Here is a 70,101-nt window from a genome sequence, read left to right as displayed (position 1 = left end):
ATGGGGGTAGAGAAGGAAAAAATGAAACAAGATGGGACTGGGAGGGAGACAAACCATAAGAGATTCTTAATCTCACAAAACAAACTGAGGGTTGCTTGAGGGGTGGTGAGGCAGGGACAGGGTGACTGGGTGATGGACATTGGGGAGGGTTTGTGCTATGGTGAGTGCTGTGAATTGTGTAAGACTGATGATTCACAGACCTGTACCCCTGGAGCATATAATACATTATATGTTAATGAAAATTTTAAAAAAATTTTTTAAAGATTTTATGTATTTATTTGACAGAGAGAGAGATCACAAGTAGGCAGAGAGGCAGGCAGAGAGAGAGGAGGAAGCAGGCTCCCCACTGAGCCGAGAGCCTGACACAGGGTTCGATCCCAGGACCCTGGGATCATGACCTGAGCTGAAGGCAGAGGCTTTAACCCACTGAGCCACCCAGGCGCCCCTAAAAATTTTTTAAAAAAGAGATTATGCTGAGTGAAATAAGTCAAGCAGAGAAAGTCAATTATCATATGGTTTCACTTACTTGCAGAGCATAAGGAATAACACGGAGGACATTAGGAGAAGGAAAGGAGAAGGGAGTTGGGGGAAATTGGAGGGGGAGATGAACCATGAGAGACTATGGACTCTGAGAAACAAACTGAGGGTTTTGGAGGGGAGGGGTGGGGGGTTGGGTGAGCCTGGTGGTGGGTATCCAGGAGGGCACAGATTGCATGGAGAACTGGGTGTTACATGCAAACAATGAATCTTGGAACACGGCATCAGATACTAATGATGGTGACTAATATAACACAATAATTTTTTTTTAAAAAAGAGTCTGCTCTGTCATAGAATAAGAATGTGGACTCAGTGCCTCAGTTTCCTCATTTCTATGATGCCAACAATTACTATATCTAACCCACAAGCAATTTGAAGACTATATGAGTTAAGTAGACAGTACTGTACTCCCAGAGCTGATCACTGTTTCAACAGAGAATGAGCTCCCATCCCCACCGGGGATGGGTCTGTTGTGCTGTCTCTAGTATGAAAGTTGAAATTGCTGAGTGAGGGCCGATGAGACATTTAGAGTCTCTACACAAGTATGGCCAGATCCGCTAAAAATAATGGAGAAGCCAGCTGGAGGTGTTTGCTACAACTTTGTAGAGAGAGAATTATGGGGTGTCCGGCTGGCTCAGTCAGTAGGGAACACAGCTCTGGACCTCAGGGTCATGAGCTCAAACCCCACGCTGGGTGTAGAGATCACTTAAAAATAAAATCCAAGATCTATAAAGAACTCCTCAAACTCAACACACACAAAACAGATAATCACGTCAAAAAATGGGCAGAAGACATGAACAGACACTTCTCCAAAGAAGACATACAAATGGCTATCAGACACATGAAACAATGTTCATCATCACTAGCCATCAGGGAGATTCAAATCAAAACCACATTGAGACACCACCTTACACCAGTTAGAATGGCCACAATTAACAAGACGTTAAACAATGTATGTTGGAGGGGATGTGGAGAAGGGGAAGCTTCTTACGCGGTTGGTGGGAATGCAAGTTGGTGCAGCCACTTTGGAAAACAGTGTGGAGATTCCTTAAGAAATTAAAAATAGGGGCACTGGGTGGCTCAGTGGGTTAAGCCTCTGCCTTCAGCTCAGGTCATGATCTCATGGTCCTGGGATTGTGATCTCTCTCTCTGTCAAAAAAATAAATAAAATCTTTAAAAAAAATTAAAAATAGAGCTTCCCTATGGCCCGGCAATTGCACTCCTGGGTATTTACCCCAAAGATACAGATGTAGTGAAAAGAAGGGCCATCTGTACCCCAGTGTTCATAGCAGCAATGGCCACAGTCGCCAAACTGTGGGAAGAACCAAGATGCCCTTCAACGGACGAATGCATAAGGAAGATGTGGTCCATATACACTATGGAGTATTATGCCTCCATCAGAAAGGACGAATACCCAACTTTTGTAGCAACATGGACGGGACTGGAGGAGATTATGCTGAGTGAAATAAGTCATGCAGAGAGAGTCAATTATCATATGGTTTCACTTACTTGTGGAGCATAAGGAATAACATGGAGGACATAGGGAGATGGAGAGGAGAAGGGAGTTGGGGGAAATCGGAGGGGGAGACGAACCATGAGAGACTGTGGACTCTGAGAAACAAACCGAGGGTTTTGGAGGGGTGGCGGGGTTGGGTGAGCCTGGTGGTGAGTATTAAGGAGGGCACGGATTGCATGGAGCACTGGGTGTGGGGCATAAACAATGAATTCTGGAACACTGAAAAAAATTTTTAAGATTTTATTTATTTATTTGACAGAGACCATAAGTAGGCAGAGAAGCAGAGAGAGAGAGAGAGGAGGAAGCAGGCTCCCCACCAAGCAGAGAGCCTGACGCGGGGCTGGATCCCAGGACCCTGAGATCTTGACCTGAGCTGCAGGCAGAGGCTTAACCCATTGAGCCACCCAGGCGCCCTGAAAAAATTTTTTAAAAAAGAAATTAAGGCTGTGTTTGGTAAGACCTTATGCGTAGCTCTTTAAGAGAGACCTTTCCTAGGACAAACACTGTATTTTTTAATGACCATACTGGAAGACAGAAGTCAGTACAACTTCTAAAATGAACGTGGGCAAGGACCGGAGGTGGCATCAGTGGGAAAGTCAAGGACGGCTGGTGAGAACGTGGGAGATTATTTTTCTTAGAGTCTTTTGGGTTTTGGGGGGCTCGAACTTACAACCCTGAGATCAAGACCCGAGCTGAGATCAACCGTCAGATACTCAACTGACCGCGCCACCCAGGCGCCCTGATTTGGAGTCTTTTACTGGGGCTCTCTCACGGCACCTCGGACAGCAGCTTCTGAATTACCTGAGTGTGTACGGCCGGTGTTGGGTCTTGGTGCCATTCACTGTCCCTCTCCATGCTTCCATGCTCCCCTTTTGCCACACGGGCCCGCCAGAGCGCACCAGAGCGGGAGGGGAAAGCAGCAGGCATCCCTGGGGCTCAGTGTCCGTGCAGATCTCCCCCTGGTGCCAGTGCCACCCGGCCACATGTCAGGGCTGCGTCTGCTGTGAGAATCCCCACAACCAGAGCAAACCCTCCACACCCAGCATCCCCGACCCGATGCACAGCCCACGCCCAGGCAGCTATCGCAGCGAGCCCCTTGCTCACGTCCCTGTAGGACTCAGGGCACGTGCAGAACAGAACCAAACTGACACAAAATACCACTTTAGCTGTGCGTCCTGACAGTCTCTGTCCCTGACCTGGACACCCCGACTTTTCCAGCATCTGACTCCCAGACCTTTCACAGTGCTGGGCAGAAAGGCACGGCCCCAGCGGGAAGGTACAGCTGGGCAGGGGTGAGAGATAGCAGGCCCCCCGCACCGACCCGACCGCTGCAACATACCCCCAGGGTGCATCTTCCCAGAGGGGCTCCCGAGGCAACAGAAGTGGAGGACGCACCTCTGGCTGGCCACAGGGTCCCAGATCAGCAGCCAATGGCCAGCATCCACCCAGCCCTCCGCCCCTTCAGCCACTGAGAATGTCTGGGACAGCCCCTTCCGTGTCCACGTCTCACACACACTCACACACAGTCCTTAACACACACACTCACACACACTCACACAGAATTGGCTCTCGCTTCGCTTGCACAGAGGAAAGACATTTTTTAAACCCGAGTTCTTGTGTGTGAGTGTGAAGGTGTGTGTGTGTGAGTGTGAGTGAGTGTGTTTGTGATAAACCGTAGAAGGGCTGCAAAGGAGGAACTGACAGTTTACAGCGCAGAGCAGGCCATCCAAAATAGAAATTTCTTTCCCCCTCCTCGGCCCCGCATCTCAGAAGTCAGGCTTTCTCCCCAAGAGCCTCCTGAACACGCCCTTCCTGTCCTTATTCCGCAGGCTGCCTATGACAGGGTCCACCGTGGGGGTGAGGATGCCATAGCACGTGGAGATGACCTTGTCTCCGTCATGGGTGACCTTCTCCTGGAGCGCCACGTATGGGGGGATGGCCACAGAAGAGCGAGGCGAGACCCGCACCTCGCTGTGGCTGCTCTTCTGGCCGCAGAAGAGCAAAGCGAGACCCACACGTGGAGAAGTCCTGGCCGTGGCCCTCTGCAGTGCGCCACGGAGCCTTCTGTAGGAGGCCATAGCAGGATCAGGGCACCGGCACGCACTGTGAGCGCCTCACAGAATAGTCGGTGAGAGCAGGCCAGCTGGAGCAGGGCCAGGAGTTCACACGAGAAGTGACTGATGACCTGGTGGCCGCAGAACTCCAAGGGCACAGCCAGCACAGGGACCATGGTCAGCAGGAACACCGCTGTCCACAAGGTCCTGGCCAACAGGCCGCAAAGTCGGGGCCCCATGTGCAAAGAGTAGCGCCAGGGGTCCATGATGGCCACACAGCTATCACAGGCCATGGCGGCCAGCAGGAGACACTCCACAACACTCAGAGAGGGCCCCACGGCCATTGGGGCCAAGCAGTGTGCGAGCGAGACGACGGGAAGAGTCAGCGAGCAGTTGGCGAGCATCTGGGGCACGCGGGACATGGTGAAGCACACGCCCACGAGGGACAGGCTGCTGAGGAAGAAGGACATGGACGTGTGGAGCCAGGGACCGTGGGAGAGCAGGAGCAGGATGAGGCCATTCCCGAAAACGGTGACAACGCAGGTCAGGATGAGCAGGCAGAAGACGGTCGTAGCCCACAGGCACCGGGAGAGCCCGAGCAGCACGAAGTAGGTCTCCTCTCCACTGTTCTGGCCTCCATCCCCTTCCCGAGCTCTGGCTGGGTGGGAAAATGTGATGACCTTGAGAGGTGGTTCAGAAACCGGCAGCTCCTTAGAAACACGGCTGGGCTCTTTGAAGGCACCATCACGCATTCCTGGGCACTGCGATGGGCCCTTAACCCCAGCACTGCTGCGGTCCTTGCTGAGCAATGTTGGCTGAACACAGACCACCACTCAGAAGCACTCATGGGCCCTCTAATATGGAGCCACCAACTGGGGGACTGGCGGATCATGGAAGGGACTGGGTTGTTCCTTGGCTGACTCTATCACATATCGCTTAGTGGGCTCCTTCATTCCTCCATTTATAACCAGGCCTTTGACTCATGAGTCCATTTATGGACAGATTCACTCATTGTTTCTTTAATGCCTTCATTCATCCATTCAACAAGCACCTCTGAGCAGCTTCTAACTAGCCCAGACTCAACCTCAAGCAATGAAATTAGTGGGGAACGAAAAACAAAAACAAAAAACGAGGCCTGAGCTCAAGGAGTTGATAGACTAAAGAAAAATTTGAAAAGTAACACAAGTGTGCTAAGTGCTGGGACCATGCTCTGTTCCTGCCCACCATACTCCCTTCCCTGAAAAACTGTATCTGCATGTCCTTCCCCAAGTTTCGCAACCTCTAGGAATTTATCCTGCTGACAGATTGCACGTGCAAACTGAGATCAAAAGGATTATTTTCAAACAGATTTTTAAAAATTTTTTCAAGTTTCCAGAGAAATCTATACTTTCAATGCCATCCTGATCAAAATACCATCAGCATTTTTCGAAGTGCTGAAACAAACAATCTTAAATTTGTATGGAACCAGAAAAGACCCCAAATTGCCAAGGAAATGTCGAAAAAGAGAAACAAAGCTGGGGGCATCATGTTGCCTGATTTCAAGCTTTACTACAAAGCTGTGATCACCAAGACGGCATGGTACTGGCACAAAGACAGACACACAGACCAGTGGAACAGAGTAGAGAGTTCAGATATGGACCCTCAACTCTATGGTCAAATAATCTTCAACAAAGCAGGAAAAAATATCCTGTGGAAAAAAGACAGTTTCTTCAATAAATAGTGCTGGGAAAATTGGACATTCCTCTATGTATAGAAGAATGAAACTCGACCATTCTCTGACACCATACACAAAGATAAACTCGGAATGGATAAAAGACCTCAACATGAGGCAGGAATCCATCAGAATCTTGGAGGAGAACATAGGCAGTAACCTCTTCGACATCAGCCACAGCAACTTCTTTCAAGACACACCTCCAAAGACAAAGGAAACAAAAGCAAAAATGAGCCCTTGGGACTTCATCAAGATCAAAAGCTTCTGCACAGCAAAGGAAACAATCAACAAAACAAAGAGGCAACCCATGGAATTGGAGAAGATATTTGCAAATGACAGTACAAAGGGCTGATATCCAAGATCTGTAAAGAACTCCTTAAACTCAATACACACAAAACAGATAACCATGTCAAAAATGGGCATAAGACATGAACAGACACTTCTCCAATGAAGACATACAAAGGGCTAACAGACACATGAAAAAATGTTCATCATCACTAGCCATCAGGGAGATTCAAATCAAAACCACATTGAGATACCACCTCACACCAGTAAGAATGGCCAAAATCAGCAAGACAGGAAACAACGTGTGTTGGAGAGGCTGTGGGGAAAGGGGAACCCTCTTATACTGTTGGTGGGAATGCAAGTTGGTGCATCCACTTTAGAGAACAGTGTGGAGATTCCTTAAGAAATTAAAAATAGAGCTTCCCTATGACCCTGCAATTGCACTACTGGGTATTTACCCCAAAGATAGAGATGTAGTGAAAAGAAAGACCATGTGTACCCCAGTATTCATAGCAGCAATGTCCAAAATAGACAAACTGTGGAAAGAACCAAGATGCCCTTCAACGGACGAATGGATAAGGAAGATGTGGTCCATATACACTATGGAGTATTATGCCTCCATCAGAAAGGATGAATACCCAACTTTTGTATCAACATGGATGGGACTGGAGGAGATTATGCCGAGTGAAATAAGTCAAGCAGAGAGAGTCAATTCTCATATGGTTTCACTTATTTGTGGAGCATAAGGAATAATACGGAGGACATGGGGAGATGGAGAGAAGTGAGTTGGGGGAAATCGGAGGGGGAGACGAACCATGAGAGACTGTGGACTCTGAGAAACTAACTGAGGGTTTTGGGGGGGTGGGGGGGTGAGCCTGGTGATGGGTATTCAGGAGGGCACGGATTGCAGGGAGCACTGGGTGTTATACACAAACAATGAATCATGGAACACTACATCAGAAACTAATGATGTACTGTATAGTGACTAACATAACAATTTAAAAAAATTAAAAAATAAGATAAAAATTTTTAAAGTTTATTCATTTATTCATTTAAGTCATCTCCACACCCAATGTAGGGCTCGAACTCACCACCCCGAGATTGAGCTGCACTCTCTTCCAACTGAGCCAGGCAGGCACCCCTCAAAATCATGTTTAAAAACATAAATGCTAGATTGTATTCCAGAAGATGGAAAACCATCTCAGTATCTAGAAACACGGACGGGGTAGAGAAATTGTGGCCCATCTATGACAAGAATACTGTGCAGGAGTGAGAAGAATAAGGAAACTATGTGAACTGATAGATTGATTGATTGATTTCTAATATATTGTCAAACTGAAGGTGTGGAGGTGAGTTTGGCGGCAGCCATAGTACCGGGAACACCTGGGTGTGCGTCTCGAAGGAGGGAACAGTAGCTGCCTTTGTCTTTTAGTGGGGAAGAAAATACACCGTATACCTTGATCTCCTCCTTCGACCGACACCGAAATTGAACTGTCACGTGAAGAAGATGAGAAAGGACACGTCTGAACTTAAGACAAAGGAGCACAGTTAGGGGTGCTAGAGCACCCGCCTCGCGCTTGTAGGAACTTGAGTTTCTGACCGAGGGCAAGGGATCCTTTCCTCATGAGGGGATAAAAATGCTTCCTAAAGAAATGATGGGAGAGCACTGGGAGGAAAGGGGCCCTGATTAGCATGGCCAGGAGGGGGAGGGAACGGCAAGCCAGGCAGAGGGAGTAGGGCGGATGGATGGGCGGATGGATGGGCGGATGGATGGGTGGATGGATGGATGGGCGGATGGACAAACGGAGCTGTATCCGGTGAAGCCTCCTCTTCCCACGCTTCTCCCACATCCAGCCACACACCTGGTTCCAGCAGCATCTAACCCGCCAACTTCAGTCTTTCCTGAAGAGACGCACACAAATAGGAATCAGGCTGTCTCACACTTTGGGGAGAACAAGAAGATCATTCCAAGGAGTCCGTGTACAACATCCTGGTCCCCTGCACCTTCCCAAGCAGGAGCCCTGAGAATAAGAACATCCCATCTCCCTCCCTCTGTCCTTTTTTTTTTTTGGTCTCCTCTCCTGCATTGTTTCCGGAAAGCCCAGCGGGGACAGGTGGAGCCGAGGCAGGGGGAGGCCGGGACAAGTGGAGAGGGGTGAGTGATGTCAGTCAAGTCAGTCGTCTCTACCCCAGCTACACCCCAGCGGTCTCTGAAGGCTCCCGGCACCACCTGGGGACGCTTGCTTACAAAGGCTGGACTGGGATGTTGGAAAAACAACCCCCACGGAGCTCTCAGAGCCGACAGAGGAAAAGTTTGGCATGAGGGGTCGCTGCCTCCCTCCAGAATCTGGGCTGCTGGGGGCGGGCAGGGGACTGCAGATGGGAGACCCAGGGTCTGGGTGTGCGGGAGTCGTCCCAGCCACGCTGTGGATGGGCTCTGGGGCCTTCCTGAGAGTCCCATTCCTCGTGTGTGAGGTGGACGGAGGAACCGCAGCTGTCGTGGCCCGAGAAAGGGCTCATGGGTGGGCAGGGGAAGCCCACAGTGACGGGACCCGCTGGGCAGACAAGGCCGCTCTGCGACCGCCAAGCGGCGCGGCAGAAACGAGACCAGCCCGTAATCGTGCGTGAACACAGACAAAACGAGCACTGGCCAGACGAACCCAAGGCCTCTCCAGCTTGTAGGGCGACCAACCCAGGCCTGTGTTCCCAAGACCATCCCGATTTTACGACCGAAAGTCCTGTATCCCACAGATTTCTCAGTGTGGCTGGTCAGGCCTACTTGTGACCTTGAGACACATGACCTTGAGATGGCACAGTGCCATCCTCTGGCCTGCGGTCTGCCCAGACAATGAGGGGAGCGGAGCCTATCACTGACTCTCAAAACCCCTTTCTATGGAAAGTAGGTTTTTTTGGTTGGTGTGTTGGCCCCAAAGGAACAAAGGCAAAGCTTTCCCAAAAAAGACAGATGATCTCCAGATGCCTGGGGGGCTCATTCGCTCAAGTGTCTGCCTTCGACTCGGGTCATGATCCCAGGGTTCTGGCACTGAGTCCTGCAGGGGGTTCCTTGCTCAGCAGGAAGCCTGCTTCTCCCTCTGCCCACTGCTCCCCCTGCTTGTGCGCTCTCTCTCTCTCTCATAAATAAATAAATAATCTTAAAAAAAAAATAACAGGGGCGCCTGGGTGGCTCAGTGGGTTAAAGCCTCTGCCTTCAGCTCAGGTCATGATCCCAGGGTCCTGGGGTCGAGCCCTGCGTCGGGCTCTCTGCTCCCCAGGGAGCCTGCTTCCTCCTCTCTCTCTGCCTGCCTCTCTGCCTACTTGTGATCTCTGTCTGTCAAATAAATAAATAAAAATCTTAAAAAAAAATAACAGATTGCATGATCTCACTCCCATGTGGGTCGGAAACAGCTGAGTGCTCAGAAGCAGAGAGCTGAACGGTGGCGGCCAGAGAGGGAATGGGGAGGGGCTGGTCGGCGGGGACCACGCTGCACTTACACTGGGTGAAACAGTCCGGACACCTCCCGAGCAGCCGACTGCGCCTGCTAACACTGTGTCGGGCACCAGAGGCTTGCAGAGAGCGCTCGGGCGCTCGCCTCACACACACAACAGCAACTGGGTGGCTGGACTGTCCTGAGTCTTCTCGCCACGTCCGAGCCCACCCAACCACCCCTCTGCGCACCTAACGAATATACATTTTTATCAACAAACGAAAAAAGCATCCTGAAACAGGAACTACACAGATGGGCGCATGTCATAAATTTGGGTGATCCATAATTTTAGGTTTTCTTTTTGACCGATGTTAGTTTATGAACTTGGTGCCGCCTCAGTCTACGTCCCACGAGTGTGTGGTGATGAGTGTGCGCATGCATGTGCGAGAAACTCCGAAGTTTTTACGTGCGAGTATGAAGGGACGAGCCAAATCCGTGCCATGCTAATCTCCGCGCTACAGAAATGAGCAACGAGGAGGGAAAGCTGACCAGTGAACTCACAAAGAGAGTGAAGACACCGACCAACACGTACACCTTTGTTTAACTTTCGGGGAGAAAAGGACATTGAGGAAAAACAAAGGAAGAGGGGCGCCTGGGTGGCTCAGTGGGTTAAGCCTCTGCTTTCGGCTCAGGTCATGGTCTCAGGGTTCTGGGATCGAGCCCCACATTGGGCTGTCTGCTCAGCGGGGAGCCTGCTTCCCCTCTCTCTCTGCCTGCCTCTCTGCCTGCTTGTGATCTCTCTCTCTCTCTCTCTGTCAAATAAATAAATAAATAAATAAATCTTTAAAAAAAAAAAAAGATCAAAAGCTTCTGGACAGCAAAGGAAAGAGTCAACAAAACCAAAAGACAACTGACAGAATGGGAGAAGATATTCGCAAATAACATATCAGATAAAGGGCTAGTGTCCAAAATCTATAAGGAACTTACCAAACTCAAGACCCAAAGAACAAATAATCCAATCAAGAAATGGGCAGAGGACATGAACAGACATTTCTGCAAAGAAGACATCCAGATGGCCAACAGACACATGAGAAAGTGCTCCACATCCCTCAGCATCAGGGAAATACAAATCAAAACCACAATGAGATCCCACCTCATACCAGTCAGAATGGCTAAAATTAACAAGTCAGGAATGACAGGTGTCGGTGAGGATGCGGAGAAAGGGGAGCCTCCTGCACTGTTGGTGGGAACGCAAGCTGGTGCGGCCACTCTAGAAAGCAGTATGGAGATTCCTCAGGAAGTTGAAAATAGAGCTACCCTATGACCCTGCAATTGCAGTACTAGGGATTTATCCCAAAAATACAGATGTAAAGAAGGGGCACGTGCACCCCAATGTTCATAGCAGCAATGTCCACCATAGCCAAACTATGGAAAGAGCTGAGATGTCCTTCAAGAGACGAATGGATAAAGAAGATGTGGTCCATATGTACAAAGGAATATTCCTCAGCCATCAGGAAGGATGGACACCCACCATCTGCATCGACATGGACGGGACTGGAGGGGATTTTGTTAAGTGAGGTAAGGCAGGCAGAGAAAGACAATGATCATACGGTGTCACTCATACATGAAACATAATCAATAGCACGGAGGGTCGTAGGGGAAGGGAGGGAAATCCAAAGGGGGGCAAGTCAGAGAAGGAGACGAACCATGAGAGACTCTGGACTCTGGGAAACAAACTGAGGGTTTCAGAGCAGAGGGAGGGTAGGGGATGGGCTAACAGGGTGATGGGGCATTAGGAAGGGCAGGTGTTGAGGTGAGCACTGGGAATTATATGCAACTAAGGAATCATGGAACACTACGTCAAAAACTAATGACGTACTGCATGTTGGCTGAGCGTGATAAAAAAAAGAAAGAAAGAAAGTGACTCCTGTTAAAAGAGGGAAAAAAAACTTGAGTAGAAAATGCTGGGGAAGAAACTGAAAGTAGCACGTCAGAAAGGGACTATCGAATGGACATTCCGTAAGTGAAAAAACCCACACGTTTGTTAACACTCAGGAAAATGCAAAGGAAAACCTGAGCCGCTTCTGGGCCGCCTGGGTGGCTCAGTGGGTTGAGCATTTGCCTTCGGCCCTGGTCAGGATCCCAGGGTTGTGGGATCCAGCCCTGCCTCCTCCCCCACCTGCCTCACCCCACCCCCATGCCCCACCCACCACCCCGGTCTGCCAATAGGCCAGTCCCTCCCGCTCTGTCCCTCTGCTCCCCCACCGCGCCACCGCTCACACCACTCCCTCCCAATCCCACAAGCTCTCTCCGTTTTTCTCCAATAAACCAAGTCTTTTCTGAAAGGAGCCTGTGTACTTTCCCGTGATGCCAGACTGCCACCTGCCGACCACACGGAACCGAGGACCGCTGAGGCACTCCCTCAAACTAGAGCAGGGAAAATAAACCAGATGCCTTTACACCGCCCCTGTTATATTTGGGTGGAGTTTTCCTGTGGTTTTCTAAGTCCGCTTCCTCGGTGACCCTCACGGTGCAAAGCCAGGTGCAGCAGGGTCCCGTTTGGGCAGGGTCCCGCAGCCCCCCACGTGGACTCAGCCGGGTGAGTGGCCCAGGCTGGGCCTCACCCCCCGCCCCATCTGCCTGGACACACCTGCAGAGGGCCAGCCCCGCCCCCGAGGAGCCCCCGGCCTCCGAGGGTCTGCATTCGACAGAGGACAGGGCTCCCTCCTGTCTGGCCCTGAGCCCAGGTCTCCCCCATCCACACCCCAACCTGTCTCTGAACATTGGGGGGACCAGACAACCCAGACCTGGCTTCCTTCTCTGTCCTCTGGCTTGGGCTTTGTGGTTTGACCCGCGTCCTACTAAGGTAAAGATGGTCAGGGAAGGGGGTCAAGACCACGGCGTGGCTGTGCATGGAGTGATCTCCAAACCCCCTCCAAGGCCTCCCCACCCCACACGCACACACCATGAAAAGAGGCATCTGGGCTCCCTTGGGCTTGCACAAAATGCAAGTGATGACGCAGGAGTCAGAGTTTTACACACAACAGGTAAGCAGAACTGGCAACGACGGTCATTAAAACGGTGCTACTTTCCCAAAAAGTGAGGGTCACGTGGGAAAGCACCGGGGTGGGCAGCAGGCCGGCAGGGCGGTAGGGGCCGTGGCTGTGGGCGCACCCAGGAGAGCCTGAGGGAGCCCGCGGTGGGCGGGCCTGGGCTCGGGATTGGCGGGTGGGCACACAGCGAGGTGCTCTCTGCCTCTCGTTCACTAACTCTAGGCCTGGGCTGGCCCGGGAGCGACCGTCCCCGGGTGACACAGGATCAGAAATACAGAAATACGCATCCTCACGAAATCCTCTGTGCCCTGAGGTCTGGATGTGGGCCGTCACCCCCACCGAGACCCGGCCCCGAATTCCAGCTTACCGAAGTGCTCACGCAGATGAACAGAAAAGCCGCACACCGGCTCTCCTGGCCTCAAAGCTCTGACTCTCTCATCGCCCTGCCACGTGATTCCCATTTCCCTGACAAAAGCAGCAAAACCAACAGAATGTTGTATTGCTTTTTTGGACAAGAAATCACTTATGGTTACTTTTGTTCTTCAGACTTTTACATTCTCCAGGGACAAAGCTGGCACTGGCGGAAAACAAGACCCTTAGCTCTGTTCTTTCTACCACACGCCAAGGGGTGCCCATTCCAGTGGCAAGGAAGCAATAAACAAGTGTGGGAATAACGGGAGCATCAGCATCGTGATGGGAATAAGGCAGGGGAGGTGTGTGGAGGGTCTCTGGGGATGGCAGTGCTGGGGGGCTTCCCTGAGGAGGTGACCTCTGAAAGGAGAAAGGATGGAGCCCCATGGAGACCCAGGTGAGGCAGTGTCGAGGGAACAGCATATGTAAAGGTCCTGGGGTATGTTCTTTGGAGGCACAGAGGCCAGCATGGCTACAGCCTAGCGACCAAGGTGGAGATAAAATCAGTAGGACCACGATGCTCTCCACAGGACCCAGCAGACCAAGGGAAAATCTGGGTTTCATTCTGAGGGAACACGGGGTCCCTGGTTGAGGGGGGTGTTTAGCTGGGAGAAGGGAGTGCCTTAACTGATTCAGTCTTCTGGGTTTCTCCTCGCTGCCCAGCAGAGATGCGAATGGGACTGAAGGGTGCTGGGGAGACAGGAGACAAGGGGAGAGGGTCTGTGGCCTTCCAGATGGGGCCGGAAACGCCTGAAGGAGGTGACACTGACAGTGGGAGCCCCATCCAAGGACATCAGCTGCTCTAAGCCCCGCCTCTTGCATCTGTGCAGGGAGATCACGGACGCAGAGAGCTGGATCTGTGCGGTCTCAGGTGGCAGCGGCCCCCTGGGAATCAGCGAGGTAGGGGCCCGGGGGAGAGGTCTGTTGGGGAGCTCACCTCACAGGCCCCGCTGCTGAAGAGTTAGGAATCTGCAGGGAGGGGGCGGAGGTCTACCTCGAGCCAAGAAATAAATCCCCATGGGCGGCTGGGTGACTCAGTGGGTCAAGCCTCTGCCTTCGGCTCAGGTCATGGTCCTGGGGTCCTCTCTGCTCAGCGGGGAACCTGCTTCCTCCTCTCTCTGCCTGCCTCTCTGCCTACTTGTGATCTCTGTCAAATAAATACATAAAATCTTAAAAGAAAGAAAGAAATCCCGTGTATCTTCCTTTTCTCAGAGCCTGAATCCCATTTTCTGACCGAGTGGGGCTTCACGGCTGCAGGTTCCCATGACAACGGTCCCTCCCCCTCCCCCTTCCGGACACTCCGTCCAGATTTTCTGCAGGAGGCGAAGCTGCAGGCATGGCAACCAGTGGGGGGCTGATCGCAGGAGCGGCAGCATTGAGCCTCTGAAGGAGTTAACATTCACAGAGCCTCACCAGACAAAGCCAGTGTTTTCACCAAACGCTGTTTCAAAATCAGCCAGCCACTGACTATTGTGGGAAACTTAATGACAAAAGAAAAATGGCCCTCTCGATATTTTACACAGGAACTGTCTACTCCCGTGGCTCACATTTGCAACATCTCTCTGCATGCCTTCCCCTGAGGGCAGATCCTTGAGAGCTGGTGTGACAGTGGTGGCCGTTAGAAATTTAAAGTAAAAATAAATAAATAAATAAATAAATAAATAAAAAGAAATTTAAAGTAAGCACCGTGTGAAAGTCAGGGTGGAACAGGAGATGACAGTGGAATTGTCCTAATTCCCAGGTTGAAGAAGTCGTGCAGTGCCCAACCTGCACACTTGTGCCATTATTAGGTAATGGTCATTAAGACTGTAAGAAAATCACTGTAAGGTGAGTGATGCCTCAATACCCTGATCTTCTTGAGTCCCGATCTCCTCCTTCAGTGACCTTGTCCTGTAAACCACCTTAGCGCTCCTTCCCAGGTCACTCCCTCCACTGGGGTGAGCTCTCCTCTCTATGACATGATCCCAGTAATGCCTTGACCTCACTGGTGCCTAAAATGCATTGGTCCTTCTGCTTTTCTATTGTTCCTCATTGTCCTCCTCTCTCGCTTCCCCTCACCACTGGGGTAAATTCACGGCCTATCTACACCACAAACTCCTCATGCACAACCCAGGGTCCTATCCCTCTGTACCTTCCCTCTCTTCTCCTGCAAAAGTCCACTCACCCACACTTGAGAACAGCTCCCTGCCTTCTCTGTCCTCTCATTCACGCAGCTGAAGGTGGCTGGGCGAACCCCTTCTTTGCTGCTCTGGCTTGAATCATGTCCACCCCCCAAAAGGGTTATGTTAAAATGCTGACCCCCCAGTCCCTGTATAGGCGACCTTATCTAGAAACACAGGGTCTCTGCAGATTATCAAAATGATTAAGCTGAGATCATCAGGGTGGGCTTTCAGCATGAACGGGACCCGTACAAAAGGAGAAATTGACACAGACACACACAGGAGGAAGGATGTGTGAACACTGGAGTCACACTGCCACAGGTCCAGGAGCACCGGAAGCTAGAAGGGAGGCCGACGAGCATCTGCGGAGGGAGCACGGCCCCCCCACACCGTGGTCCCAGACTCTGAGCTGCACACTTCTGCTGCGTAAGCCACTCAGTCTGTGGGACCTTGCGTGACAGTCCTAAAACGAATAGTTTTAAAAAGGTGTATGTCCCTGAGCCTTCTCTCCCCCTTTGAGCCTTCTCTCCCCCTTTGCTCTCCCCTATGTCTATCTTTAAAGTGAAATGTTAAAAAAATATGTATCAGCTTTGACCTTTTTGAAAAAGCGAGATTAAAATAAATGAACATTTTCTTAAAGATGTTATTTGAGGGGCGCCTGGGTGGCTCAGTGGGTTGAGCCTCTGCCTTCGGCTCAGGTCATGATCCCAGGGTCCTGGGATCGAGCCCCGCATCGGGCTCTCTGCTCAGCAGGGAGCCTGCTTCCTCCTCTCTCTGTCTGCCTCTCTGCCTACTTGTGATCTCTCTCTGTCAAATAAATTAAAAAAATCTTTTTTTTAAAAAAAGGATGTTATTTGAGAGAGAGAGAGTGTGTGTGAGCGAGGGGACAGACAGAGGGAGAAAGAAACAGACTCCCTGCTGAACAGGGAGTCCCATATCAGAACTCGATCCCAGGACCCTGGGATCATAACCTGAGCTGAAGGCAAATGTTTATTGACTGAGCCCCCCAGGCACCCCTGATGTGATGCATTTTAATGGGAGACAGGTCCTACAGGAGGCCTGTCCAAGGCCTGTGGATCTGTTTTACCATTTCCTATCGTGTCGGATTCTCTACTATGAGAATGTACCATAAGACAAAGAAAAAAAATTCACGGGGAATGTTTTGAAGAAGCACATTAATAAAAAGTCTTAGGGAAGATCTGGAATGAAAAATCCTGTTTCCTCATCTCAATGAGGGTTTGTGGACTGTCTAAAAATAAATACGTAAGTTAAATGTTATATGTCATTTATATTTCATTAAAACTGGCAAAAATCTAATTTTAAAAAAGTGAAAGTTCTCCAGACAACGAGAACTGACAGACAACTCTAGCAACACCGTTCTTAGCGGGGCCTTAAGCAAGCTGTGGAACCCAATGGGAAACCATCCAGAAGCCTCTCCTTATACGCTCATTAACACTTTCCTCCCTAAAACTTTCCTCCTCCTTATCTTTCAGAATGCTTCCTTCTCAGAGTCACAGCTGTTCCAGTCCTCCCCCACGAAGCCCAGACTCCCGCATTTAACTACCTTCTGGAAACTTCCAGATGGTGCCTAAACGAGAACTCGAATGGCGCGTACCCACGGAAGAGATCCGAAGGCATTCCACCCTACCTGCTCTCCCACATGTTCCGGCGTCTCAATTAAACAGTGACTTGGTGCCTTGTCACTCGGTGTTGAAAACTTTGGTGTCGTGCTTGCCGTTGTTTTGGACTTATAAGTTATAAGCCAATCCTGCTGGCTTTTCTCTTCCAAAAGAGTGGCAATCAGAACACCTCTTGGGCACCTGGTGGCTTAGTCAGTTAGGCGGCTGCCTTCAGCTCAGGTCCTGGGACCAAGTCCCACATCGGCTCCCTGCTCATCGGGGAGTCTGCTTCTCCCTCTCCCTCTGCTGCTCCCCCTGCTTGTGCTCTATCTCTATCAAATAAATAAAATCTTAAAAAAAAAAAAGAACACCTCTTAAGGATCTCCATCACTGTCATCCCTGTCTAAGCCACCTTCATCCACACGTGGGTTACTCTCCCCTCCCCCACGCCTGTCACCTGCTACTTTCCTCTCTACCTCGACTGTCATCTCAACAAAGTCATTCTGTTAAAATGTCAATGGCATCATAGCTACTCTTCTTAAAACCCTCCACTGACTCCACACCACACTCAGAGTGAAGGCAAGATTTTAGCATGGTCTGGGAAGCCCTGCGTGGCCCCAGCCCCACTGGATCTCCAACGGTAGGCCTTGTCCACTCCACTTGAAGCACACTGTGGGCTCCGTGCCAATCCACCCAGGACTGGATATTCCCAGCTCAGCTATTCTGCCCCTGCTGTATCTTCTCTCAAAAACGTTCTTCTCGGGCGCCTGGGTGGCTCAGTGGGTTAAGCCTCTGCCTTCAACTCAGGTCATGATCTCAGGGTGCTGGGATTGAGTCCCGCATCGGGCTCTCTGCTTGGTGGGGAGCCTGCTTCTTCCTCTCTCTCTGCCTGCCTCTCTGTCTACTTGTGATCTCTGTCAAATAAATAAATAAAATCTTTAAAAAAAATTTTTTTATCTTTATCTGCTTGTATCTTTGCCTAATCAACACCTGCTTAGCGTGGCATTCTCTGAAGAACTTTTTTTTGTTTTTAAGATTTCGTTTACTTATTAGAAAGAGAATGACAGTGAGAGAGAGTGTGAGGGGGGAGAGGTCAGTGGGAGAAACAGACTCCCTGCCGAGCAGGTACCGATGTGGGACTCGATCCCGGGACTCCAGGATCACGACCTGAGCAGAAGGCAGCTGCCTAACCAACTGAGCCACCCAGGCGCCCTAAAAAAAGCATTTATAACCAAAACATCCAACCAAAGTCAGCCCCTCCTACCTCTAGGCTGCCTTTTCTTTCATGGCATTATCAATTTCTAGCATACTCGGTAATGAACTTATTCACTGGGTAAGAGTCTGTCTCCTACCAACAGAATGGAAGCCCCAGGGGGGACGTGCATTTTTATTTTGTTAGTAGCTGTATCCCCAGGGACTAGAGCAGTTTCTAGCACCCAGAAGATACTAAAAATATAGATGATAGATAGATGATAGAGAGATAGATACATGAGTAGATGGGTAGAAGGGTGGGTGGGTAGATGGGGGGGGTAGATGGATGGAAGGAGAGATGGATGGATGGATGGATGGATGGATGGATGGGTGGATGGATGGATAGATGGATGGGTGGGTGGATAGATAGATAAATAGATGATACATAGATAATTTGTCAAATGAATGAATCACCTCTATAATTCTCTCGACAGCCTTATGGAGGACGTACATTTTTTTTGTCTCCACTTCACCAATGAAGAAATTGAGTCTTTATGCATCAGTGGTTTTTCAACATTAAATACTGTAGTCCAGGGGCCAAAACTGATCTGACCAAGCTGGTTAGGCTCCATCAGCACCATCATCATCCCTGTGGCTCTTACACAGCCCTTCTCCTGGGTCAGGGTACCCACTGTTCTGCTTTCAACGGCGCCACACTCATAAGAGGTGGGGGGCCATTCCCAGCATCATCCCCATTTTACACACAGGAAAAACTAAGGCACGAGAGCAGACACAGCTCAACCCGGTCACACAGCTGTTACGGCTTAGCCAGGGGCCAAGGTACCAAAGTCAAGCTCCTCCACAGACGCAGCGTTTTTCAGTTGTCTCTAAAGGGGACAGTCTGTGTTAGTGGTGGTGTAATTAAGCCCATTCAGCCTGGCCAGCATATTTTTAATGAGATAAAACAGGACAGACGGGAATGTAATTGTAAAGACAGCAGTGCAAACCGCTATGGAGGATTTCATGCCTGGGGACTTCACCCTTCACCCACATAAGGAGGCAGGCATAAGGGGGGCAAATCGCTGGCCCTGGGGAGTGGGAGGGGAGCACTCAGCAGAAGCCAGTGAAGTCAGGCATGGAGCAAGCCAGGGAGGGGGCGGGGGGCTTTCTGATAACGTCACACCAGCCCTGCTAGGGGCAAAGACAAGGTCACACCAGGCCAGGCTGAGCCAGTGACACTCCTGAACTGCTGTGGGGACACCTTTATATCCCCCACCCTCCTGCCCACCCAGCCAGGCCCTGGAGAGGTGAGGGGACAGCAACCTATCACACGCCTTTTTGCTCCAACAAAATGTCATGCCCTGTACTCCCAGGAGCCCATGGTGCCAGTAGTTTTCCTGGGGACAGGGACCTAAAACTGCATTTCCCGGGGAAGGGGGTGGTGCAGAGAGCCCCAAGCCGGCCCATCCCTGGCTCAGGCCGCCCACTGGAATCCTGTTTTCCCCTATTTTTCAAGGGCAAGGCTTTGTTTGAGCAGATTTTTTTTCCTTCTGTCTGTGAGGCCACAGCGCCACCAAGTGATCAACACGGTACTTTGAGAAAAGAGGACACGTGTCCTTGGAGGTAACAGCAGATCGCAATTCTATTTAGCACAGCTCACATGTGGCCTCTTTCCTTTCCCTCTTTTCAGAGAGAAGACTTACTGGTGATTTCTGTAATTACACTGAGAGCTCACATTCACCTCTGTCCCTCTCCCAGCACACCCTCATCCTTCCGATCTCGCCTCCAGACTCCTGCGATGCCCAGGCCCACGCGGGCGCCTGGCCAGGCTCCAGTCCCTGGGACAGAATGAGACGCCCATTCAGGTGTTTCTGTGCAGACATCTGCAGGAGGTGGCTGACAGCTGGGTCTGATCCCCCCCACCTGCCGTGCGCGTCTGCCTCTGTGTTCAAGTGTCCCCTTCTTACAAGGACACCCGTCATGCTGGATGAAGGCCCTGCCCTAAGGACCTCATTTGACTTGATTACTTCTGCTAAGGATAAAGATCCCGAGTCTAACTAAGGTCACGTTCTGAGATACTGGGGGTTCGGACTCCCAGGCATCTTTCTTTTCTTGGGGGGTGGGGCACAATTCAGCCCATAACAGTTCAATGTAGCTTTGTAAAGAAAACAGTTTTACCGATCATATTTAAAGGAAAAGAATGTGTAAGCTGTTTCATTGTCCTTTTTTTAAAAAAGAGTTCATTTATTTATTTGTCAGAGAGAGAGACACAGCAAGAGAGCACAAGCTGCGGGAGTGGCAGGTAGGGGGAGAGGCAGGCTCCCCGCTGAGCAAGGAGCCTGATGCGGGGACTCAGTCCCAGGACCCTGAGATCATAACCTGAGCTGAAGGCAGACGCTTAACTGACTGAGCCGCCCAGGTGCCCCATTGTCCTTTTTTGAAGAAAACATCCCCTCTCAAGATTTCAGCAAGGGTGGACAAGGGTCCCTAAACACTCACGCACGAACCTAACGTATCACTGTAGTGAAACCGCCACTGTCTTCCATCAGAGAAAAAGCATTAACATTCCTCTTGGCGGCAACGCAGACCATTTCTGATTCTCTTTGGTAAAGCCGCACTTGCCATTGTTTTCTATAAAAAATGAGGCAAATTTTAATTACAAACCTTAATTAGGGAGTCCTGCTTCTGGCCAAGATGGAATAAAAGGGACCAGGTCTCCTCTCTCAGAAACAACCATAAAAGAGGCAAAACACAGTGGTTTTTAAGGCTGTGGACATCAGACTACGAAGGATGGTGATTACTGGCACTTGCAGGAGATGAACGAGGGGAGCCCTAGATCACCCCCGCTTCCTGTCTTCAGAGAGTTTCCAGGTCCTGGTGCAGGGGAGGAACCAGGCAGAGCCGTGGAGACCCCCTGAGCTGAAGCGAGGGAGCTGCATGTCCAGGAAGACCAGGGGGCGAGGGCTGAGGGGACAGAGTCTTGAACAGGATAGAGCAGCAGAGAGAGAGAAGTCCGAGACCCACGAGCCCCCCCCCCCCCCCCCCCGGAGCACTTAGAGCAATGATCTGAGGCTCGGGAAAGGACCACCCAAAGAACTGGTGTAAACAGAACCCAGCCCCCCCACCAGGCAGGGACCCGTGTCAACATAAACACAGACTCTTCCAGCTTTAAAAGAAAAAAAAAGCACAACAGTGACTTCCAACTTCCCTCAGGAAGCATCCTTAGTGTGACCCACAAGAAACTGAATGACCTTCCTCCTCAGCCTCCTCTCTGGGCCGGGCCTCTGCCTCAGCCAGCTGCGGCCACCAGGTCACTGTGTAACAAACAGTCCCTCGCTCCGGGGCCTGCTCTCGGATTTGTATTACTCCTATTAGAGCCCTGAACCACCCTAAGAATTTCTCCCGTTCTGCGCCCACGGTGCTGCGAGGAAGCCCAGGCCAGCCACACCGAGATGTCTGGCCAGCCCCCAGGACACCACCTGGGCAGGAACCCAGGCCCAGACGGACGGTCCTAAATGAGCCCGCGGCGCAGCTGCCGCCGTTTGGGCCGCCTGGGACGAAAGCCCTTGCGGAGCGGGGCGGAGGCCTCCCTCTGCGCCCTGCCTGCCTTCCCGACCCGCAGCGCAGTAAAGCGTTTCTCCTCACGAGGTCCGCGGGCAGAAGGTTCGTCCCTGTACGTGCATCATTGGCCCATTAGGGGTAAAAACAACAACCGCCGCGGACCTCTGAGCTCTTCGCACGGCTCGGAGAACACGTGAGAGGCATTTTTAAATCCTCAAGTAGAAAACTAAACCGGAAAAAACAGCCGTCGGGGTCTTAAGACCACGATCCTTGGATCTTGACGCACGGGTCGGGGCGCCCTGGGAGGCGGGCAGGACGCCGGGCGGCCCTTCGCGCGGCAGGGCCAGGAGCTTCCAGCGGGACGGGGGACACGGCGGCCCGCACAGCTTCCTCCCGGGGAGCGCCTGCGAACACCCGCGGCCCGGGGCGCACGCGGTGGGGCGCGTCCGCTCGCCCAGCCGCCCGCTCTGCTCCGGAGCGGAACGAGGTCGAACTCCGACCGCCGCGGCCCGCGGGTGCTGAGCGCCCGCTCCCGCCCGCGCCGCGCTGTTCGGCGTCCACTGACTTGGCGTCTCTGATCCTCAGCGGCTTCCCCGCGGAGCCGCGGGCCGCCCCGCCCCTGAGGAGGAAGAGTCCCGCCCCCATACTCCTCGTCCCGCCCCCCCACCCGAGCCCTCCGCCCGTCCCTCCGTCCGCAGGGCGGGGGAGCTTCCGGCCCCGGAGCGGCGCCTTCTGGGAATTGTAGTTCTCAGGAGTGGCACACGGGTCCCCGTTGTCCCGCCGCGCACGCGCACTCCGCCTCGGCCCGGTGCTCCGGCCCATCCGGGTGGTCGCGGGCGTGACCGGTACAGCCGGACTGTCCGAGCCACCGCGGGGCCAGGGGCTACTGGGGTCCGCGACGGCTGGAGACCAAGGAGAACCTGACCCGAACCCACGAGCTCAGGGGGATCCCTCCACGGCCTTCCGAGCTGGCGCTGGGAGGCGAGGCATTGGTGTGCGGTGTGCGCGTGCGCGGGTGGGTGTGCGCGCGGGTGTGCTTGTCGCTGTGTCGCTGGACGTTCGTGACTCCCACGGCGGTGTGCATCTGAGTCCCGCCCCGCCTGTCTGCACGTGCGTCACTCCAGAACTTTGTGTGAGTCCGTCCCTCGTGCCGCCGTGTTTGTACCTGCGTGCTCGTGCAGGTGTGAGCCGTGCAGGAGTGAGCCCGTCCGTTTGCGTGAGGGTGACCCTCTCGGCTGAACCCCTGCAGGTGTGTAACTGTGGGTGCAACTCTGCATGTGAGCCCTCCCCCCCCCCCCGTCACTGATCTGCCGGCAGGTGCCCCGTAAAGGGGGAGCAGCCTGCTTAACTGAGCAGATGTCAGCCCTCGGAGACCCGTGCCCATGTGTGCCCACGTGTGGAACCTCTTCTGGGTGTGCAGTGTGTGACTCCACGTGTGTCTGGGTGTGCTGCTGTCCACGGTGTTTTCCGAGGGGCGTGTCTGCCAGCCTGAGTGTGCCTGCGTCCTTCTGCGTCCCTCACCTGGACCGGGAGGGGCGATCTGTGCAGGGGTCGCAGGGTGCATAGGAGATGCCGTGCAAGCCCGGGTCGCTGTGTTTCTGCACATGGGCCAGACGCTGCACATGTGTGACTGTGCGTCTGGGTATGTCACTGTGTGTGGTGTCCCAGTGCACACTGCCTGTGTGAACGGGGCAGCACGTGTGATTCTGTGTGACTCCATGTGTGCCTGCCTGTGGGTATGTCTGTCTCGCCTCTGGTTGCCTGTCTGCCTGCGTGCCCGGGCCAGGACTACCCCGCCCTGCACCCACATGCCCTCTGCCCCAGCATCTTCCTTCACAGCTCCCACTTCTCTCTCACAGGTGCTGACTAGACCCACCGGTGCAGGGTGGCCAGAGCAGGGGTCACAAGCTGAGGGACGTGGACAGGACCCGATGCTCCCAAGACCACAAGGTGGGTACCCCTGCCCTCTCTGGGGACAAAGCTGGGCCTGACTCTGGCCTGACGGCTGCCTGCAGAGACGGCACCAGAACTGGGGCTGGTTCTCACCACTGCACACAAGATCCTGCTTGGTCTGACCCTCACCCCCACATACCTAAGCTCCCCTGCTATCTGCCTCAGTTCTTCTGCTACACACACACACACACACACACACACCCAGCACCTTTGCTTTTCCTCTGTCACCCCAGCCATGGTCCTGCTCAGACCTTTGCCCCTGCTGCACTTGTGGCCCAGAACGCTCACTCCTTCACTTCTGGGTCTGCACTCAGAAGTCTTCTCCCTGAGGCCTGGGCAAAGGCCCTGAGTCAGGAGCGCGCCTGGGATGTTGTAGAACAGGGGGAGGCCCATCGTTGGAGCAGTAGGAGCCCAAGGCAGGCGAGAGCATCAAGGAAAAGCTCTGGAGTCAGGTGGCCCAGGTGTGGGCACTGCCCCTTCTGGGAACGTGACTGAGGAACAGTGAGCTAACACGTGGCAGGAGCTTAAAGGACGCGGGCACGTAGCTCTGTGTCCAACAGGTGCCGGGAATCACCACTGTAACAGTGCAGCCAAGATGGCCACATTCCCGTGCCCTCGAACCCCAGGGCTCTTGGGAAAAAGCAGAGTCCGTGTTCCCAGTTGGTGTTCACAGGCAATGCTGCCAGGCCCCATTCAGGGTGGCACGGTGAACCTTTGCCCCATGTTCACAATCCCTAAAAAACAGATGGTTGAGTCTGCCTGTTTGTAACCTAAATAGCATCGCACCTGATAAATTCTCTGCATCTTACTTTCTCGCCAACACCGTGTATCTAAGGTTCTGAACTGGTGCAGCAGCTGATGGGCGGCCGTGCTCATGCTCTGAAGTACTCCCCTGTATGAATATACCCCTGTCCCTCGGACTGTCCCTGTCCATGGACAGCTGCACGGTTTTCTGGTATCTGGCTGTCACACAGGATCTTAGGCCTCCAGGTACACATGGGAGCAAGAGAAGCTCACATTCCAGAAAATGTAATGATTGGGCTACAGGGAATGTGTGTCTTCAGCTTTCCTCAAAAATCCCAGTGGTTTCTCCAGTGCCCGCTCCCACCACCAGTCTGTTATGCATGGAGTTTGGGAACTCCCTGTCTCTCTGGGTATGATTTTTCTCCAGCAAAGAAAACTCTCAGCTCCGACAGACATAACCAAGTACTACAGACTCAGTGTCTTCGACAACCATCTCCTCACAGTTCTAGAGGCTGGAAGCCAGGGTTAGGGTGTTAGCCAGGTTGGGGTTCTGGTGAGAACCCTCTTCCTGGCTTGGAGGTGGTCTCCTCCTCGCTGTGCCCTCACGAGGTGGAGGGAGCTCTGGTCTCTCTTCATCTTATAAGGACACCGATCCCATCATGGAGGGGCCTCATTATCTCCCAAAGGCCCCTCCCGCAGACACCATCACTTCAGGCTTTAATCTATGAATTTGGTGAGGTGGCCGGACACCTTCTAGCCTGTAGCACCAGGTTGCAAAGATTTAAGGGCTGTCAGGGGGCATCTGGGTGGCTCAGTCAGTTAAGCCTCTGCCTTCAGCTCAGGTCGTGATCCCAGGGTGCTGAGATTAAGTCCTGCCTCAGGCTCCTTGCTCATGTTGGAGCTTGCTTCTCCCTCTCCTCCCCACTCGTGCTGTCTCTCTCTCAAATAAAATCTTTATTTTAAAAAAAAGCTATCAGAGTCCTATTTTTGGAAGGACCTTTTGAAATTGTTTTCAGTTGGTTAAGTCCGTGATTTTCAATCGGGGATCATTTTGACCCTGGGGGGACACCTGGAAATGTCTGGAGACACTTTTGGCAATCACGGGGGGGGGGGGGGGGGGCACAGGACGGCCGGCAACAAAAAACGACCTGACCCCAACTGGCAGGAGTGTGGAGGCTGAGACCCTGCACTTAGCCTTTTCCAGCCCAGGACAAACGACCAACCTGTTTGGTTTTCTTTTCTTTCAGATCCCATCGCGGACACGTGAAGACGGGCAACAGTAGCTCAGGAGGCGGGGATGGAAGGACTCTTGCTTGAGGCCGCCCCCCAGGGCTCCGAGGCGGGAGAAACCTGGCAACCAGAGGGTCAGGTCAGGGAGAGCTGCCTGAAGCAACAGGCCGTGGCCCACGGGGAAGAGCCCACCGGGCGAGCTGTGCGGGCGCAGGATGAGCTCAGCGGGATTCCGGGAACCGGCTCGAGCCCTCCCGGTCCCCAAACCCCCCAAACCGGCAGCGGGCCCCAGAGGCGCGGGGCGCCGAGGAAGAACCGGAAGCAGAAGCAGGCTGAGTCCGCGGCGCAGGAGCGCGGGGGCAGCCCGGGGAAGCCGTGGAAGTGTGGGGACTGCGGCAAGGCCTTCAGCTACTGCTCGGCGTTCACCCTGCACCAAAGAACGCACACCGGGGAGCGGCCGTTCGCGTGCGCCGAGTGCGGCAAGGCCTTCAGCCAGAGCGTGCACCTGACGCTGCACCTGCGCACGCACACGGGCGAGCGGCCCTACGCGTGCCCCGAGTGCGGCAAGGCCTTCAGCCAGGGCTCCTACCTGGCGTCGCACTGGCGCACGCACACGGGCGAGCGGCCGCACCGCTGCGCCGACTGCGGCAAGGCCTTCGCGCGCCCCACGCACCTGGCCCAGCACCGGCGCGTGCACACGGGCGAGCGGCCGTTCGCGTGCGGCCAGTGCGCCAAGGCCTTCCGCAACCGCTCGTCCCTGCTGGAGCACCAGCGCATCCACACGGGCGAGAAGCCGTTCGCGTGCGCGCAGTGCGCCAAGGCCTTCCGCTTCTCGTCGGCGCTCATCCGCCACCAGCGCACGCACACGGCCGAGCGGCCCTACGCCTGCGGCCAGTGCGCCAAGGCCTTCTCGCAGACCGCGCACCTGACGCAGCACCGGCGCGTGCACACGGGCGAGAAGCCGTACGCCTGCCCCGACTGCGGCGCGCCCTTCAGCCAGAGCGCCTCGCTGGCCGAGCACCGGCGCATCCACACGGGCGAGAAGCCGTACGCGTGCGCGCAGTGCGCCAAGGCCTTCACGCAGGTGTCGCACCTGAGCCAGCACCAGCGCGTGCACACGGGCGAGCGGCCCTACGCGTGCCCGGACTGCGGCCGCGCCTTCAGCAACCGCTCGCACCTGCGGCAGCACCAGCTGGCGCACACGGGCGCCAAGCCCTACAGGTGCCTGCAGTGCGGCGTGGCCTTCAGCCACGTGTCCTCCCTCATCGAGCACCAGAAGGTCCACACGGGCGAGAGGCCCTACCGCTGCGCGCAGTGCGGCAAGGCCTTCAGCCAGGGCTCCTCGCTCACGCTGCACCAGCGCACGCACACGGGCGAGCGGCCGTACGCGTGCCCCGAGTGCGGCAAGGCCTTCAGCAACCGCTCCTACCTGATCCAGCACCACATCGTGCACACCGGGGAGAAGCCCTTCGAGTGCGGCGGCTGCGGCAAGGCCTTCAGCTTCTCCTCCGCGCTCATCCGCCACCAGCGCACGCACGCCAGGAAGCCCTGCTCGGGCGGCCGGTGCGGCGACACCGTCGCGCAGCTGCCGCCCCTGACGCGACACCTGAGCTGCCCCCGGGAGGAGACGCGGGTTGGCGGCGGGGACGTGGCGGGCCCGGCGGCCGGCGGGCGGGCGGACAGCAGCTGACGTGTGGCGCGCGCCCCCGCTAGCCCGGCGGCGCGCCCGCGCGCGTTCACGGCGCACTTCCGGCTCAGGGGCGCGCCGCCCCGCTCCCTGGGCCGCCCGCCCTCGGAAAGGCGCAGGGACTCGCCCGAGGTCACACCGGGAGGGAGTCCCCGGGCGGGACTCGACCCCGCGTCTGGCAGACTGCTCCCCCCGCCACACCCCCCCGCGGCCTTCTGGTTCAGAGTGAGGAATGTGACCCGAGACAGGAGACCCAAAGAAGTGTCCGTGCGTCCCTAGCGAGCCTTTAGTTGAAGGTTTTGTGACCGAGTCGGCATTTGTTCAATAAATTTAGCTGCGTAGAAGGTTCAGCTCCTTTGGGGAAGTGGGCGTGTTAACGAGGGAGCAGCGTCTGAAGGACAGACGCGTCCGCAAACAGCGCTGCCCAGGTGAGGACGGGCCGGAGGACAGGTTCCAGACGAGGCCTCTCCCTTGACAGACCCGAGGGAGTGGACCCCGGCCTTTTCCAGCGCGAGGACGCACTCTCCCCTGCTCCAGCTTTCTCTGCCCCCAGCTCACAACCCTCCCCGCAGGTTAGCAGTTGCTGTGTAACATCCTCCCGAGTGCACTTGTCCCTTTAATGCTGTCCATGCGGGGTGTTTCCCTTGGTCTGGACCAGGCTCAGTCGACCCTGGCTGGACTCACTGACACGTCTGTGGTCAGCAGACGGTTGGATGGGGGCTGGCTGTCCAGGGCTGCTCCGCTGGGCCAACGTCGCTGTCTTCCTCAGGAGGCACATCCGACCTGGCTTCGTGCTCCCAGCACTAGCAGGAATTTGGGAGAGTGGGCCCACACGAGCACCGCTTCCTGCCTCTGACCTTGACCTTGTCGAGTTTGCCTCTAGACCTATCAGCCAAAGCGAGCATCATAGCCAACCCTGGGGGCAGTGTAGGAAGGGCCTTCTCAACGGTGTGATGAGACAGAAGACAAGAGTCACCTACTATCTCCACGAGGTAATTTATGGCCGTACACATGATCTCTACAAAATTACACTGTGGGTAACACATTTCTTGGGTCCACAATTAGCAAATTAAAAAAAAAATCCTACCCCTATCTTCCTCCATACCCTCTAACCAACAAGTCCCCCCTTCCCTAGAAGCAACCATTCTTGAGTTTCCTGGTATCTTTCCAGCATCTTCTATGCATATAGAAACAAATATTTATGTGGATATTTGTAAAAAGATGCACAGCACACCTTTCCGTACAGCAGCACACGGCACACAGCTTCCCACCTCTTATTATTTTATATCTGGAAGCGCCTTGTACCATTAGACAAGAGAACAGGTGTTCCTGTTTCACAAGTTTTGGGCATCAGATTTCATGGGTATCACTTATGATTCTTTTGATCTCACTGTGATGTGTTCAGCTCCAGAAAAGAAAAAAATCATGGGAAAAATATTTTTCGGTTAGGAATTTTTTTTTACAAGGTTGACCAATAAAGTGTCCTGTATCATGGGACAACGTAAAACCCCTCCTGCATAAAAACGAACCCCCCACATTAAATAATTTTGTGAGATTTTTCATTTATACAAAAAAGGTATAATAAATGCCCATATGCCCATCCAATTTGAATGTCTTAAGAATACTATCTTAATAGAATATGAACACAATACCCAAAAATGTCTTCATAACAGCATTTGCCATATTTTATGATACATATTTGCTTTTAGAATGGGTCATGAAAATATGTCCATATTTTTTTCCTGGTCTATTTTCAAGTAAATTGCAGACATGGTATCACTTTATTGCTAAATACCTTAGTTTGTATCTCCTTAGGAAAAGAAAAAATAGCCTCTATAAAACCACAATATCGTCACACCTGGTGAAAGATTAATTTCTGGATGTCATCCAGTGTCTATTCCATATTCAGATTTCCTTTCCTGAAAAAGTTTGAAAAAGGGATGTAATTTGTCAAAAAATAATGTCAAGCCTTGAAAATAAAGACAAATGATCTTTAATGTGTACAAGGAGGAGGGAAGCTAAAACAGCGACACAGACACATAAATACAAAGACATCTGTCTTCCTGCCCCACAGCTTCCTTGGCTCTTAGTCCTAACAAGGAAGCTGGCGAAGGGCCAAGGAGGACAGGATGTGTGCCGTTACTTTTGCCCTGGCATTACCTACACAGGTCTCGGCACGCAGTAGGTCCTCAGGAAATCTCACATGAATAGACAAATGAGTGAAAAATCCCCGACCTGTCTTAGAGTCAAGACTCATGGTATCTTGAGTCTTCTCTGTGCTCCAGACAGCACCCAGGCCTCTGCACAGAGGAGATCCTTATGAAGTACTGGGTGACTAGTTTTAACATCCCAGCATTGGCCCTGGAGTCATTCAAGGCCAGAGGCCACACAGTTGCTTCCTCCCTGTACCCAGGCATCATCCAGCCCAAGCACCAGCACACAGTAGGTCCTTAGGAGATATACATTAATAGGCCAGGTAAATTAATGAATAAGTGAACATCCTTAGCACCAGCCCTGAATCAGAGAGCATGCGTCCTCATTCCCTCCTGGAATCCAAACTGTCTGGCCCAACCCTCAGCACATAGTAGGTCCTTAAGAAGCTCCAGGTGACAATAATTGTACATACCAGCATCAACCCTGGAGTCATTCAGAGTCAGGGATGACACAGCCAGTTCATCCCTATGCCCCGGATGTCGCGGCCGGCGCGACAACACGACCAGGGTCGAGAGAGCAAGAGGATGGTGAGACAAAGACGAGACGCAAAGAAATGGGGACAGGAGGGGCAAAGTGGATGATGTCCAAGCTGTGCCAATTTTATTCAAGGCTGTGAGGCATTATATAGCTAACAGAAACAATTATAAGGAAGTATCTATTTTTAGCTGATTACTAAAGAATTTGCAACATGCACAGAAAACCCTTCAAGCTTTCCCATTATCTATTTCCCAAGGACTAATAGCAGACGCTCTGACGCCAGTGGTCTCTGTCTTCAGATAATTCTTGAACCAGGTGCACTATCTTCAAAGTGGCTCAAGACATAGTTTATGGCCCATGCAAGGACAGCACAATCCCACAATGGTTTAATGAGCAGGCCTGTTTTGCCCATTCCAGATAAGCACATGCAGGCAACCACGTCAGCGAGTCTTAGGATCCATAGCTCAGGCCCTTTCTCAAGCGCTGCTCAACTTTTCCACCCACACGGCTATTAGCCCCTGGGCTTCAAGGAGGCGCGAGTTGGGGCCTGGTTTGGTCTCTTGACTCTAGCCCAGTCCGCGGCTGCCTACACCCAGACATCTCCCAACTCAAGTGTCAGCACACAGAAGGTCCTCAAGAAATAGAGTGAATGAATAGTTGAACATGCCCAGCCCCAACCCTACAACCATTCAGGGCCATGGGCCACACAGTCTGACTCCGCTTTCTGACCTTCACCCAGCTGAGGTGCTCTGCACACAGTAGGTCTTCAGGGAGTGCTGGGTGAATGGATGAATGAGTGCAATGGGACCCTCGTTTACAGACATAGGCCCGAGTTCAGTCACCACAGAGACCAGGGGAAACTTGCCCTTTAGGGCAGAAAGGATGGAGGTCCGGGACTCTGAGAATGGGCGGGACCATATTTGCCAACTTAAGTGATGTTCCCTCCCCCACCCCGCACACAATGTGTTCCCCAGATACTTTATACAGATACTTCCCTGGGTCCAACACGTCCCATTCCAGGAGGGAACAGAGCAGCTTCAAGAGCATGGGGGAGTGGGTCGGAAAGGTGTGGGGTCCCACCAGCTGGCATGGAGAGTTCCCAGGAAACACAAGCTGAACTCTGCAGCCCCCTCCCCCAATTCAACCTTCCCAGGACTCAGTTCCCCCAGGAAGACCCAGCAGAGGAGGACAGACCAGAACCTCATGAACCCATAACTGTCCATTGGTTATACAGGCTATGCAGAGAGTGACCAGTGGAGGGAGGTGCTATTTGCAGACGGTGGTGGAGGCTTGTCTGAGGAGACGTTGGAGCAGAGCACTGCAGGAGGTGAGGGGGCCACCTCAGCTTCTGGGGAAAGAGCATTCCAGGAAGAGGCCCATTCCAGAGTCAGTGCAAAGGTCTGGAGGCAGGCACATGATGGGTTTGTTCAAACATCAGAAGGCCAGTGCAGATGGGATGGAGGGAGGGGTGCAAGCGCAGGCCAGTTCCCTCAGGGATGGGCGGCCACTGTGAGGAATTTGACTTTCACCTGCTGAACTGAGTGGGTTAGGAATGGTCTTAATTACGGTTTTATGGGACCCATCCGGTCTTGGAGAATGGAACATCACGGTTGGTGGGTGGATACTTCCATCATCAATGAAATGAGGTTCTGGCATGTGATAGAATCCAAATGAATGACCACTGCTTATATGATTTACATTATTTTCATGATTATTTCCCACAAATTTGATGAAGACTTGCGGCACAAACCGAAGTAATCAGCCCACAGCTCCCACAGCATCCCCTCTGGCCTGGACATCTGGGACGGTCCCCATGGCAGCTCCTCATTTCCACCCTTGCCCTGTCCTTCCTGTCCATTCTCCGCCTGTTCCCATGACAACTTGTTCCTGCCTTCAGCTACTATTCTCTCCATGCCTTACTTCAAGGTTCCAGTTCTTGTGGCAGAGAAGGGGTGGGAGGTGGGACTGGGTGTGATGAGAGTCTGTCCCATGTCCCCCACTTTGCCACTTGGACGTGAAGGTCAGTGTGGTGGTGGTAGCCATCCTCCCAGCCATGTGGAGAAAAAGGAGGAGGTCATTCCTGAAAGAGACCATAGCCCTGAGGTCAAAGAGGAGGAAAGGTTTTAGTGATATTTTTAGGCCCCAGGAACCAGCTATAAATTAAGCCAGTTTCCTCCCGAACTTTGGTGGTGTAACATGAATCAATAATTAATCAATAACAAGTTTGAGCTCCTTCGAATTGAGCTTCTGTTATTTGCAACCAGTAAATCCTAATGAATGTAACAGCTGCGGCTTGTGTTTCTTTTAAGGGACTGTTCTTGCTTGTCGGACGCAATGGGCTGGCGGGAAGGATGGGGAGAGAGAGCGTCCCAGGCTTCTTCCTGTTTCTTTACCTGTTTCTTTGGCAAACCCAGGAGAGGCCACAGGAAGTCCTATCAAAACAAAATGATGCAAATAGTCTAAAGACACACACACGTGAACGAAATACTGGAATATGGAAATACTGACCTCTCATGAATGAAAAAGCAGGATGGAAATACTGACCTCTCTCAGACAAGGTCAAATAAAAGTCAAGACGATCACTTTCTATCTCACAAAGGACCCAGAATGAGGTTTGAACTATACATTTATTGCGTGGCTACTCTGTGCCTGGCCTTGTGCTTTACCTTTACTCTTGAACTGGCAAAGGCGTAACAGTCCTGTAACTTGTAAGCATCAGATAACACGGTGGCTGAATACATAAAGCAAAGGTTACAAAAATATATCGACAAACATAGTCATAGTAACAGATTTTCACACCCCCTTATTGGCTTTTGGCAGATTAGGTGAGCCAGAATTCAATTAACACATGGATCTAATCAATATAACTGATAAGACTGAGTTAGTTAACAGACATGTAGAGTTTTGACTCCTACAGACCAAAAATACATATTCACCTTAAATGTACATGTACAAACAGTGGGCATGTTGTAGGCCACAATAAAAACTTTTAAGGAGGTATTGAACGCAGATATATTAGAGACCACATTTTGTGTTCACAGTGCCATAAATTATTAAAACAAAACTATTTTTAAATAAACATGATCACTGAGTTTAAAGCACTCTTTATATCGTAGAAACACTACAATATAACCTTTAGACAACAACATAAACAAGAACACAGGTTACCAAACTTTAAGATGTGGCCAAGGCTATAATCAGAAGTAATTTATTATGAAGTACACTACTTCAGCAAGTAATTTTGTAAAAAGAGATTATAAATGAATTAACTATTCAACATAAAAACAGACAAAGGAAATAATAAAATCACAAACTAGAGAAATATGGGCATAAATAAATCCCAATGCTAGTCCTTAGAAAAGTAATCGTGGATGAGGTAAAACTTTGATAAATCTAATAATGGGTCAACCACAAACAGGAGTTGAAAGGGAAAAGAGGGTTAGAACAAAATAAAGTTTTTCATTTAATTATAGAACAGTATTCATAGGGCGCTTGGGTGGCTCTGTTGGTTTAGTGTCTGCCTTCAGCTCAGATCATGATCCCAGGGTCCTGGGATGGAGCCCCGCATTGGGCTCCCTGCTTCTCCCTCTCCGACTCTCCCACTTGTGTTCCCTCTCTCGCTGTGTCTCTGTCAAATAAATTAATTAAAATCTTTAAAAAAAACAGTGTTCATAATTCAGCTAACAATCTGAAAAGTTCAATGGAATGAAGAATTTCCTAGGGCATAAAAATCACTAGAAATCCACCAAAATTTATGAAGTAAAAAGTATTCATAAGTCAAGAGCATGGGAAGAAACTGAGAAAGCCCCCCAAGAATTAGCTGAAACGTTCTCCCCAGAGCAAAGGACCCTGATTCCTGGTGAATTCCTTCAAAATGTCAAGGAAGTGATACTCCTTAAGCTACAGAAACTACTCTAAGGCTTAGATAACAATAAAAGGGACGTCCTTCTATGATGCAAGCCTCGCCATGTTACCAAAACGTGACAAAGATAGCACCGATCTTACGTATGAAGAGAGAGGCAAGAGTCGTACATAAAACATCAGGAAGTACAATTCAGAGTCTGGAAAGATTGGCCTACCACGATCCTAAGACTATCAAGATGACGTGATATTGGGGAGTCTACCAGATTTCATCAGTCCCAGTTGCACTTTCTTTCATCCTCTCTGAAGCCGGAAAGCAGCTTCCAGTTGGTGGGATCCTACCATGAAGCAGAATGCTTTTCTTCTCAGTCATATATAAAATAATATGTGTTTTACAATCAACGATGTCTTAAGTTCGATGAAATACCATAATGCAAAACCTCACCCCAGGAGGTTAAGTAAAAAAAAAAAAAAAATCATCAGGTGCCTGGGTGGCCCAGTTGGTTGAGTGTCTGCCTTGCGCTCAGGTCGTGATCCTGGATCGAGTCCCGCATCAGGCTCCCTGTTCAGCGGGGAGTCTGCTTCTCCCTCTGACCCTCCCCACTCTCGTGCTCTCTTTTATTCTCTCTCTTTCAAATAAATAAAATCTTTTTTAAAAAATCATCTTGATGGATGTTTAAAAGGCATTTGCTAATAAACCTATTGCTGACTTTTAACCAAGATGTTTCCTTAACAAAAAGAGTGATCAATTTCAGAACAATCGTCCGCATCGTAGCTAAATGTGGAACATCACAGGCATCCCTGTTAAAACCAGGAACAAAAACAGGACACACACTACCAAGACTATGGTGGTTTGCTGTGGAGCTTTCGACCACTCCACAAAGCCCTGGAACAGAGAAAAAAAAAGTATATTAGAAACAGAGGGGCCACCATTATTTCTTGCCTGGTATAGCGTTATGAGCTCCATACACCTTTGTCAAATGAACACAGGAGTGGAAAGACATACCAGGATGAAGGATGGAAGACAAAATGGTCAATGGCGACAATTCTGCAGATTCGTGATGAGCACAGTGCAACAGGTCTTAAAATATCAGGGAAGTTTGGGAAATGGATATGACATAATGAGTTATCTAGAAAGTCAGTGGCGACATGAAAAAAATCCTGATGAAGAAGAGAAGTGGATGCAGCAGATACTATGGAATGTCCGACACAGCAGCTCTGAGACCTGGCAAAGCCCCAGAAAAACTTGGAAGATATTCCTCAAATATCGAGGTTTCCCCCTTGGATTTTTCTGATGCAGTAAATCTTGGATAGGACCAGAAAATACAGATTTTTATGAAGTTCCTCATAATTTACGCTACAGAAAAATAGGACAACTTGACAAATATTTATTTTTCCGTGGCAACCACAACACCAAAAATCTGACAATTTCTCAGTTGGGGAAATGGGTACAACACAGCACATTACAAAGTATTTGCCAGCTGTAAAACGTCAATTTAAGAAAGAACAAAGGTGATTAATATATATATCAACACGGAGAGTTATCCAGAATATTTATAATGAAGACACCAGATGGTAGGATAGTAATTTTGCTACAATCTCTTTTCGGAGATTTGAAGAAACATATGTGAGTTATTGTAGGCTCTGTTCAGAGGAAGCTCAACAACAGGCAAAACTAACCTATCAGAAACCAGAAATGTGGTTGCCTCGGGGTGAGGGAGTGAGAGAGACCAGAAAGGAAGAGGAAGGGATTTCCTGAGAAAATGGCAATGTTCAAAATCTTCATTTGGAGTGTTGGTTACACGTATACACACTCACGGATCTGTGCATTTTACTGGAAATACTTAGGACAATTTTTTAAAGCCGAGTACGAAGTTAAGAAAGCATAATAAATACAGAAGGTTTACACACACACACACACACACACACACACACACCGGACCACTAATAATAGACCCAACAGTGCCTCCCAATTGCTCTGCATATCGGCCGCTAGCCATGGTTTATGGCTGATGTCTATGCCTGCCCCCTTCTGAGAAATGCCCTTCGCTAACGGGAGCCACCTCCCCAAGGAAGCACACGGGAGGACGTCCACACCCGTGATGGGGCTTAACAGGGCCCCCACTCGCTCAGAGGAGGACGAGGACTACTGAGGCTCCAGAGCTCCTCCTGAGCTCGGGCCCAGGCTGAACCCCAACTAAACTCCCTCTCAGTCCTTCCAGCTTCCCTCACCACCTACAAGTTCCTCCTGGGAGCACAGCTCCCTCCACAAATCCCTTGCACAGAAATCCCAACTAGTCTCCGTTTCCAAGGGGAAAAATGTCTCCAAGGATATGTGGCAACTGAAGCAGACGTGTGAGACAGAGGAGGTAGATGAATGGGGGGACGGAGGGACAGAGGGACGGAGGGACGGAGTGTGTATGGGGGTGAGCAGGCAAATGACAGTGTGGACGGGTGAACGAGGAGGCAGGCGAATGAATGGCTAATTGAAGACGAGCTTCTGAGTGCAGGGCTGGAGGGTATGTGTCTCCACATCACATGGGGAACCCCCCTTCCATGTCTGACCACTGCAGGACAATGTCCTCTTTCCCATGGACACGGCTCAGAGCTCACAGCCCCAAGCAGGCAGAGAAATTGGGACCACCCACTGAGGTCTGGGGGGCGGGCATCTGTGAAAGAGGAGGGAACCCCAGCTTACCTGCGAGTCCTCGGACTCGTCTCCCTCCACCACGTTCCACTCCTGCGCCAGCCCAGGCTCTGAAGAAGACAGGCCTGGTAGAGGAGACAGGAGGCACGAGTCAGTGACCAGGCAGCCGGGCTCTGCCTGCCCGTCCCTCCTGGCATCCCAGCCCCGTTCTCCTTCCTGTCACCCCCGCGCGCATGCACTCTGGCCCAGCTGGCCAGAGAACACGAGACCTGAAGTCTGATCCTGTTTCCGTCATGTCCTGTTAGACTTAGACTGTGTCACCTGCTGTGATCTGCCACCTGACTCTCTGTTCCCTCCCGTCAGATGGGTGACACTGACGCTTCTCTACAGGCTTCATGCACAAACCGAGTGAGGGAGCGGAGGGGAAAGTGCGGAATCTGCCGAGAAGAAGTGGAGACATCTTCCCACATTCAAATGTCAACAACCTTCTGGCTCCTTAGCTGGATAGCACGGGCCAGGCCGAAGAGCGCCACTATCCACTCTCCCCGCACCCAGGCCCCACTAGGACCCCCAGCCTCCTCCCCACTGCTAGAACTCATACCCATATTATCCACATCCAGTCCCAGGCCTACTTGTCCCTGGTGGGAGGGGGAAGACCCTGCCCCAGTAGAAGGTCCAGCGCCCATTCTGCTGAGGGGCTGCCTTTCAGGGGTCCCACCATTGGTCCAGCTGTTTGAGCCCAAACCCCAGCAGTTATCCTGGTGGTCTCTCTTGTCCTCCGCCCCCCCTCAGCAACAACTCTTGATTCTCCCTCCCAGATGTGTCTCAAATCTCTGCACCTATGTCCACCACTGCCACACGCGCCTAGGTCCTCTCTCTCCCAGACGGTTGCGGGAAACCCCTATCTGTCCTCCCAGCTTCCACTCCGACCTCCTTGTGCTACGGTTCATCCGCACACACAGCCGGATGCAGGCTGTCTCAGCCTGGGCACCATTGACCTTGGGGGCTGTGTAACTCCTTGTGGTGGGGGTGGGTCCTTGACCTCTGTGACGTGGCGGTGGCATCTTCCCTATGCAGATAACCCAAACTCCAGACTTTATCAAACATCCCCTGGGGAGGGGAGGTGGGGAATAACATCGCCCCCAGTTGAGAACCCATGGGTTAGCAGAACCTTTTCAAAACACAAATGAGATCCTGTCTTCCTCCTCTTCGAAACCTTCCCGTGGCTTCCCAATATTCAAATAACACACTCTGTGCTGTGGTCTCCAGGACGTCGCTGGCCCAGGCTGATCTCTACCCTCTTCCCCTGTGTCCCTGCTCTGTTCAGCACAGCCTCCAGGAACACAGCAAGCTTGTCACCACCACGGAGTCATTGCCGGAGTGGCCTGGCTGTCCACGCGGCGACCCCCAGCTCTTGGAATACACGACCCCTTCTCCTGCCTCTCTCGCCCGCCCTGACCACCCTTGGGTCCCTCTCCATCAATCACCCCACTTTACCGTCTTCAGAGCGCTCATCAGACATTACTTTTCTTTTAATCTCGTTCCTTGTTCATTGTCTGTCCACTAAAATCAGCTCTATGGGGCCATCCTGTTCGCTGCTGGATCCTGAGCCCCCAGCACGCAGTAGGTGCTTCTGATGGGTTTGTCCCACGCGGCCTTCCACTTGCTCATTGATCCCTGTGTCCACACCCCCGGGCAGCCTGTGCCCTCGGGATGCTGAACTTGACCACGTAGCTGATTTTGACCGACGGCCTGTGAGCAACTGGGTGGCCAGCTCCCCCTCTCTCCCCGTAACCACCCCCATGAGAACGTGCCCGGGCTGGCCTGCGGAGACAGCAGCCCCAGGTCGGCACCCTCACACCGGCCAGACGCGCGTGAGGTCGACCGGCTGCCTCCGCCAGCTCACGGTCGGTGGCTGCTCAGGCCCATGCAGGCGGCGGGAGAACCGTCCCCTGAGCCCACATCATATGCTGACCTGCAGAATCCTGAGCGGAGGAGTGACTGTGGCTTTAAGCCACTAAGTTTCGGGGCCACCTGCAGCCCAGCGGAGGCTGATGGACACAGGGCTCCATAAATAGCCGTCCCCGAACGAGTGAAGGAAGGAGTATTGGGTCTTCCCGGAGGCTCAGCCACAACCTCCCCCCCTGTCCCCACCACCCACGGGACCCCTGCCCTCACCTTTCTGGTCACCGTCCCTGCCGGAGGCCCCAACCTGCACAGCTGCCCCGTCCTTGGCGAGGGCGACGCGCTCCTCCCAGGCCCTGGTCTCCCGGGGCAGCAGCGTCTTGGTCCTCTCGGGCTCAAGCAGTCCTCGGATCTGCTCCGGCCTGAGGCTTTGCATCTTTCCGGGACGTAGAGTTTCCAAGGCGAGTCTCTCCTTCTACTCCTGCTCCCGTTGGGTTCCCGGGGCACGGGATTCAGCACCTGGGGGCTGGCAAATGTTTCGTCATTCCACAAATCTTTACGGAGTGCCATCAGTGCGTCGGCACCATTTCTAGGTGCCGGAGACCCAGCAGTGACAGACGCAGGCTCTCTGCTCCTGGGGGGTCTTGCGTTCCTGCGGGTCCCGGGGCGGGAGGGAAGGACGGCATGCCAATGGCTAAGTACCCGGGGGACAAATAAAGTGAGAAAGGGAATAGGAGTTCCAAGGTGGGGGCCAGAGAGCACCCCATCCACACACACGTTCATTCCACGCCCAACGCACAGAGCCGCAAGGTTTTAGGAAGACAGAGTCGCCCCCAGAATCCGTCTCGCTGCAGAGAAAAGGGCCACAGTCTTCCCAGCAGCCCCCAGCAGCCTCACCTTTCTCCTTTGTTGGCATAAAAGAAAACCAAGAAGCATTCCCCAGGCTGGGGGAGTAAAAGTCTAATTTAGAATGAAACATTCTTTAGTATTCTCATTCTAGATCTTCTCAACCCAAAATTCAGGAGGCTGTCTTCCAGGAGTATGGGAACTACACTGGGTTACCCTCCACCCTGAGACTCTAGAGCTAGTTTATGTTCTGATTCTAGGGAACCGTATGCATTATCAGCCTTGCATTATATTAACCTGCCGACGATGGCCCTTGCGAATAGTTATTTTTTGAAAAGGAGTAAATTCCCTTGGTATAGGGAAAATAAAAGCTTTTTAAAGCATTTTCTCCTTTAATTAGGTTTCTTTTAAAGATTTTATTTATTTATTTGACAGAGAGAGATCACAAGTAGGCAGAGAGCCAGACAGAGAGAGAAGGGGAAGCAGGGTCCCTGTTGAGCAGAGAGCCCGATGCGGGACTCGATCCCAGAACCCCGAGATCATGACCCCACCTGAAGGCAGAGGCCCAACCCACTGAGCCACCCAGGCGCCCTTTAATTAGGTTTATACAAATAAAAATTGTTGTATCAAATTTAGAAGCCACAGGGCACACAGTCTAGATTCAAAGACACATTAGCAACTGAGCAGGCAAAAGCACGAGGGGACCGTGTTTGGAGTCAGAGTCAAAGAAACATGGTTACGGAAAAAAAAAACAACACTTTTTTAAGGCAATCAAGGAAACTGATTGTGAACTGGGTATTCGATGATGTCAGGCCTCCTCATCCCTTCTGTTGGGTGTGGAAATGGTCTTAGGGACAGGTAAGAAAGTATCCATCTTATTTTTTTAGAGATCTTTTTGACATGTGTAAGGGTGAGTTGACACGATGGCTGGGATTTGCACTAACATACTTCCGCGGGGCCGCCTGGTGGGCTCAGTTCATACAGCATCCGACTCTTCGTCTCAGGGTTGTGAGTTCAAGCCCCACACTAGGTGTGGAACCTACTTTAAAATAAAGTAAGATAAAATAAAATAATACAATGAAATGAAATGAAATGAAATACTTCTACAGTAAAGGGAAAAGACAGAGACAAGGGATCAGAGCAAACAAAGGATGATTTCCAAACCTGGCAAATGGGGAGACGCGGCTCTTGGGTCTGTTCCTGTGCCTGTGAGTAGACCTGAAATGCTTTCTTATCAGAAACTACCACATACGCTGTGGATATGCAGAATGTATCTTTGCTTCTGCATTACAAATTAGCAGGTAGGTCTTCTATGGACAGGGGTGACTCCCAAACCCTCGAAACTCAAATCTGAATGCGTTTCCCCAGACACCTGCACCCTCTGTCCCCAGCCCCCAGCGCAGCCTTCCTCCTTCCTGACAGGCCTCCACCACTGTCCCCACTGGGCTCCGCCGGCATCGCTGCCCACTTGTCTCCTCACCCGCACCTGCTCTTGTCCCAGAAAATGCTGTCCCCGCTCTGTCCTAGTCTCCCACTCTGGTCCACTCCACCACTGACCCCACTGGTCCCCTCCCCTCACCACAACCCCCAGTCCACCCCACCGGCTTCATGCTCCTCAGGAGCCCCCCTGGTCAGGAGACTTTCAATGCCCCACCCGGCGGGGCAGGGCCCGCTCTGGACATGGCTTCAAGGTCTCCCTCGCCACAGTCCCTACGCTTTCCCTCCTCCAGGACCGTCCAGGATCAAACAACACTGAACCCCAAGGAGGTGAGTTTCCTCCCTCTTTGGCCCCCTCTTCTATTGCTTTTTAAAAATTCAGTTTTGGAAGCGCCTGGGTGGCTCAGTGGGTTGAGCCTCTGCCTTCAGCTCAGGTCATGATCTCGGCGTCCTGGGATCAAGCCCCGCATCGGGCTCTCTGCTCAGTGGGGAGCCTGCTTCCCTCTCTCCCACTCCTTCTGTGCTCTCCCTGGCTCGTTCTCTCTCAAATAAGTAAATAAAATCTTTTTAAAAATTTGAGTCAAGATACACATAACACAAACTTCAAACTCAGAACCGTTTTCCGGCAAACAGCTCGGCAGTACTGAACACATTCCCAGCTCCTCCTACCTCCTTACAGCTGACACTCTATCCCCACTGAACGACGACCCCCCCAGCCCCCGTACCACCACCCCACTTTCCGTCTGTGATGCAGCAGAATGTCCTCAAGGCCGTCCATGGCGGAGCACGCGTCAGAGGTTTCCTCCTTTTTAATAACACGTTTGCTTGTCCGTTTGATGTCGTAGCCATTGTGAATAATGATGCTATGAATATACGGGTATGCAGATACCCCTTGGGACCCTACTTCCACTTCCTGGGGTCTACGCCCTGAAGCGGAATTGCTGGATTGTAGGGCAACTCTGCAATTCTGCAATGTTTTTTCTGGGAACCTCCATGCTGTTTCCCACAGGAGCCACACCAACTCACGTTCCTAATGGTGCACAAGGGTTCCCTTTTCTCCACACCCTCAACTACACTTGTTGCTTCCTAGGTTTTGTTTTTTTTAAGACTTTATTTATTTATTTCAGAGACAGCGAGCGAGGGAGAGAGCACAAGCAGGAGGAGCAGGAGGCAGAGGGAGAGGGAGAAGCAGGCTCCCCACTGAGCAGGGAGCCTAACACGGGGCTCGACCTCAGGACCCTGGGATCATGATCTGAGTCAAAGGCAGACGCTTAACCCACTGAGCCACCCAGGCGCCCCAACCCTGGGTTTTTTTTATAACAGCCATCCTAACGGATGTGAGGGGTTCCACCGCCCGCCCAAAGTCCATAGTCTAGTCTGGAGCTAATCCGCCTCCCTCCCCTCCCCACATCCGTCCTCTCTCTCAGAGACAGCAGTTTCCTGCTCAGAGCAAGCATCCAGCCAGGAGGTAAGGATATTGGTTTGCTTTCTTGTGCTTATTGTCACCGTCACCCTCAGTACCATAAAAAAGGGGGGGGGTACCAAAGATACAGAAGATGTGGTCCATATACACTATGGAGTATTATGCCTCCATCCGAAAGGATGAATACCCAACTTTTGTAGCAACATGGAAGGGACTGGAAGAGATTATGCTGAGTGAAATCAGTCAAGCAGAGAGAGTCAATTATCATATGGTTTCACTTATTTGTGGAGCATAACAAATAGCATGGAGGACAAGGGGAGATGGAGAGGAGAAGGGAGTTGAGGGAAATTGGAAGGGGAGGTGAACCATGAGAGACTATGGACTCTGAAAAACAATCTGAAGGGTTTGAAGAGGGGGGGGGGGGGAGGTGGGGGGAACCAGGTGGTGGGTATTAGAGAGGGTACGGATTGCATGGAGCACTGGGTGTGGTACAAAAACAATGAATACTGTTACGCTGAAAATAAATTAAAAAAAAAAAAGATTACTCTGTTGTTTAAACACACACACACACACACCAAAAAAGGGGGGGGGGGTAGTGGCTTTCCATTTGTAACAAAGTTTCCCTTTGGCAATTCACTGAGAAAGACCGTGAAGGTGCGGCCACTCAGGGGTCTGGTGAGAGTGTATGTGGAGCAACCACTTGGGAAACTACTTGACAAGCATCTGCTGAAGCTGAAGGCGCCGCCTCCCTCCAGAGAAAGGACAACTCGCGCCACAGACACTCACAGGGCGGCACTGCTGTCAGCCTGATCCGTAAAGTGCAGCAGCTCCCGTACACGGACGGCCCCGCTGGCTCTCGGTAAGAGGATGGACAAGTAAGCCGTCATGCATTCGCACAATGGAGTGTTACTCAGAAATCAAGGGTCAAACAAAAAGGACACGCGCAATGACACGGATGAGTGTGGAAATACATGTCCTAAACTGCGTGAGAAGAGCCGGACACAGAGAACACACGCGTGATTTTATTCATTAAGAAGCAAGTATGGTACACGCAAAGAAATGACGTTCGTATCAGTTACTGGCTCGGGCTGGGGACAGGGGAGGGCAAGGTACTTTCTTGGGGTCCTGGAGATGTTCTGTAGCTTGACCTGAGTAGTGGTCCCATGGGTGAAAACATTTGTGCAAATTCACGGAGCTCTGCCTTCACACGCTCTGTGCCCACTGCTCTGTGTGCTCCAGACCTCGCGAAGACAGAAGATGAAAACCAGACACGAACTGGCTAAATGTCGTGGGACTTCATGGTTTGCTGCACATGCCTGTTTCGATCTATAAGTAAATGAGTGGTTTGGAGATCTGCACGTTGTACGCATGTGGCTATGTTGCTCGAACCCGGTTCTGCAGCGTCTTCGACATCAATGTTCACCCAGTTCTGACAGGAAAAGGACGGCGTTTGAGACGGTCTTGGTTTCCCATCTGCTGCAGCAAACTACCACAAGCTGGGTGGCTGAAGACAATGCAGACTTATCTTATAGTTCTATAGCTCAGAGGTCTGAAACGGGTTCCCCTGGGAGAAACTCCAGCTGTCTCAGGGCTGGGTCCCTTCTGGAGGCTCTGGGAGAGAATCAGTCTCCTTGCCTCCTCCAGGATCGTAAGCCTCCTGCGTTGCTTGGTTCCGCGGCTCTTTCCGCCACCCTTACAGCCCACATTGCCCACTTGAGTCTCTCTCCCGCTGCGTCACTGTGATTCTGACCCTCCCGCCCTACTTTCCACTTTTAAGGCCCTTGCGATCGCTTTGGTCCACACAAAGAATCCAGGATCAACCCCCATCTCCAAGTCAGCCCTCACCCTGAAACCAACAGATTCACAGGTTCCGGGGATGAGGACGTGGACGTCTCCGGGGAACCATCTTCCTGCCTACCACAGGGATTAAATAAAAATGCTAGAAGAGAGACAAGGGAAGGGATGGAAAGGAAAAAGCGTTGGGGAACGGTAGCATGGGTGTTGCTGGGACCATACACGGAACTGTCAAAGGTGGGGGAAGATGACGCTCACGGCTGCCAGCCTGGCAAGGCGTGAACACGGCGGAGACCTCACCAAGTCGTCGTAAGCTTTCTGCTGAGACGGAAGGAGACTCCATACACAGTGAGTACCTGACGAGTGGAGGAACACACAGGTTTTCCCTCGGCCTGGCCCGTCCTTGCCCTTCTGTGTTGGCTTCTAGAAACTGCCCGTACCTCAAGGCTGAACGGAGACATCACTTCCCACGGGACCCCGTTAACACTTGCCACCGTGAGGGCTTGACTGTAAATGACTTCTCCAAAGCATTTCTCAGCCAGAACTTTGTGCCAGACCTGTGCTGAGTACGGGGCCTTGCGGGTGAACCCAATACCTTCAGTGGCTCACGTTCTCCCGCAGCAGGAGGACAGCGAGCAGAGAACAAGGAACAGAGCAGCAGACCTGGTGTCTGGAACACCAGCAGCAAGGTTCAACCTCCAGAAGCTCCGCCGATAACAAAATTGAGATAGACCTAAAAAGATAAACATGTCCCTCCCCGAGCCCCTCGCTTTTACTTCACTGTTTGAAATTCAAAATGAAATAGGGGTCCAGAGAAATACTTCTCTATTGTAAGGAAAACTCGAGCAAATGCCAACTGATGGCCGGGATGGGCAGAGGCGATAGGGAGTGGTGGGGACTGTAGCAAAGGAGAGATCGGTCGGTGAAGAAGCCTGGCTAATACTCGCCCAGTGAAAACGTGGACCTAGGGTCACCTATCTTCTGATTTCTGGAGAGAACACTGGAAATCTATGGTTTTAGATTACATCTTCCTCATTTAAAAACACTTCCAGACGTTTAAAAGGGGGACACCATGTCAGCGAGCCACACAGAGCACGGTGTGCGCCGGAAAGTGTGCAGAACGGTGGGAAGAGGCCTCGTCCACAACATTTTCCATGAAAAAAAAGCTATTGATCATGATGGGAAAGTTATCGAGAGAGCGTGAGTAGGGGCGTGTTTTGCCTTTAACATGAGCTATAACCGTGTGTTTAGCGTGAGCGCAATGCAGGCCGGGGAGGAGAGGTGACCTCGGAGAAGACAAGGGCCTGGGGGTCCAGCTCACAAGAGGCTGGATCCGGCTGGATGGAGAAGGGAGGAGGGAAGGGGCAGACAGCACTCTGCGGAGGAATTCACCCCTCACCGCCTCCGTGTTAGTCCCGGAGGGGGAAGGAGGGAGGTGCGGCGCAGCAACCGGCCACCGCAACCCTGACAGGAACCCCGGCAGCCGCCGTCCCGGGAACGCGCCAGCGCGGCAGGCCTCGGGGCGCACGCCGCGACCTTTCCCGCTGCAGTCCTCGCCCTTCTTCTCCGCCGCCGGTACTGTTCCGCCCATTCCACGGACGGAGAAGGTCCTCAAGGCTGGAGCCTGGCGGGGACGCAAACGCGCCGGACCCCTGCGCCCGTGCGCCCGGCCTCCGCAGGGCGGTACCCGCGCCCAGACCCACAACACACGTGTGCAGGTGCGCGCGCGGGTGGGCACACACACTCCGCCTGCTAAACGCACCGGGCGGTCGGACACAGACGAGACCCCCGCAAGACCCGGGCGCACGTGCACTCAGCGACCCAGGAGGGTGCGCAATGCAGGGCCATTCCCCTCCTCACGCGGAGGCCGGAATCCAACGGTGGTGACGGGCGGAGGGGCAGTCGGAGCGGGGCGGGGGAGCAGACCCCACCCAGACCCAGCCCAGCCCTCCCCCAGCGGGCGGAGTGGGAGCCCCCTCCCCGGACACGCATCCTCGCAACGCCTCCGGTCCTACCCCCAACCACATTCGCGCTCGCACACAGTCACCGGCGCGCTTCCCGGGTCGCGCCCGTGCCCCCAGCCCCACCTCCCGCCCTCGGGGGTCCCTCGAAGGACTCACCCTCCCCAACCAGACCCAGTCCCGCCACTGCAGAGCTGGAGCTGCGGCGACGGCGGCTGCGCAGACGCGGAGGCTTCGAGGGTGGGGGTGGGGGACGTGAGGGAGTTGGGGAGGGTGGGCGGCCTTCTCGCCGCCTCCCCTCTCCCCTCTCGGGAGCCAGGACCTGCAGCGCATAGGGAAAGGAGCGGAGGGGCCACAGGGACGACATGGCTGCGGTGAGGTTGCTGGAGGAGTGGTGCTGGGCCCGCCATGGGTCGGCCGCAGCGGGATGAGCTGTCCTTCCCCCACTGATGGGTATGGAGGTTACGCCCAACTTCCCCAGCTGCAGATGCGCGCCAAGGCCAACAACCTTCTCAGGCTCCTCGGTGATTCTCTAGTCTGCAAACCCGGGTCAGGGTAGGAGGGAGGAGGAAGGAGTTGGGGCAGAGATGTCCCAGAGGCTAGCTCTGCCGTTTGCTACTAGTGTGTACTTGGGTGTGTCACTTAGCGTCTCTGTGCCTCCGTTTCCCATTCTGCTTACCACCTCCCAAGACTGCTGTTAGAAAATAAGCCAGGCTTGTAATGTGCCTGAAACAGCGCCTAATTGTTGCTACTATCATCACTTGTTCAAGGTTTAGAATGCAATCACTACTTCCCAAATCGCTCTGGTGGAAGCTACAACAAAGTTTTAGATTTTTTATAAAGTCAGGTGGGAAGAAAGTCTCTCTCTTCGTGGTCTTATCTGCATCTCATTACCTTACATGTTGTTGACCAGGTTTATTTTCTGCTCATCAGCGGCTTGTCTATACCCTTGTCTACACCCTTGTCTATACCCTTGTCTCTACCCTCCTGGCCTCGTTCTGTTCGTATGGCTTTTGTTTCTTGACTTATAAGCATTCTTTCTATATTCTGGCTACTGATCCCTTGTCTGCTCCTCCACCTGTAGCGGGTATCTTCTCCTGGCCTTCACTTATCTCTTCACTTTGCTTACACAGGGCCTAAAGTTCTGGATTTTTATAAAGTCCAGGCCATCCACTTTTTCCACTAAGATCAACACACCTGACTCCCCAACCTCGTACTTTACAGTCTTTTTTTATGTTTAGCTTGTTACACCTTCTGGAAATTTTTTGGATAATGTGAAGTAAGGGTCTTTCTTTTCCAAATGGACAGACCATTGACTAATCCTGGTTTCCCAGAAAAACAGTGGAAATAACTGTCATTTATCCAACCAATTCGATGAGCGAAGGCATCACATACATGAACATTATTTCATTTCAATCAATGAACCCAAGTGGTAGGGTATTATCGTCCCCATTTAGCAGAGAAGGGAACTAAGGCATGAAGGGGTTACATGATTTGTCCAGAAGACACGTGGCAAGAATATAGGAGGAATGAGGGGCACCTGAGTTGCTCAGTCGTCAAGCTTCTACCTTCGGCTCAGGTCATGATCCCAGGGTCCTGGGATCGAGCCCCGCATCAGGCTCTCTGCTCAGCAGGGAGCTTGCTTCCCCCCCCCCTCTCTGCCTACTTGTGATCTCTGTCAAAAAATTAAATAAAATCTTTAAAAAAACAACAGACTCAAGTTTGAGGGGTTTCCCCAGAGTGAGGTCGGGGGAGAGGCTACTGAAGGGCTTCTTAGGAAATAACTCCTACCCCAGAGCAGAGAGTATGTCTGGAATCTTATTCTATGTCTTCCTCTGACCTTTCTTCAGTCTCTTACATTTCCCTTTCTCAATCTTGACCAAGTCTGCACATAAATGGAAATCAATTTATAACTGCTTCCATTTCTGCATAACATCCATACATTAGTAAGTAGTAATTTTATTTTAAATAAATGCACTTTCAGGGCACCTGGGTGGCTCAGTGGGTTAAGCCTCTGTCTTCGGCTCAGGTCATGGTCTCAGGATCCTGGGATCAAGCCCCGCATCAGGCTCTCTGCTCAGCAGGGAGCCTGTCCCCCCCCCCCCCGCCTCCCTCTCTGCCTACTTGTGATCTCTGTCTCTCTGTCAAATAAATAAATAAAATGTTCTAAAAACAAACAAACAAATAAATAAATGCACTTTCTTTTTTAAAAGCGCCCCTTGAAAGAAAACTTTGCAGCACTTTGTAAGTGGAAAGCTGGTTTCATGCTTCATAACAAAAAATGGAAATAAAATAAAAATTAATAAATCATAGCTAGAAGCTGCCACTTGATGTGGCAGATTGAATTATCGGCCCCAATTCACCATCACCCTAGCTGTGACACATCTTCACTCTTCATGGCGAGTTGAAGGGTGAAGAAATAAACTCAGATTACCATGAGACCATGGAAGGATGAAGACGTGTTATGCCCATGAGCTTTTTCCCCTTTGCTGACTGTGCTTTCTACCCTTTCGCTGTAATCATCATCAGGAGTATGCCTGTATGATGAGTTCTGTGAGTCCTGCTAGTGGATCATCAAATCTGGGGGTGGTCTCGGGCACTTGTTACACCACTCTCAAACCCTGGACCAGTACCTATGACTGCCCTTCTACCAGGAGCTAAGTACTGCTGACATCTCTTTGGGGCTACAGGAGTAGCTTGGAAAAGGCAAATTAATGCTAGGTGTTCATTCATTCATTCACTCATTCAACAATTCAACAAATACTCATTAAGCATCTGTTATGTTGTAGCTGCTGTTCTAGGTGCCAAGATAGTCAAAGCCTGTGGCTTAATGGAGTTTACCTTCTAGTGAAATGAAGCAGACAACTGAACCAATAAATATAGAGCAAAATATAGTTTTGTTAATTCTGAGTTACATGAAATAGATCAACAGGATAGTAACTGCAAAGCCACTCTAGATGGGAGTGGTCAGGAGAGATCTTTTTGAAAAGGTGGCATTTTGAGATAAGACCCGAATGGTGAAAAGGAGCCAGTGATGCACGAATTCTTGGCAGAGAGAACAGCAGGTGCAAAGGTCCTGAGGAACAATAAGAAGGCCACTGTGACCAGAGTGGTTGGGCAAGGGAGAGAGCAATGGGAGACAGGATCGGAGAGCCATCCATGGTCTCGAAAGCCACAGCAACATCTTTGAATGTTACTGTAGGTGCACTGGGAAACTAGGGAAGGACATTGAGGAAGCGTGTGATATAATCAATTTACATTTTCAAGCATGACTGAACTGTTGTGTGGGAAAAACTCCAGAAGGGGCAAGAGGTAAAATGGAAAGATCAGTTCAGAGGCTGTTGGACTAAACTAACCATAACATGATGGTGGACTGAAGTGATGTGGCTGTAGGAGTGGAAAGCAGTGGACAGATTCAGGATACACTCTGGGGATGGAGCTGGGAGGACTCCCTGATGGGCGGTATTTGGGAGGTAGGAGAAAAGAAAGAATGAAGGACGACTTTTGGACTCTGAGCCTGAACAACCAAGTGCCCTGTAGTGAATGCAGTGAGGAGGACCCACTTTCTTTGTGAGAAAACCCAGAACACTCTCTTTGGGGCATGTTAAGTATCTGATGCCTGTGTTTTTGAGACTAAGACCAGGAGAACCTGGGTTACCCAGAAATCAGCATTCAGAAACTCTGGGGGTGAGGGTTGTGGAGTGGGCCCAGGAATGCTCAGAAGAGCACATGTAGGGGCTCCTGGGTGGCTCCGTGGGTTAAGCCTCTGCCTTCAGCTCAGGTCATGATCCCAGGGTCCTGGGATCGAGTCCCACAACAGGCTCTCTGCTAGGCAGGGAGCCTGCTTCCCTTCCTCTCTCTCTGCCTACTTGTGATCTCTCTCCCTCTGTCAAATAAATAAATAAGATCTTTTAAAAAATTAAAAAATAAGAAAGAATAAGGAAGAAGAGGAGGGAACAGGAGGAGAGAAGAGCACGTGTATGCAGCAGAGCCAGTGGGCTCCTGACACTGTCCGCGGTGCTGAACCGGCCAGGTCTGCGCTGTCCGTGGTGCTGAACCTCTGGGTGGATTAGCTGGAGAGGGCTCTAGCTCCCCTCTGCCTCTCTCTCCCTCCCTCTGTCTCTCTCCCTCTCCCTCCCTCTCTCTTTCTCCCTCACTCTGTCTCTCTGTGTCTCTCTGTCTGCCTCTATCTCTGTCTCCCTCTCTCTCTCTGCCTCCGTCTCTATGTGTGTCTCCCTCTCTGCCTCTCTCTTCCCTTCCTTCTTTCTCTCTCCCTCCCTTTCTCTGCCTCTGCCTCTTTCTGTATGTCCCTCTTTCTGCCTCTCTCCCTCCCTCCCTCTCTCTCTCTGCCTCTCTCTCTCTCTGCGCCTCTCTCCCTCCCCCCTCCTTCCCTCTTTCTCTCCCTCTCTCTGTCTCTGTCTCCCTCTCCCCCCTTTCCCCCCTTGCCACCCTCACCCTCTCTCCCTTTTTCAAAGAACCCACCTGCCTGGGGAAAGCCCTGCTGTTGCCTGGAAACAAAGCTCTCTGGGCTTTGAGGAGTGCGGGATGAAAGCAGATGAGGGAGAAAACTGCAGAGTCATTTTTAAGAGGCAACTTTGGCTCTTAGGACAGCAGAGCCTGACTATAACCTGAATGGAATTATTAACGCAGAGTTTCCAGAGCATCTCTGAGGGGGGAAATGTACAAAAAGAAAATCAGGGGGAAAGTGCCCAGGATTCAGGCTGATGGTTACCTTGGGCTGGGGGGAAATGGGAGTGTTACATAAGTATATGTGAATTATTGTCAAGACCCTATTTTTATGTTATGAGGTGGGGTCACAAGAAAGATATTATTGTAGATTTATATAAATACAGCATGGCTATATATTTTTTTAAAGATTCTACTTGACAGAAATCATAAGTAGGCAGGGAGGCAGGCAGAGAGAGAGGAGGAAGCAGACTCCCCACTGAGCAGAGAGCCCGATGCAGGGCTCAATCCCAGGACCCTGAGATCATGACTTGAGCCAAAGGCAGAGGCTTTAAGCCACTGAGCCACCCACGTGCCCCAAGCATGGCTATATTTTATGCTAACCTAAATCATAAACATTTGAAATCATGAGCATTGGGAGTATTTTTTGAAGTGAGAAGAAGTCTTACAACTTAAAATTCCTTAAAAAAAAATCCATACTTTTTTTTGTTCTTTTTTTAAAATTTCTTTTCAGCATAAAAGTATTCATTGTTTTTGCACCACACCCAGTGCTCCATGCAATCTGTGCCCTCTCTAATACCCACCACCTGGTTCCCCCAACCTCCCACCCCCCGCCCCTTCAAAACCCTCAGATTGTTTTTCAGAGTCCATAAAATCCATACTTTTGAATTGTGTACATCGTAAACTATACTTGTTATTATATTATCACTTTATCTAGTGAAGAGACATGTCAACCATTTTGTTAGGACTATTCTTGAGTTATGTGAGTTCTGAGTTATCCAAGGTCTTCAAGAATGAGTCCCTGGCATAAGATCCACCCACACTGGGACGGATGGATGGATGGATGGATGGATGAATATGTTTGTTTTTCCCAAAGATCTGGTCACGAGGGAAGCTGCAGCTACTCTGATCACTCAAGAGACAGACGTTCAAAAAGCACCCACTATGTGCTGGCCATTGCAGGGAACAGCCACGATACCGGAGGCATAACCCCTTCTCCTAAGAAGACTATTTCTACACCTTTTCAAGAGCAGGAAGGTTTGAGCCTCTGATATGAACCCTTTGATCAGCTCCAGTCACTGAAGTCTGACTCTTACCTACTTTTCTATCTTCTCATGGAGCTGTTGGCCTGGAGGGTGATATTCCAAATTCGCTAAAGAAGCTGGAGCTCATTATATTATATATATTCTTGCTTATTGCCTTCCTTCCCTTCTAGAATGTAGACTCCATGATGGTAGGGGCTGTGGGTTTCTAATTCATCCCTGAGCCCCTAGCACGTAGAACATTGTTTGACACACCCTGATGGTCTATGAATGTTCTTTTCAAGGACTGAGTGAACAATAAGTGATGTTTGTAAACATAAAATATCCCGATATCTTAACAATGGCAACTCATCAAATTAAAAAGATGAGTGAACTGAACCGACACATGGGTGGGCTGGATGCAGCTCGTGGTCTGCACAGTTGAGTCATCTAAGATCAAGGAGTCCTTACTGAGCAGAACTCTGCCATGAGACTGTTCCGTGGGCAGCTGACCTGTTCCCCACTCTGGTCCCTCAGCTGTGGCCCAGAGGACAGGGCTGTGATGTCAAGCAAGGAATCCTGTCAGCAAGGATCATTCCACAAAGAGAAGAATCTGTTTATTCTTTTAAACAACTACAGGGAGGGGTGCCTGAATGCTCAGTCGATTAAGCATCTGCTCTTGGCTCAGGTCATGATTCCAGGGTCCTGGGATGGAACCCATGTCAGGTGTGTCTCCCTCTGCCTGCCCTTCCCTGCTTGTGCTCGCTCTCTCTCTCTCTCTCTCTCTCTGGCAAGTAAATAAATAAAACTTGAAAAAATGTAAAAAAAAAACTACAGGAAATTAATCCCACTATGTTGCTGCATGGTCTTTCCCCCAACTAGCAGACATTAAGGTTGCATCCAGAGACTGATCATTTGGGAGCCTCAGATCTCTTGGGAAAGGCCCAAATTCAACTTGCAAACAGCTAGAATTTAACCCAGGGCAATATGTCACCTAAGACCTTCTTATTTTGCTACTACTGAAAATCCTTCAGTTTATTCTGCAGGGGAAAAGACGATGACTGAAGTGAGAAAATGCACCTAGTTGCCTAAAACCTTGAAGAATTTAGTCACTTTGCGGGGGGGGTGTCTGGGGTGAAAGAGAAAAATGACAGAGTTGCCAAGTCTGCTTAGGAAATACGCGTCCTCTCCACGCTGTCAGTTGGGTAATATCCTTACCCTCACTTCATACAACAAAACAGATCTTTGTGGACCGATATGGAAAGATCTTGAAGACACATCATCTCATGGAAAAAAGCAAACTGCAGAGCCACAGATGCAGTATGACATCACTCATACGAAATCCTAACTACAGACAATACAACGTCCAGTATCTTCTATGGATGCATAGACGCATACGAAAAGGTTTAGCAAATTTAAAACTCGACCGATGCTTGTGAGAAAAGGCTCACAAGATTAGCAAGTTTCTCGAGGTTACACGTATTCATTCATGATGAAAAACCCATAGTTTTGTTAAATGAGGATCAAAGCCAGGAGACAGATCAAGTCTCAGCAAGGCAAAACTCAGGTGTTACTGGGGTTTTTTTTTTGTTTGTTTTTTTGTTTTTTTGTTGTTTGTTTGTTTGTTTTTACCACGGATTACAGATTTACAACAAGTGTTTTATTATCTGGGGATCAGGACTAGACAGGGAGGCCCTGTTAGATTTGGTTAATCTCAGGGAGCAAACTAATTTTTCTTCCTGAATACGGTACGCCATGAGTGTGACAGTTTTGCTTCCACATGTATTGCTTATAAGATAAAAAGTTAAAATCCTAAAATCCAAAGATACTGACAATATGAAGGCATATTTCTAAGTCAAAGATGTTAGAATGTAAAAAAAAGGGGGAGGCACCTTAGCATCAAACAAATATGACACATAGATTTAATTATTACAACTGTTCAGCCATAATAGTGCATATATCATAGTAAAAGACCCATATATATTTGGCATTGTTATTATGGGATGGCTAATATTAGCCAGGCTTGTTCTACGGATAGGGAAGGTGAAGCTCGGAATCAATGATTCCCAGACATGCACACAAAAGCTACATCTATTTCTCTGGGCACTCACACACATCTGTACATGAGGAAGAAAAGTGCCTCCCAGTGTGCCCCAAATCCACCAGCTACTCACCTCCAGAGCAGAGGGCTGCGCTGACGAAGTGAGAGCCCCCGGAAGTCTTGCTTTATCAATATGTTCTGACCTTTGACAAAGAAAATACGTTTACTTATTAACTTTCCAGAAATAAAATAAAATAATATTATTTAAAAAGGGATTTGGAGAAGGTGAGTGCCCCTCCCAGAGACGGGCTGGGAATAGTCTTGCTCGGCCCTGACGCCCAACACCTTCTGATCACTATTAAACCGAGTCACCTGGCTCACGCAGCCAGTAAATCGCAGCTTGGGATGCAGACCTGAGAGACTGGCTCTAGAGCCTGTCCCTGTCCTGCTCCGTGGGGCAGACTCTCTCTGGAAGTTCTTCAACACCAGGAGAGGCGCCTCCCCTCCCCAGGTTCACCCCAGGACTGCCCAATCCCGAGGGGAGTGGGGCTGAGGCACGGCTGGCTGTGTCTCCTCTGTTTGGTCTTTGTTCTGGGTCTCTACGGCAGTCCTCTTCACCCAGAGGATCCCGGATCCATTCTTGGGCAGCCAACCCGTCTCTCCTTTCCAACGGTGAGAGATGGTTGATTGCCGTGGAAACCCTCCCTCGGATGTGGACCAACAGCCAAGGGAAAGACAGTCCTACCATTTGAGTCCCTCCTTTGCTGGCCCTGTTAGGATCCGATGAGATGTGGGGGGGTGTATATGTACATGGACAACATCTCTTGGAGGCTCCCAAGTGGTGGTTGCCAGAAAAGAACCCGGTGTTAGAAGAGAGAGAGAGAGCACCCTGCTTTTCTGTCATATATTCTTTTGTCCCCTTTGAGTTTTGTATCAAATAAGCTCTTCAGTGAATAATGAGAAATAGCACAAAAGTAGGTAAACTTAAAGAACTAGGATAAAATGAAAAAAGAATGGGACACAATGTCGACATGAGAGGTATGGTGGCTTAAAACTACTTTTTAAGTCGGGCTCTGCACTCAGCCCAGAGTCTGCTTAGGACTCTCTCTCCCTCTCTCTCTGCCGCTCCACCCTGCTCACTCACTTTCTCTCTAAAAATAAATATTATTTTTTAAAACCCCCCTTTTTTAAGATTTTATTTATTTATTTGACAGATAGAGATCACAAGTAGGCAGAGCAGCAGGCAGAAGGAGGCGGGGAAGCAGGCTCCCTGCTGAGCAGAGAGCCCAATGCGGGGCTCGATCCCAGGACCCTGAGATCATGACCTGAGCCGAAGGTAGAGGCTTAACCCACTGAGCCACCCAGGCGCCCCCTAAAAACCACTTTTTAAGATAAAATAAAATAAAATAAAGTCATGTCCCTACATATTAAAAAGAAAAAAAAAAGAAATCTGAGTGGTCAATGCACGGGAGGCACGCTGACTTATTTTCTAGACTATCCTTGTGGCTCGTTTAATTTCACTGTTACTTTTTGAACGGAACCATGAGGATCCCAGTTTCAGGTAAGATGGGGTAAGTACCTTTGTTCTGTCTCTCCCACTGAAGAATTCCAGTAAGTCAGCAACCCGCACAGCAGTAGGAGCCAGTATTTTAGTTGTGGACAGCCAGCACCCTTTCGGTGACCTGCAGGACGGGACAAGGCAGCTGAGTCAGGCGCCCCGTCAACTCCTCACGGGCTTTCACAGGAGCGTCTCAATAGACTAATAACCTGTACAGACATCGTGCTGTCAACTGTGTATATTTGCTCCTCAGGGCTCTGCTCTAAGTCACCATCTCAGAGAGATCCTCCCTGACCCCAAAGCCAAAGCAGCCTCCCTTCATGCTCCCCCTCATTACCTCCGACCATGCTCAGAAATTAGCACTCGTGGCCTCATAAGAGGAGGGCCTTGGTTTGCTCACTGCGGGACTCCCTGCTCCTAGAACGGGTCTGGCACAGAGGAGGGGCTCAGATATTTCTGGAAATAATGACTCTCTGCTCACCCCAAAGCCTCTTGTCCCTTGAGGTTCCTGCTTATCAGCAGATGCAAGAAATCAAAGTATTTTCCAATATTACGCATCCACCTTATTTCTTAGATGGCCTCTCTCCCACCGCTAAGGGGGAAAGAAGAAAAAAACCACTCAGGCTCCTTCTTGACCCAAGTATCTCCTCCCCCTTTCCATACACCTCTGCTCACACCAACCTCCCTGTGCGACATTAAATTCGACAGTGGAAAAATGCCAGCTTCACACCTGCCTCTCCTTTCCCTCCACTTCTCTCCCACCTCTCACCCTCTCTGGGAAGCAGGTGATCACCTATAATAAACACCACATCCACATAGGCAGGCTTTAAAGAAACTTGGGCAAAAGAAAGATTCCTCCTATGAATGTTGAAGCTTTGGGAAATATTTACAGGGCGGATGAGTATCCATGATGAAGGAAATGGAAAATCCACTCTCACCCTGGGAGTGGCCATGCTGGGGGGTGGTGGTGGTGAGTGAGGGTACTCCCAGTATCTCTCCCTGGTCTTGGGGGACCAATAGACAGTAGGGAGACTTGTTCTGCTAACACGCATGGAGCAGGATTGCCCTTGAACTTCACATCAATCGGGATGCCTAGGTGGCTCAGTTGGTTAAGCGGCTGCCTTCCGCTCAGGTCATGATCCCAGCATCCTGGGATCGAGTCCCACATCGGGCTCCCTGCTCAGCAGAGAGCCTGCTTCTCCCTCTGCCTCTGCCTGCCACTCTGTCTGCCTGTGCTTGCTCTCTCTGACAAATAAATAAATAAAATCTTAACAAAAAAAAACCTTTACATCAACCTTAGGAGGTGATAGTAAAAGTTTTACAATGATAATGACCACACGGAGGAGAGCCTACTTGCCAAGAACTGCTCTAAATGCTCCACCGCTAGGCTCTGTTTGTCCTTCACCACAACCGTGTAAGGTAGATGCTATCCCTTCTCCCCACCGTACAGATGAAAAAACTAAGCTGTAGAGAATTTAAGTCACTTTCCCAAAGTTCCTTAATGAGGGAGTGGCAAGGCAAGAGTCTGAATGCAGCAGTACACTCACTGCCTGACAGCCCTCACCCAGGGCCACCAGACGTTCCAGGGACAGAACCTAGTTGCAAGGCCACACCTAGCTGCAAGGGAGCTTGGGAAATGCCGCTCAAACTTAGGGGTTCTAGCACTGTCGAGGCGAGATACTGGGGGACAATGAGCAGTCTTCACCCCCCCCACACACACACACTTTGACCTTCTCCAATGTTAGTTAAGATCTCAAAATTCAGGAGCTCACAGCCGGCTGCTGCCCACGATGGGGGGGGGCGGCAGTAATTAAGAGAGGCGTTCTGAGACATCAGCGGTGGGAGAGCCAACAGAGAAATCACTTTGGAAGGTGCCGGTTAGCTATTTCAAATGGACACCTCCTCTAGGTGGACAGGGCCTCCAACCCCCAGCCAGTGTCAGAGACCTGCTTGGTGGTGTGGGGGAGCGAACACATGATCAAAAGATCTAACTTACAAAATCCTAAGGCATCATTTCTCCCACATTCTGTTGATCAAAGCAAGCTACCCAGACAGCGCAGATTCAAGGACGGGGAAAACAGACTCTTCACAGCAGGTGCTGAAAAAAAAAAAAAAAGAAAGAAAGAAAAAAAAAAAAGATGTGCCGTTTTTAATATCCAAAATGAGAAAAAATTTAAAGGAAAATGGAAAGGCAGGCGGGGGGCAGAAAAGAGAAAGGAGCAATGGAAAACAAAAGAAAAGAAAAAAAACCCAGCCCCAGTTCCTAAGAAGAGGTAGTGTGGGACGGTGGGGTGGGGTGGGGTGGGAGGCGCCCCTTGGGCGGTAGGCGGAGCCTCCGGGGCAGGTGACCTGCGCTCTGCCCATCCGTTCTCCGTGAGTTCCAGGATTTTCTAGCTTAGATCCAAGTAGAGACAAAAACACAACCGCATGCCATCCCCTTCTTGCTGACCCTGCCCTCTGGCCTTTCCCAAATTCATTACACCTAAGCCTCCTCCTCCTGCAGTTAAACATTACAGGGGTGTCCGGAGTCTCTCCGGGGGCCGGACACAGTACGCTCTCAGTAAGCGGTAGTAGTAATAAAGTCATCCGGACACACCGCAAGAGGCACCCCGAGACACACGTGGTGAGGCACCAGTGGGTTAGTCCACACCAAGGGCTCCAGGGAGCGCGAACTGCTGTCGTCCGTCTTGCGCTGCGGGGTGTGAAGGAGGCCCCCCCACTGGTACAAGTGCAAGAGAAGCTCGGCCCATACAGTGAAGAGACCTAGACCTTAGGGCTGCCCGTTGAAAGCGGAGCCGGTAGCCACGCAGAGCCAGGACACTGTAAGTTAATTAAAACACGGCACAGCCGCAAATTCAGCGCCGCGGCCGCACTGGCCACATTTCAAGAGCTCAAAGCCACCTGCGGCCGCGGGGCGGATGCAGAACCTTTCCGCGGGCGCGCGAGGGTCCGCCGGCCAGCGCCGCTGGAGGGGGTCCTCTGCGGGGCGCCCTCCGGGAACGCCGCGGGAACGAACGCGTGCAACCCACAGAGCAACCCTACAGCAGGTCTCCCTCGCAGTCTCCCGGCAGGTGAGAAAACCGAGGCTCAGAGGTGCAACCACACAGGTCGGGGTCGGAGCGCAGGAGCACCAGGGGCCAGAGAGGCTGCTCCCACCCGGTTCGAACGCATCACCCCCTCGTTCTTTTCCGTACTGCGGAGGCTGCTCCCCTTCCTTCCCCTCTTCTTTCCCCACCCTCCTCTTACCCTCTTCCCCCCACCCCGCTTCCCCGCCCCCCACCTCTCCCCTAGCTTCCACAGCCCCCTTTCCCACGGCCCCTCCACGCCTCTTCCCCTCTTCCCTCCCAGTCCTCTCCTCCCACTTCCTCCCGCTTGCCCCTCCCTTTACCCCTCCCTCCTCCTCCCAAGCCCTTCCCCTCTACTCCCCACTTCTCCACCCAAGCCCCTGCCTGCCTCCGCAGCCTTTCCTCCTCCCTCCTCCCCTCTCTGAGCCCCTCCCCTCTCCTCCTCCCTCCAAGCTCTTCCCCACCCCCATTTCTCCCCACTCCCGCATCCAAGCCCTTCCTCGCCTACCCTCCCAGTCCTCTTCCCTCTTGCCTTCCCCCTCCCTCCTCCAAGCCCCTCCCGTTTTTCCCTCCTTATCCTCCTCCCTTCCACCCTCCTTCCTCCAAGCCTTCCCTCCATTTCTCCCCTCCGCTCCCTCCAAGCTCCTCCCCCACTCCCATCCCCATCTCCTCCCTCCTCCTCGCCTCGGTCTCCTCCCACGCGGAGGCGTCCGGGAGCGCGGAGGGGGGCGGGGTCCCGCGCGGCGCAGGGGCGGGGCGGGAGCGGCCAGGCGCGCAGGCGCAGACCGTGTGCTCACCCGGACCCGTGGCGGGGTGGGTCCGCGCCGCCCGCCGGATTCACTCGCCCGCCAGGTTGTCGTCGTGGGGAAGATCACGCACCCGGGATCGCGGGAGGGGCCCGGAAGGGGCTGTGAGCCCCGCCCCTCCGTGCCTCGGTTTCCCCGCCCGGACAGCGGGTGTGGACAGCACCTGTGCGGGGGTGGCACGCAGAGCTCCATCCGTCGGAGCTGCTCTCGTCGCTGTTGTTTAGGTAATAGTAGCGGCAGCGCTGCCACCAGCAGTTTCGGAGCATCCCCTAGCTGCGTGCCTGAGTCAGCGCCTCACGGACCGTGGGCCGCTCTCCCACGGCGCCCGCGTCGGGTGGACAGGGTCGACTGAGCCCCTACCCGCCTGAGTCCCCTCCACGGGGCCCGTCTCCCTAGCACCTGGGGCAGGGCAGCCACAAGTATGACTCGGAGTCCTGTGTGTCCTCATAAAGAATCAACAAACCCAGGGACCTGGCCTCAAACTCCAGCCCTGTGACACGCGGGGCTGTCGTAGGTGCAGACCCCCCGGGGCCCGCCCGGGAAGACCGGCTCGAACTCGCGGGGGCGGGCCCCGGGGGCTTCTGGAACTCCCGGCAATGCTGCCGCGGACGCCTGCGGAAACCGGAGAGACACCCTGTCATCTCCTTGAACCCTACAGGAGCCCTGTGCCCTTCGCACTAGGATTTCCCCCCATTTGCACATGTGGAAACTGAGGCACAAAATGAAAAGCCCCCTCGCCCCTACAAGGGTGGGGGAGTTAATGCAATAACCACACTTAAGCCCTGTGCAGGTACCACTTCACAACAACCCTACAAAGCAGGGGTCTTAGGTCCCTCACCTTCCAGATGAGGAAACAGTCTAAGTGACCTGCCCAGGCACACCGCTAGGGAGCGGCAGGCAGGGCAGCCTGGCCCCGGGGGCTGAGCTGTGTCAGGACCGTGGTCTCCAACATGGGGTGTGCCAGGCCATGCAGTGGGGAAGCCAGACAGCTGTAGAGCTGTGTTCTGAGTCGTTTCAGTGTGAGCAGAAGGAGAGCAATTCGGTTTAATTGGCAGATTTTTCCCCCTTAGATAAAAGCATGCCTTCTTTCAGTGTATGGTACGTTGGAGTCATTGAAATACAGAATCTAGAGGCATACACGTGTATATTAGTGCAATTACGGTATTTCATGTGTGCGTACATATACACCTTACATAACCGTATGTACGGTATTCAGTGTATGCACATATATACACCTTGTTTGTGAGTACGTACAGTAGTGTTTGTCCACCTTCTGTGCCTGTTCCTGGGGTACTGTGTGTCGACTGCTCACACGCACACGTACGCATGTGGTGCGCACGGTATTCAGAACAATGACACGTGTCATCGTTTACACGTATCTCACCCGCGCGTATACAGTGTTCAGTGTGTGGGATTCCATGCCATCACAGGCCTCAGAGAAAACGGTCACACATACACAGGTAGATGTGGTCTAGTGTGTGACTGACCACGTGTACTGTACATGTGACATTCAGTACTTCTCTACACCCCTCACATACAGGCCATGTGTACCCATTCATATATATGTTTTGTATGCGTATCTGTGGCATTTACTCTGGTCTTTAGAGCATGTGTGTACCTTCTATACTAGTAAACGCGGTGTAGAGAGAGAGACAGTGGGTGTGTATAGGCCTGCATGTCTAGTATCTAGTGCTGTGCGTATCGAGTACACGTTTTACACGTAGATACAGTCTCTAGTTTGTACCACGATATACCATGTTTTGTACTGCGGTACTTGTGTATCATTAGACACCAACACCGGAGGAAAGTGCCCCAGGAGCCGGGTCAGGGGTGGTGGGGGTGCATAGGGAGAGCGGGCCTGGGTCCGAGCCTGCCTGGAGGCATGTCTCCACTGCCCACTTCCGCCACACTGCGGGGGTCTGGTGGGTGTGAGCCCCTGCGCTGTGCTTGCCATGTGTCTGTGTGTTTCTCTGAGCATCCCCTGAGAAATGTTTCTCATCCCCCCATGAGAAAAGGGGGGCAGGGTGTGTGCATGTGTGTATAGAGCAGCGCTGGGCCTGGTTCCTCACTGTCCTCCCTCTCTTTCTCTCCCTCCACCTCACCCCATCAGCCCCCAGACTCAGCCACCAGGCCCCCGTCACTTTGGGCAGTGAAGGGATGGCCACCCAGCTGCTGGCCAACGAGGCCCTGGTAAGTCGTGTTGTGCCCTCGCCCTCCTTCTCGCGGGGGGACAGAGTCGACTGAGGCCCTGCCTGCCTGAGTCCCCTCCACAGCCCATCTCCCTAGCACCTGGGGCAGGGCAGCCACAAGTATGACTCGGAGTCCTGTGTGTCCTCATAAAGAATCAACAAACCCAGGGACTTGGCCTCAAACTCCAGCCCTGTTACAATAATGGGCATCATAATCTCACCTGATGTTTCTTGAGTACCTACTATGTTCCCCCTGCGCTGTGCTGGTGTGTAGGGGGTCCTCCCAGGGATGACCCACTGAAGCCAGCTCCCTGTCCCACCTCCCCCACAGGCCTGGGTGGACCAGATGACTTTGTGGTTGCAGGAATTGGTGACCTTCACCCAGGAGTGGCAGCAGCTGGAGCCAGCTTAGAGGGACCTGTACAGAGATGTGATGCTAGAGATTTTCCAGAACCTGCGCTCACTAGGTAAGAACAACCATTGTGGAAAGGTCCCTCTTTCTGGTTCACCACCAATGACTTCTCATTGTGTCCTCACAGGGAGGCAGGTGGGAGGGAACTCTCTGGGGACCCTTCTGGGAGGGCACTCAGCCCTCCTAACCTACTCACCTTCTCAAAGCCCCCCCTGCTAACATTATCACCTGGGGTTTAGGATTTCAACATCTGAATGGGGGGGCACAAACATCAGTCCCCTGCGCCAGCCATCAGGCCTTATCCTAGAACCCTCAGCAAGTGCTTGAGGGGGTTTCTCTTGGCTCTTCTAGCCCTGGGAGAAGGCCACGCAGGTGACGTGCGTGTGTTGGGGCTCCTTCAGATTTGGAATCCAGGCCTGACAGGGACGGCCCAGAGGAAGCCATTTCCCCCAGAGCATCCTCTGGGCTGGCCCTGGAAGAGCTGGGAGGGAGCCGCCTCTGGCACTCTGGCACCGGGAGAGGCCGAGGGGCCTCCAGGAAGGGCCCCAGGAGAGCATCAGCCCAGCTACGCCCAGCTAGGAGTCCCAGAAGGCAGGGGCCCCCACCGCTGTAAGCCGCGGAAGCCCGACCACGAGGGTGCCCGGGGAGCCCCCAACGGTGGTCAGGAGCCCTGCCTGTGCGGGGAGTGCGGGGAGGCCTTTGCACAGTGGGCCCAGCTGGCGCACCCCCTGAACAAGCCCTTCGTGTGCAGCGAGTGCGGGCGACACTTCCACCAGACACCACGCTGGCCGCGAACCGGCGCGCACACACCCGCGAGCCGCCCTACCGCCGCGCCTTCGTGCAGAACATGCAGCTGGTCGGGCACCAGCGCACGCACACGGGCGAGCGGCCCTACCCGTGCGGCGACCGTGGCAAGGCCTTCACGCTCGTCACCAAGCTGGTGGACCACCAGCGCCTCCACACCGTGGAGAAGCCGTTCGCGTGCCACGTGTGCGGCACGTGCTTCAGCAAACGCTCGTCCCTGCTCGGGCACCCGCGGGCCCCCGCGGGCGCCGGCCCCACACATACCGGGTGCGCGGGAAGGCCTTCCGCGAGAAGTCCGGCCTGGCCCGCCATCACCGCACGCACACGGGTGAGCGGCCTGTGGGTGCCCCCGAGAGCGCCAAGGCGCTGGCGCAGAGCCCGACGCTAGCGGAGCAGCAGAGGTGCAGGGACGAGAAGCCGAACCCGTGCCGGCGGTGCGGGGCGCGCTTCACCAGGTCGTCCGCGCTCATGCTGCACAAGAGGCTCCAGCCCGGCGACAGGCCCTCGCGCTGCGCCCACGCGGCAAGGCCTTCAGCCAGAACGTGCAGCTCGCCGGGCATCCGCGCAGCCACCCCGGCGACAGGCCGGCCCAGTGCAGTGCCTGCGGCAGGTCCTACAGCCAGAGGCCTACCTGGCCGTCCAGCAGCGCACACACATCGGGGAGCGGTCCTTCCCGGGCAAGGCCTTCAGCCAGAAGGCGCCTCTCTCTACCACCTGCAGAGCCACGCCGGCGAGAAGCCGCACCGCTGGGCCAGTGCGGGTGCAGCTCCCGGAAGGTGTCGTTCCTGTTCCAGCACCCGGCCATCCACAGCGATGAGCGGCCCTCGCAGTGCGGCGTGTGCGGCAAGTCCACCCCGGTCCAGCACGGCAGGGTCCACACTGGCAAGAAGCCCTGTCAGTGCGCGCAGTGCAGCAAGGCCTTCAGCCACCGGCCCACGCTGACCGGGCACCAGGGATTCCACACCGGGGAGAGCCCTGCGAGAGCCGGCCACGCGGAAGGCCTTCAGGCACTTGGGGAGTCTCACCTGCCACCAGGAGCCCCGCGTGGCCGGGAGGGGGCCCCACGCCGGCCCAGCTCAGGGAGCAGGCCCTCCTCCCAGAAAATCAACAACGGAGCCTCCAGTGACCGGCCTAGTGGCCCAAGTTTTAGCCATAATGCGGAAACTTAAGACTCAGGGACCTCAAGAGATGCCTGTGAGGCTGGTGCCACCTTCCTGAGACTCCAGTAAAGATGACAGCAGGGCCTGCTTCGTGGGTGTTCAACCTGAGCCCCCACACAGGGTGCACATCGGGGTCATGCTCTGCTGTCACTGTCTTAAATTTGCCAGTCCCGGGGAGCAGAGCAGACCAGGGGCTGAGAAACCACAACCCACAGAGCCAGACATGCTCTTGCGGGGCCGGCAAAGCAAGAATGGGTTTTACCTTTGGAAGAGTCGTAAAATCCAATGAAAGGAGTGTGAGAGAGCTCCTATGACCCACAGAGGGTAAAATATTTCCCATCTGGGCCTTCACAGAAAGTTCACCAGCCCCTGGCCATCAACCAAGAGTTATCTGCGGGAACTCTGGGCTCTGTTTCACTGTGCAAGGTAAGGTCCCCGCTTGGTCACCGGGTCTCCTTCCCTGGTCCTCTCTGGGTGGGCTGCTCCGCATCAGGTGGTGGGATTCTGAGATGGGATGGCTCCGTTCTGTCATCTCTAGGCCTCCCTCTGGGCCAGACCAGCCACTGCCCTTGGTCCGGAATCCCAGCAGCTTTCCGTACCTGGCACTTAATCCAGAAAAGAACAAACGTGATTCCCTGTTGGGTGGCTGCGTGGCTGCGGCAGGATCTGGGTGTCTTGGGGCGTCTCAGGCGAGGGGCGTTGGCCCAGGGGGAGCTTTTTGTAGCCCCCCCCCCCAATTCACTGCATTGGTTTGCTCCCGCCACCATGGCAAAGCACCACAGAAATCTGTCTTCCCATGGTCCCGGAGGCTGAATTCTAAGCTCGAGGTGTCGCAGGGTTGGTTTCTCCTGCGGCTTCTCCCCTAGGCTTGCACATGGCAGCCCTGTGTGAGCCCCTGGCATGTCTCTCTCCTCATAAGGACACCAGCCATAGGACGGGGGCCCACACATGCGACCTCATTTATCCACAATGATCCCTTTAAAGCCCCATCTCCAAATACAGTCACATTTTGAAGTTACTGGGCATTGCGATTTCAACATATAAATCTGGGGGAACATATTCAATCTATGACACCCTCAAATGGCTAGAGGCTTGACCTTTTATAGCCGTAGCGGATGTCTACAACCCACCTGTGCTTTGTGCGGGTGGCACGGAGGGCCAGCAACCTTTGCATCACCGTGTGGAGTTGGTCTGGGGAGTCAGAGACTGCCTTTCCCACTGGCACCCGGGGTGGGGGACATGGGCCACCCCTCACCTGTAGAAAGTGAGACAGGGATGTGTTCAGAAATGGCTGAGCCGTTGCCACTTGCCCTTCCCCTACCTGTGCTCTGGATCCCCACCCCCAGGGTATCTCCAAGAGCGGAGGTGCGAGATGGTGGAGGGAGCCCCCATGGAGTCCTTCCTCCTCCTAACTGGCTGCAAGGAATAATGTCCCGGGCCTTTGGGGTTGCTTGCCGTGTTCAGTGCCTGCTGACCCAGGTCCGTGACCTCACCCATCACCTCCGGCCAGATGGGAGATCAGGCGCCAGCCCTGTCTGACAGACAAGGAGACACCAGGGGAGCTCAGCACTCAGCACCCAGTAAGTGTGGGGACCAGCAGAGAACCCGGGGTCCACGGACCCCGCAGCTGCCCTGATCACGCTCCCAACCACACCGCACAGGCTACAGGCCCAGGGCAGTTCTTACCCTGCCACGTAGTTGGTGTGGCCTGTCCAGCTCTGGCCCGAAGAGCATTTCTTAAATAAATATGGAAACTGGGCACCATTTAGAAAACAGCGACACTGCACATGAAAAGTCTGTCTTTTCTGCTCCCTGATCTCAAGCACAGTATTGGTCCCCCAAGCCTCCGTTGCCACACTGGAAAAGTGGGATAATTAGTAGTATGCCAGATACCAGTTATTTCTTAATAAATACTTTATTATTGATAATAGAGCATAACTATATCATATTATTTGTATTATTTATACTTAATACTACTATTATGGACAAAGTAGAGCACAGTGATTATCAGTAATAAAATACGAAACTATTCAGGTTGTGGGTGAGGTTTGTACCGGATAACACTCCTACTTCACTCAGAGCACTTCACAAGTTCACGGGAATTCCACCAGCGTGTTGGGCTTCGCAGCGGGGTTGTGTGGGTGCAGTGATTAGTCTGTGACGTGACAAAGGATTGTTCTGTAATTCCAAAGATTCCAAGAGATTCCTCGCCACCGCCGCTCTGGGCTTCGGCAGGACCAGCCTCCTTCTCCCCAGTCTCTGAGGCCCCCAGTCTGACCACTCCCAGCCCAGGAACTGGGGCTGTGAGGGGAGCTGGCTGACCCCGGAGACCCCTTCCTCATATTCTAGGGCAGGCGTGTGGGGTCCCTGAGGTTCTGGTGAGGTCCCCAGCAGTAGGGCAGTGTCTATGCAGGTAGAGCAGAAGGGCTACGTCCCTCTGGCTGGACATCGGAGGGCCGCACTTGGCCAGAGGCCCGCGGGAAGCCTTGTCCGGCCACCCCTGCTGAGGCTGAGAGGGGGAGACTGGCTCTGGCTAGGGCGATGACGGAGCCACCACACCTTTCATTTTCTGCCACTTTGCCCTCTCGGGGCCTTGCTGGCGCCAGAGAGACTGCCCCTCCCAGAGCTCTAGGAACAAGCTAGGGAACAACTCGTCTGTAAGTAGCTTTTCAAAAGCCGACCAGCCTATCCAGAGTGCTCATGCCCGAGAACCTTCTCTACAGGCTCTCACTCACGCGCCAGCCTCTGTTGGCCTGCCCTCAGCGCCCGGGCAGGTACCAGACAACTGTGGCCGCCCCCACGGGCCCCGCAGTCCACTGAGATGATCCAGACACGCTCACCCTGCCTCCCCTGTTCCTTCCTGGGGGACAACGGGACACAGGCCGCATCCAGGTTTCTAGGAACTGCGTTACGTCTGGAGCGGAACGGACTGGCGCTTGGGAAGACTCGCCTGCATTTATTGATGCTACCCTCGACTTGTTCATTCAGCATTTAGCGAGTGCCTACTGTTTGCCAGGCCCTGTTTCAAGTCCTGGGGAAACAACAGTGAGCAAAACCGACCACAGTTCTGCCCTCATTCCAGTGAAGAAGACAGATGACGAAGAAGTAAAATCAGTACTAAGGCAGGCTGTAGTCTGGGTCAGGGTCACAAAGCAGGGGATGGAGCTACAATTTCAAACAGGGAAATCAGGAAGGCAATGTTTAAGGCAGGCCCTTGTGTCATTCAGGGTTCTCCAGAAAAGCAAGTCTTATCTTATTATATGTGTATATTTTATTACATATATCATGCATTTTATGTCATATACTATCATTAGCTCATTGTGTCTTTTTCGTTTTTTAATTTAAATTCAATTAGCCAACATGTAAGTACATCATTAGTTTCAGATGTAGAGTTCAATAATTCGTCAGTTGCATTTAACACCCAGTGCTCATCACAACGCGTGCCTCCTTAAGGCCCATCCCCCAGTTTCCCCATCCCCAACCCCCTCCCCTCCAGCAACCCTTAGTTTGTTTCCCAGTTTAGAGTCTCTCATCGTTCATCTCCCTCTCTGATGATTTCACATTTGGTTTTCCCCCTCCCTTCCCTATGATCCTCTGCCCTGTTTCTTATGCTTCACATATGAGTGAAACCATATGATCATTGACCTTCTCTGCTTGACTTACTTCACTCAGCATAATCCCCTCCAGTCCCATCCATGCTGATGCAAATGGAGAGTGTCCATCCTTTCTGATGGCTGAGGAATATTCCATTGTGTATATGGACCACACCTTTATCCATTCGTCTGTTGAAGGGCATCTCAGCTCCTTCCACAGTTTGGCTGTTGTGGACATCACTGCTATGAACATTCGGGTGCATGTGCCCCTTCGAATCACTGCATTTGTATCTTTGGGGTAAATCCCTGGTAGCGCAATTGCTGGGTCTTAGGGTAGCTCTATTTTTAACATTGTATATATCTTTTTTTTCTTTAAAGATTTTATTTATTTATTTGACAGACAGAGATCACAAGTAGGTGGAGAAGCAGGCAGAGAGAGAGGGAAGCAGGCTCCCCTCTGAACAGGGAACCTGAGGTGGATCGATCCCAGGACCCAGAGATCATGACCCGAGCCAAAGGCAGAGGCTTAATCCACTGAGCCACCCAGGCACCCCTAACATTGTATATATCTTAAATATATATCCAAAATTATCTTATTTTACATATATTGTACATATATTACATAAAATATATAATGTATATAACAATTATAGTAATTATTGTATAATACAATGTATACATTATATATGTATGTTATATGTATAATGTTTGATGTTGTATTGGTATTTAAGTATAAATGTATGTATTAAGTATGAGTAGGAAAACACCCCACTTCTCCTGGGCACCAGATGTGTGGGGGCTCCCCTACCCCGAGCAATTCTGACACCAGCTGGGTGTCCTACAAGTCAGCTCAACTGTCTGCCTGGAGGTAGCGTCCGATCCCACGGGTGGGGGCTCCCCCGTGCAGTTTCAGAGGCCATTCCCAACACCAGACTGTCACCCGTCCTGAGTGGCTGTGTCTCATAGGTTCTCAGTCCTCATCCTTGGGTCTAATTTGTTAGAGGGGCTCACAGAATTCAGACACCTCTTACTCCCTAGGTCCCTGGTTTCTTATGAAGAACCTGACAGGACGCAGATGCACGGCTGGGGGAGGAGGTGCATGGGGCAAGGTCTGGGAGGTTCCCAGTGCAGGAGCTTCTGTCCCCGTGGAGCTGCCCCCTCCCCCGCCCCCACGCATGGCCAGTCATTAACTCCATTTCCAGCCCCTCTCCCCTCACTAGAGAAGGGAAGGGGTGCGTGGGAGGGCTGAAAATCCCAAGCTTCTAATCAGGGCTTGGTGTTTCTGGTGACCAGCCCTCCAGGGGCCCACCTCATCAGAACAAAAGACACCGCTATGACCCAAGAAATTCCAAGAGATTTAGGAGCTCCATGCCAGGACCAAACATGTACAAAACACTCCCCCTGAGGACACAAACCATTCAGTCGACAGCACTACGTTCCGTGGGCTACACACATCACCTCATTTATTCCCCACGACAATGCATCAGGTGAGGACTGCCATTACCCCCCTTTTACAAATGAGGAAACAGGTTCGGAGAGGTTAAGAAACTTGCCCAGAGTCGCAGAGCAAGGGCAGAGCCTGGATTTGAACCCCGGCAGTGTGGCTTCCGGCCCCCTTCCTCCGGGCGCCCTCGCGTGCAGGCTGTGCGATCTCACTCCAGCCTGGAGCCCCCCTGGGCCTCGGCTCCCCACTGCGCCCTGGATGACGTGGTGAGAAGGACAGCATTTGTGTCACGTCCTGCGCACGTGCCCAGTGCTCCACACGGGCTAACTGTCCTGACAACGTGCTCCCGCTGCCCCGTGAGGATCGGTGCCGAACCTCCAATCCCCGCTCCCAGGCCCTTGGGTGGGGATCTCACCCGTCTGGCTCAAGGTCGCCTGGCGTCTTCAGGTCTCTGTCAGGTGTCGTTGATCACCCAGCCTGAACCAGCCTCGTGCCTCGGCTGGCTCGTCTCCCCCGGCCACCACCGGGCTCCCCTCCGCGGCCGGGCTCCGTGTCCCAGCGCCTCTCGCCCGCTCACCGCTGCGGAGGCGCGAGGACGTAAGCTCCAGCGGAGGCTCATGCTGCTCCATGCTGCACCCCGGCCTCGGCTTCGGGAGCCACGCCCAGTCTGCAGGAACTGCTGTAGAATGAGGGCCGCCGGGGCCCGTCTGTCCCAGGCCTCAGGTTCCCCCATCCCAGCCCACCAGGCGGCAAAGAGTGAAATGGGAGGTGCCTCTCGCCTCACCCCTCCACTCCCTGCCCTGCACTGGTTCCGGAAGAGCACTGGCCGGGAGAGCACTGGCCTGGCATGGGAAGGCGGAGCAGGGAGAGGTGCTCAGCCTCCCCTCACCAGCAGGGGAAGGATGCCCCAGAGGGAGGACCCGGGACTGCTGGTGATGGGACAGAAGGAAGCACGGGCATGGAGACGATGGCTGCTGGCACAAGCTACCAGAGACCAGGCCTCCCGGCTACCAGAAGGACTGGAGAGGTGACAGGCTTCGCTGTACCCCTTCCTGACCACACAGACACACGGTCGGACAGAACTGGCTCAGGATCACGTGGCCGGGCTCCCCATCCTCCCTGGCCACCTTCCACGCTTGTCATGTCTCACCACAAAGGCCTACACACGTGCTACTGTGGGTGTCACCCCGAATGTCAGGACTCCCATCTTTCCCAGCCACCGCCACAGAGGTGACCTGGCAACATTTCATTCAGATGACAGGAAGGGACGTATGGGGACAGGGCCATGCCAGCCACATCGGGACAAGCAGACATGAGGCTGCCTCTCTCAGCTCCTGGTGGGGTGGGGGCTGGCCAACCCCCTGGCCTGGCCCCAGCTGCCCCTGCCATTGCCCAGATGATGATGGCAGGACTGAGGGCCCTCCTGGTCACCACGGCAGTGACAGCATTTCCCACGGAAGTGCCACGTGCAGCAAGACCTCACTCTGATGATTAAAGCCAGAGCAGCCACGCAATTCTAAGCCCCATTCACCCCCCACCTGTGGCATGATACCACAGGGCTACCTTCTCTATGTTCTCCCTCTTCCCCGGAATCTGATCTGGATGGAATGACCCCACGGC

The 70,101-nt window shown here is 52.6% G+C and overlaps 3 protein-coding genes across 4 annotated transcripts; 1 reads left to right on the top strand and 2 right to left on the bottom strand.

Annotated features, from left to right (window-relative positions):
- Window positions 1-3,819: 3,819 nt before the first annotated feature.
- On the bottom strand, window positions 3,820-4,859 carry LOC111139606 (olfactory receptor 13H1-like). Its single transcript, XM_022491926.1, has 2 exons — window positions 4,158-4,859; window positions 3,820-4,038 (listed from the first exon to the last, which is right to left on the bottom strand). The coding sequence occupies exons 1-2, from the start codon at window positions 4,857-4,859 to the stop codon at window positions 3,820-3,822; spliced, it is 921 nt and encodes a 306-aa protein (XP_022347634.1).
- A 17,576-nt stretch (window positions 4,860-22,435) lies between these two features.
- LOC111139546 (zinc finger protein 835) lies at window positions 22,436-27,139 on the top strand. 2 transcript variants are annotated; one of them, XM_022491854.1, is made up of 3 exons: window positions 22,436-22,514; window positions 23,382-23,472; window positions 25,467-27,139. In XM_022491854.1, exon 3 carries the CDS (start codon window positions 25,517-25,519, stop codon window positions 27,137-27,139), a length of 1,623 nt encoding a protein of 540 aa, XP_022347562.1. In that variant the 5' UTR covers window positions 22,436-22,514; window positions 23,382-23,472; window positions 25,467-25,516. The 2 variants fall into 2 exon arrangements, with proteins under 2 accessions (XP_022347562.1, XP_022347561.1); XM_022491853.1 differs by having other exon boundaries at window positions 22,436-22,537.
- Window positions 27,140-34,343: 7,204 nt separating this feature from the next.
- On the bottom strand, window positions 34,344-64,645 carry LOC111139551 (small integral membrane protein 17). The gene is made up of 7 exons (XM_022491859.1): window positions 64,575-64,645; window positions 57,005-57,106; window positions 55,030-55,132; window positions 53,584-53,653; window positions 38,514-38,766; window positions 36,387-36,460; window positions 34,344-34,574 (listed from the first exon to the last, which is right to left on the bottom strand). Exons 5-7 carry the CDS (start codon window positions 38,674-38,676, stop codon window positions 34,464-34,466), a joined length of 348 nt encoding a protein of 115 aa, XP_022347567.1. The 5' UTR covers window positions 38,677-38,766; window positions 53,584-53,653; window positions 55,030-55,132; window positions 57,005-57,106; window positions 64,575-64,645; the 3' UTR covers window positions 34,344-34,463.
- Window positions 64,646-70,101: the final 5,456 nt, after the last annotated feature.

Source organism: Enhydra lutris, unplaced genomic scaffold, assembly GCF_002288905.1.
Source record: "Enhydra lutris kenyoni isolate GAN:26980312 unplaced genomic scaffold, ASM228890v2 scaffoldscaffold111, whole genome shotgun sequence".
Taxonomy (NCBI): Eukaryota; Metazoa; Chordata; class Mammalia; order Carnivora; family Mustelidae; genus Enhydra; species Enhydra lutris.
Note: the sequence above shows the minus strand (reverse complement) of the source record. Positions and strands in the feature narration are given on the sequence as shown.

Coding starts and splice junctions, on each gene's coding strand:
- LOC111139606 (XM_022491926.1), bottom strand. CDS start 4,859: ATGCGTGATGGTGCCTTCAAAGAGCCCAGCCGTGTTTCTAAGGAGCTG. Junction 4,039..4,157: donor TATTCTGTGAGGCGCTCACA/GTGCGTGCCGGT, acceptor TTCTGCGGCCAG/AAGAGCAGCCACAGCGAGGT.
- LOC111139546 (XM_022491854.1), top strand. CDS start 25,517: ATGGAAGGACTCTTGCTTGAGGCCGCCCCCCAGGGCTCCGAGGCGGGA.
- LOC111139551 (XM_022491859.1), bottom strand. CDS start 38,676: ATGCAAAGCCTCAGGCCGGAGCAGATCCGAGGACTGCTTGAGCCCGAG. Junction 36,461..38,513: donor CAGGGACGGTGACCAGAAAG/GTGAGGGCAGGG, acceptor CTCCTCTACCAG/GCCTGTCTTCTTCAGAGCCT. Junction 34,575..36,386: donor ACGAGTCCGAGGACTCGCAG/GTAAGCTGGGGT, acceptor TCTCTGTTCCAG/GGCTTTGTGGAGTGGTCGAA.